The sequence below is a fragment of the Ochotona curzoniae genome, unplaced genomic scaffold, assembly GCF_017591425.1.
Source record: "Ochotona curzoniae isolate NIBS_2020 unplaced genomic scaffold, NIBS_Ocur_1.0 scaffold_1852, whole genome shotgun sequence".
Lineage (NCBI taxonomy): Eukaryota > Metazoa > Chordata > Mammalia > Lagomorpha > Ochotonidae > Ochotona > Ochotona curzoniae.
In genome coordinates this window covers 34,979,296-35,050,981 of record NW_024467087.1, presented here as the reverse complement: position 1 = coordinate 35,050,981, position 71,686 = coordinate 34,979,296, and the positions used below count along the sequence as shown (strand labels likewise).

The following is a 71,686-nucleotide window of genomic DNA, read 5'->3' as shown; positions in this document are numbered from 1 at the left end:
TAGAAAGGAGCAGGTGCTAGAGGGAGGGGGGACTTTGGAGGCTCGTTGCCATGGCAATGCTACATATCTTCTCTTCTATGGCTCTGTGACTCTGTCAGCTGATAGTTTCTTTCCTCTTTTGCTTGCAAGACTAAGATTTACTCCCTGGTGAAGCTTTGTGGTTTCTAGTTCTAGTCCCCTGGTTATGTTGTATGACCACTGGTTCACTGGCATGGCTTCTTTCTGATATGCCTGTCCAGAAAGAAAAGGAGAGCAAGTGCATGCTGGGGAGCTGGAGAGAGAAGCCTCCTGTGCGTCTTTTCTCCTATGGGTGAGAAAACAACCTCAGTGGCAAAAGAGCAGCTTGGCCATGGGGAAGTGGGGAAACTTCCCGTAACTCTTCCTCTTGTCAGGTGAAAGTGGGCACATCTCTTGGAAACTAGAGTGACCCATTGTTTTGAATTACCACTGCTAAAGCTAAGGGAGGACCCAGCACATCAGGAATGGTTGATCTCTCTTGGGGAAAAAAAATCCACTGAAACTCCAAGTTGAAGGGAACCTACATTCATCTGAGTCTGATATTAGAAAAAAATGACATACAGAGACAAGCACAATGGTGTCGTAGGCTAATCCTCCACATGTGGCACTGGCATCCCATATGGTTGCTGGTTTATGTCCTAGCTGTTCCACCAACAATCCAGCTCCTTACTAACAGCATGGGGGAAGCAGCAAAAGATGGCCCAATTGTTTGAACCCCTGCACCAAAGTTGGAGACCTGGAACAAGCTCCTGGCTCCTGGCTTTGGACCAGCCCAGCTCTGGTCATTGCAGCCATTTGGGGAGTGAACCAGCAGATGGAAGTGTTGGCAACGCCCGTGTTGCCACATACCCCGAGCCGAGTGGAGGGACTAGGGTTATGAGACAGACAAGAAAGACAACACACCGTGGCTCATTCTTGGGAAGTGAAGGCCCTTTATTCAAAGTCGAACTGCTCTTATATATAAGTCTGCTTGGCCCCCCTCCCAGGATTTCCCCAATGCTTAAGCAACACCTAAGCTCTGCTGAGGGCATGCAAAAAAGGGGAAGCAGGAAGGAGGGAACAGACAGTCAAGCCAGGGGCTAAATGTATCAGGCCAAGATTGCCCATCCTGTTACACCTTGAAAAACAAGCTAAGCTGTGGAGTTAACCCTTGGGAGACCGGGGCCTACATGGAAGATCTCCCTGTCTACTTTCCTCTGTACAACTGTGATTTTCAGGAAAAATAAATGAGAAACATAACATGCACATACCCCAACAATCTCTTGAGAAAAAGTCGTTTTTTTAACCCAGGCTCCTAAATGTGAGCAATGGCTTACTATTGTCCTCCCACTATCTGTAGCATGTAAAGAGTCAGGCTTCAGACACATTAGCATCACTTGGAGTCTTGTAAGAATGCAAATTCTTGGCCCAATCCTGACCTCCTTAATCATACTTACGGGTGAAAGTGCAGCCCAGGCAGCTATGCATTATCCGGTTCTTCATACCACTCTGGTGCCAGTAGCCTGAGTGCCAGGCATTGAGAAAGCTCAAATGAAGGGCCCGGCGCGGTGGCGCAGTGGTTAAGGTCCTCGCCTAGCATGCCTGGGATCCCATATGGGCGCCAGTTCTATCCCGGCAGCCCCGCTTCCATTCTAGCTCCCTGCCTGTGGCCCGGGAAAGCACTCGAGGATGGCCCAAAGCTTTGGGACCCTGCACCTGTGTGGGAGACCTGGAAGAGGCTCCTGGCTTTGGATCGGCATAGCATCGGCTGTTGCGCTCACTTGGGGAGTGAATCATCTGGTGGAAGATCTTCCTCTTTGTCTCTCCTCTCTGTATATCCGCCTTTCCAATAAAAAACATAATAAAAATAAATCTTTAAAAAAAGAGAAAGCTCAAATGTGGGGGCTGGTGAAATTACCACCTATGATGCTAGCATCACAGAAGAACACTGATTAAGGTCGTTGCTGCTCTTCTTCTGATCCAGCTTCTTGCTGATGCACCTGGGCAAACAGTGGAAGAACCCATACATCCATATGGGAGACTTGGCTAGAGTTATGGGCAGGCTAATGGCTTTGGCCTGATCAAACCCTGGAGTGTGTGTGTGTGTGTGTGTAAAAAACAAAAAAGCCAAAGCAAAAGCCATCAGAGACATGATCAGAAAAGCCCAAACCAACAGCATAAAGGCACCAAGAGCAGTAATCTATGAGGTTACAGGAACAACTTTGGAAATCACCTAGCTCCTCCACCTGCAGCAGTGTCCCCCTCACTCTGACCTGGCTGGAAACGCCCCTATCCTGGGACTCAGGCTTGCCATTACACTGCAGCTATTCTCTGGTGCCTACCAATTCTCAGCAGGTGTTCAGAACACACCAAATGATCCTGATTTACTGTGTCTCACCAGTGTACAAATGGAGGTCCTCCCTTCCTACTTCAGAGGCTTGAAGCCCCACGGGGCTGAGGCCTGAGGCCTGGACCTGGTGTCTTCAGGACTGTGCACCCTGCAGCATCCAGCCAGGGTCCAGAGCTGGGGCAGGTGCCAACTAAATGGGTGTCAAGCAGCACACGAGTGAACAGACAGCAGGATGGCGGGCAGTTCATTGCTGCATAGGTCATTCAGCTGATTCTCTGGGGAGAACATGCTGTCTGCAGAGCCTATATGGAAGGTGTCTGAAGGCTGGCAGCTCTGCAGTCGTTGCAGCTGTCTTCTGGGCGAGATGCAATTTCTGCTCCTTTTCTGGATGAGGAGACTGAGGCTGGATCAGACCTGGATGCACACCTGCAGTCTGGCTCTGCATGTTGTGCTTCTGGGGGCTGCACCCCAGGCACTGCCTCCTATGCGCGGGCCTAGGGGCGGGACTGCACATAGGGAGGCGCCGTGGCCCTGGGGTTGCATGCCCCACTCCATTCAGACAGGAGCTGGGGCTCAGAGTCAGCTCTTCAGCCCTCTCAGGCTGTCCCTACCTGCAGCCTCTCAGGTGCAGTACAGTGGGCTTCTCTTGCCCTTTTTGCCCAGCAAAGCAGACAGCCGAGGTCCAATAGTGCTGAGCTGTCCTCCACCCCACGCATGGACTTGCTGGGACTTCCCGGTCTTCAGGGACTCTAGGCCTGGGGAGCAGCCAACCAATAGACCTTCTGGGTGGTCCCAAGGCTTTGCGGGAAGGGAGCACAGCCTGGCCTTGGGCTCACCCTGTGACTTTGGCCTCCGGACATCCCTTTCTCCTGGCCTGGGGACCTCAGGGACGCCCTGTCCCTTCACTAATACCACTGTTATAGTGAATGGTGCCCCCTCTGTGGGCAGTCCAACCCTGGCCTTGGCATCTCTGCTCCACAGAACTTTCTCGCTCCCTTGGATGGGGACTGGGCTTGCTAGGCTCCTCCCATGCAGAGTTGAAAATCAGGAGTTGTGTCTCACTCAGGCAGCAAGGATTCAGTGAAGGTATTCTGGGTGATGTCCAAACATTAGAGAAGAGTGTCTTGTCAGAGAGGCAGAGAAATAACTGCATGTTATTAAAATAGGAAGGCAGGAGGGGAGGATCGCATGAGTGGTAAGGAGGAGCTGGAAAACCACACAAGAATCACTAGCAGAATTGGAAGTGATCCTTCATAAAGCCTCTTTGTCACTTGGGACTTAAGCCTACTTAGGCGGGCACAAAATCCCCAATAATCTGATCCCCTTTGGCCTGTGTAACAGAGAGCTCTTTATGCCCCATGCCTTACTCCAAGGACCAGCAACACTGTCATCTCTTGGGGTTGTGGCCTGCTGTCTTTATTCATTGGCCTTTTAGAATGATTAAGTATGCTCAGAGGGAAAGAAGACAAATGGCACGAGCAAGTGGGTTGCATTGTGCAACTTGTCACCTAAGCTGCTGGAGGAATCAGGGGACAGACTCAGAGAAGCAACTTGCCAACTTACACTCCAGTGGAGCATGCTTCCCCATTCTGATGCAGGACAGCAGTGTGTGGGTGCTAATTCTTCAACAGCACCTTTGACAAAATGACTTGGACAGATTTTCCTGCTGGCTGGGTTGTTTATAATTCCACCAGAGCATGGGGACCCAGCACAGAAGGCTTTAGCTTGTTGTGTGTCCAGAAAGCAGCATTCTTTTACTGGACCTTGGCCTATAACTTCGAGCAAAATGTCCAATGCTTCATGTTCTATGAGGACCCCAGTAGCTCATGCTCTGGTGTTCTTGAATCAAAAAAGAGCGAATGGTGACCCCAGCTTTGCTACTTCGTGGCTGTGTGACATTGGGCCGTTGGCATAACCTTCCTGAGTTTCAGAGTCCGGATGTATAAGGTGACTAAAAGGAACAGAATTCCCTCACAGGGTTGCTGTGAAGACTAACAGGGATTTTTTTTTAAAGTGCTTTGCAAACTAACATTTTATACTTGTGTAAGGGATATTTACAAGTAGAAAGGTACACTCAGCAACTCACAGGCTGTCATGGGGCTCCCTTTGGGCAAATTGATTTGCTAGGGTTGGAAATGAAACATGTGGTCAAGGAAATGTCTGTGCAAGGACATTTGGTGTGCTAGGGAGCCAGAGAGTAAACTAAATCTTAGTGGCACTGCCCTGTCACAGGTGCATGGAAGCAGGCTTTGGAGCCCCTGGGACCTGGGTTTGGTATCAGGCTCTGTTGTTTATTAGCCCTGTGAGAATGGGACAGTTAACTAATATCCTTGACCTTCATTGTTCTCATCTTGGAAATGGAACTACTAATAACAACTGGTTGCCATTTGCTTTGAGTAACAGCTTGCCTATGAAGTATTTAGCATAGACTCCTGCATGTATCGATTGTTCAACAAATGGAAGTCTCAGATGCTACTGTTATTATAAGTGATCAACAACATCAGAGATCATACACATGATAGGCTTCCATGAATTCCTACCATTTGCCAAGGTGAACTGGAGAGATTTGTGAGCCCAATCACCTGCCTTCATGGCGTTTTTGTTTGTTTGTTTGTTTGTTTTTAACATTTTTTTGAAAAATTTACAGAGAAGGGGAAACAGAGATCTTCCATCTGCTGGTTCACTCCCTAGATGACCACAGTCGCTGGAGCTGAGCCTATTCAAAGTCAGTAGCCAGGAGCTTCTTCTGGGCTTCCTAAGGACTTTGAGCAGTCCTGCGCTGCTTTCCCAGGCCATAAGCAGAGAGCTAGATAGGAAGTGGAGCAACCAGGACATGAACTGACTGCCATATGGGATCCTGCCAATTGCAGGCAGAGAATTAGCCAATTAAACCATCACACCAGCCCCAATCATGGAGTTTTACCTAGGGACTTCCGGTAGTTTTTTTGGTGGGTATTTGAGTAGAAGCGAGACTCCAGCTAAGCGATCCATATACTTAAGTTGTAAAGGCCTTGAAGGTGGAACCTGAGGGAGAGCTGATTTTCCAGAAGCTGTTTAGTAAAGGAATGGAGAAGATGGTACACATGATATCAGGCCCAAATAGGCCATGCAGAGGAAGGAAGGTAGTGCTTGCAGGGAGGGAGGCACACCAATTTCCTTTGGTAAATGGGGCAACAAAACTCAAGGAGAAAATAGAATAAGCAAGTAACTCTTCACTAGTTGTGGATGGGGGCCAAACTTCCAGAGGGTTCCCTACTTCCCCCAGAGTCCCTCCTCCCCCATTTCCTGCCTCGCATTTCCTTGTCAATGCATGCATTTACAAAAGGATCCCAGGGTTAAGAATTCACCCCTAGTTCCTGTGGTGGTGGTCCAACATACCATGCTTGGGGATTTAGCTTCTGCTATGCTTTTTCCATCAGGGCTCGGCTTATTTCATGGGTAAGTGAATGTGGATCCACTCCTGCATCCAGCTCCAGTGTAGCTTCTTAGGGAAGAGGTTGCCCAAGGGGTAGGTGCAGCAGTTTCAAAGCTCCTGATAGGACTTGAAGGACTGTCCATCTTGGCATGTGGTTGTCCATCCATGTGAGTCAGTGCCATATGGTGGTTAGTGAGAAGCAAATGACAGTTATGGAAATGTGGACTTTGGAAGGCTTGCTGAGGCAGAGGTGCTGGTTAGAGAAGATGAGCTGCCATGAATAGTTCCTTTTCTTAAAGCTATACATTTGAAATGCAGAATGAGGGAGTAACAGAGGCAGTGACACACACACACACAAGAGAGAGAGAATTTCCATCTGCTGATTCACTGCTGGGAGTCTGGAATTCACTTCTGGTCCCTCACAAGTATGGCAGGAACCCAAGTATTGGAGCCATCGTCTGCTGCCGGTCAGGTGCATTGGCAGGACTCCATTGTACACACTCTGATATAGGATATGGGGTCCCATATTGTGGCTTAACCCCCTGTACTACAACTCCTGTTCCAGCCGGGCATATTTTCTGAAGAATGGGCCTCCATATTTTTGGAGAGTTGTGTATTCATCAATGACCAACTACTTCCTGGATGAAGCTGAAATGGGTAACCTGTTGATGTTTTCTTTTTGACTCCCCTTCTTGCTTTTGAAAGAGGGTGGATCAAGTCACTTGAGGTTTCAAAAAGAGATGACAGATGCCTCACTGCAGCTTTCCTCAGACTACTGCATCTTGCTAGAGGGAAATGGAAAATGGGCAGGTTTGTGCTTCGTCAAGCCCAAGGCCACTTCCCCCACAGAGTGCTGGAGTGATACTGCCAAGGGGAATGTGTCATTCCTTACCTTAGTGTTTCTGTTACTCTTGGCCACTTCCTTCTTTCTCTTGCATTTCTCCCCAGGACTTGTTTAATTAGCAGGGTATTAAAATCATCCCACCCTAAGCATTCCACTGTCCATCTTCACTAACTGGATTGAAACTGGAGGAAGCCTGGCCTCGGGTTGGGGTGGGGTAGGAGGTGATTTATGGGTTGCCATGGTGAGGAGTAGATTCTGAGGGCATTAAGGAGTTATGAGTTTGAGATTTTTTGTTTGTTGGTTTTGGTAATTTCTGTTTGCTTGTCTTCTCCCATGCCTCTTCCTCTCTGCCGCCTCAACCTTCTTCCGCTCTTCCTTCTCCCTTTTACCTTTCCAGAGTCTCAAGCCACTAATGCAGAAGCAGATTGTTACAGGCAAAATCAGCCAGCAGTGGGGGGGGAGGGTACAGTAATGAAGGACTCCCTGCCCTGCTAAAGATCACTGGTGTCTGTTTCCCCTTGAATACACAGACAGACCAAGTGTGTTACACCTTTGAGGTCCAGCATCCTGAGACAGAGGGAGATTTCTGGGGGAGGAGTTGGAGAGCGAGGGCGGAAGCTCTGTGCAGCCTGTATAGTTTTCCTTCTCTGGCCACTGAAAAGAAAAGACACAGGCGAACTCAATAACATAGATTAGGTTGAAGCAGACCTCTAGAAAAAAGCATACAGCTCAGTCTGGAACTTTTATCCCATGTTGCCCATACCCCATGAACCCTTATAAACGTTTTTATGATTTTATGGTTATAATTGCTTTATTTGAGAAGGGGAGGAAGAGATAGAAAATGTGCATGAGTGTGTGCTTCCGTTTGCTATTTGACTGTCAAATGCCTTTGACAGCTAAGAACTGGGCCAGGCCAAAGCTGGAAGCTAGGATCCAGGAGCTTAACTTAGGTCTTATACGCGATGTCATGTCTCTTGCCTCCTAGGATCCACAGTAGTATGGAATTGGAATTGGAGCCAGAGTTGGGGATGGTACATAGGTGTGTTATTGGTAGGCTAAATACCTGCTTCCTCAAGGTCATTTTTAAAAATGTTAAAATATTTACTTAGAAACTCAGAGTTAGAGAGGGAGATACAGAGAGAGAGCTCTTTCATTTGTTGGGTTCAATGCCCCTAGTGGCCGCAAAGGCCAGAGTTGGGTCAGTCCAAAGCTGGGAGCCAGGTGCTTTCTCTGGGTCTCCCATGTTGGTGCAGGGGCCAACACCCTGGGCCATCTTTAGCAGGAAGATGAATGGGAGGTAGAGCAGCTGGGACTCAAATAGGCACCCATATGGGATGGCAGCACTGTAGATGGAGGATTGGTTTGCTATACCACTATTCCCCCATTCCCTACCTGCAACAGTCTTTTTTGAAGTCCAGGCACTTAGTTCACAAAATCTCTGCTCATCATCTGCCTCCCTTTCTGCTTTTGCATAAGAAAAAACAAATCTGTTTGGCTCCAGAAGATCTGTGAGGTTTTCTGTGTTATTATTGTTATTTTATAACACATTCCCTTCCGTTCAGTCCAAGGCTCCTATAAGGCAGACAGCTGATTCAGGGAGATTTTGTGGACTGCAAACCTGGACTGCAGTCAAGAATGACCTTGCTTCCTTCTTAATTGGCACCCTGGGGCTGTGGAGCAATACGAAGGCAGAAGGAGACCCTGAGCAAACTGGCAAGACTAGCCATCTCCTCTCACCTTCATTATGGCAACTGCATAAAGTTAGCTTGATTGGAGGAACACCTCAGGGTGAAGATATCAAATGATATCCCTGTATTCCTAGACCAACCCCATTATATTTCACAACATGGAAATAGGTATTCTGTTCCCTCTTTAACCTTCTAGCTTCTCAGCTTCTAAGCTTCTAAGGTCTCTGTTTATCCTCACCTGTGTGTTGCTTTGTGTATTCTGTCACTGTATACTGTCAAATCCTTTTGCATTATACATGTTTTATTTTTCCCCAGCTAGGTAATGATTTCTAAAATGAGAAACTCCACCAGAGTTACTCTTCAGAGCTCTGAACACAGAAGGACCTCTCACTAACTGAGAGACACAGTTTCCTGAGCCCAGCAGGTATAATATGGTGATATTGGGGAAAATGACTTTTATATAAAAGTCAGATTAAATAATTGTGTCAAATGTGGAATGTACTCTAGCGATACTAAAGATTTAAACATGAAAGGTAAATCCGTACAACTGTTACTAGAGAATGGGGGATAATATAGCATTGGCTTAGGCAGATTTTCCTGTTTAAAACATAGTTTTATAAAGTGGACAAATTTCATGTATTTGAAAAGTTTTCTTTAAAGATCTGTTTCTTTTTATTGAAAAAGTATAATTGGGCCCGGCACAGTGGCCTAGCGGCTAAAGTCCTCGCCTTGAATGCACCAGGATCCCATATGGGTACCGGTTCTAATCCCAACAGCCCTACTTCCCATCCAGCTCTCTGCTTGTGGCCTGGGAAAGCAGTTGAGGATGGCCCAAAGCCTCGGGACCCTGCACCCGCGTGGGAGGCCTGGAGGAGGTTCCTGGATCCTGGCTTTGGATTGGCAGCACCTGCCATTGCACTCACTTGGGGAGTGAATCATTGGATGGAAGATTTTCCTCTGTCTCTCCTCCTCTCTGTATATCTGACAATGCAATAAAAATAAAACAAATCTTTTTTTAAAAAATAAAAGGTATATTTACAGAAACAAGGAGAGACAGAGAGAAGGAAATATCTTCCATCTGTTGGTTCACTCCCCCAATTAGCTACAGCAGCTGGAGCTGAGCTGATCTGAAGCCAGGAGCCAGGAAATTCTGCCTCATCTCCTATGTGGATGTAGGATCCCAAAGGTTTGGGCCATCTTCCACTGCTTTCTCAGGTGATAAACAAGGAGCTGGATGGGAAGTGGAGAAGACGGGGTATGAACCAGTGCCCATGTTGTATGCTGGTGCTTGAAGGTGGAGGATAAGCCTATTGAGCGACAGGCCCCTGGAAGGTTTTCTTTTCTAACTTTTCTTTCTTTTCTTTCTTCTTGTTCTTTGTTGTTGTTGTTGTTGTTGAGCAAAACGTGGAGAGCACAAATCCAAGAAGCTAGGAGCTGGGTGCTGCCTTTGGGTCTGCTATGTAGGTGCATGGGACCATAGGCTCGGTCCTTCCTCTGCTACTTTCCCAAAGCCATAAGCAAGAAGCTGTATCAGAAGTGGAGCAGCTGGGACTTGAACCAGCACCCACATAGGATGTTAGTACCTCACCTCAGGTGGAGAATTAGCATGATATGCCATGGCACAAGCACCAGCATACTCTTATAAAAACTAGAAAAATGCTATAGGTAAGCAAGGAACAGAGAAGCATACATGCTGGGCCTACAGAAGAAGGAGTTATGGAAAACACACTTGTTTATCGTTCCCTTTTCCTGTCTTCTGAGCCAACTTCCTGCTGGCTAGGATTCTTTCTGGACCAATATCAGTATGTGACCTGGGTACTGGTTTTGCTGGCAGTAAGACAAGAAATATAACACTGCTTGACTGTCCAGGGGTGGGGGGAAGGAGAAGGGTAAGAGCACCTGCATTTGTGTCCACTCATCTTGCCTTCATTTTGCATTTGACTCCAGCTGCTCCCTGGTCCCCAAACCATGGGCCTCTCAGTCTTCCTTGCTCTTTCTTTTAACATCTTCTGCCTATCTGTCGGCCTGTCTTTTGGCCTCCAAGGTCAGTTAGTTGGGATTTGCTGATTTATTTATTCTTATTTGTATTTTAAGAATTTGTAGGCTGCCTGCCCAGGAACACAACTGCCCTAGGAACGCCAGTTCACTCTAGATACTCTTTGTCCAATGTCCTTGGCCGGACGAGGGCAGGCGGGAGGTGGGGCCAGGGCCAGGTGATAGGGGAACACTGCTGTTTATGTGTTTCAAAGTTGACTTCTCAGCTTTTATCAAATTTCCTCTTCTCCCATTGGATTCCTTTGGCAGTGAGGAGCACTGATGTTGGGGAGAGTGCAGATATACTGAAAGTGTTACCGAATAATGGAACTAGCAGTTTCCAGGCATTGCTTCACTTAGTGGTCAGAACATCCTCTTGAGGTAGGTCCTACTATCATTCCAGAGCTTATAGGCAAAAACCCGAGCCCTGAAGAGGATAGCTAACCCTCTCCAAAGTCTCACCCAGCATAATCTGCAGAACTGATGTTCAAACTTAGCTGTGTTTGACCACAGCTGAGATGTCCTTACCCGCTGAGCTGTGCTGTCAGGAGCACAGTAGGATTTGCTCCTGGCCATGGCACCCTCACATGTGGCTCTCAATGCAAAAATCTCCCTGGATCTCAGCTTCTTGTGAATACCATGGGAGTGATGGTGCTTGTCCTGCCCTGCTTCTGGGATTGCTGTGAACATGAAACTGATTGAGAGAAGTGAATAATCAGGAGCCCTTACCCCTGGTGAGAGGGTGGGGGAATAGCTGGTCTGTGAGTTGGGCTGCCTAGGCCCAGTCATGGCTACATCATTGCCTGTTTTGTGACCTCAGATAAACGAATTCAGGTTTCTTGACTTCAACTGTGAAATAAAGGAGATGGCCTCAAAGGTGCCATCCAATTCTGTGTCTCTATGATCGCCCTGTCTAGTGTCCAAGGTTGTGTGCCTGCTGATGGAGTGAACTGGCCCTGTTCAGCTTCCTTCCTTCTCCATGCTCATATTGCCTGACTCAGAAGTGCTGTGGGATGAGCAAGAAGCCAGAGACCAATAGCCTCACATAAGTCTATGACTGTCCTCCTATTATCCTCTGCCATCACAGTGTTGGCCTCAGCGAGGAGAAAATGTGCTTTGTTTCATGTTCTTTAAAAGTCAAAACGGCCCAATTCCCATTTCTCCCTTGTGAAGAAAACTAGGTCACATTGGCTTTACTTTTGGTGTCATCAAATGGTGTTCATGGAAACTATGGGAATGGCCTGCTCCAAGGTTGGGTTTGTGAAGGAGCTCACGGTAAGGCAGGCTTGACAGTCTTCTGCAGTCCTGAAATGCTACACTGCCAGTGACAGCTTCAGGTCCCAAAGTACCACTGTATTGGGAATCAACTCTGCATGGTACAGGATTGCATGCTTGGAAAGAAACTGTCAGAATGATAAGAAGCTTGCAAATTAATGGGGGAGAGGAGTGTGTTTCCAACACACACAATGTCTTGTGCCCGTTAAAGGGGACTTAACAATTATGTCATTAGATTCTTAAAACTTTCAGGAGACATGCAGGCCAGTATCATCTTCATGTTTGTTGTTGTTATTGTTAAGAAAGACTTGTTTTGTTTTTGGGGAGTAGGCACAAGTTATACAGAGAAGGAGACATGAAGAAATATCTTCCTTCTGCTGGTTCATTCCCCAAATGGCCAAATGGTCAGAGCTAGGACAGTCTGAAGCCAGGATCCAGGAGCTTCTTCTTGGCTTCCCACGTGGGTGGAGGGACCCAACGCCTTGGGCCATCCTCTGCTGCTTTCCCAGATGCATTAGCAGGGAGCTGAATTGGAAGTGGAGCAGCTGGGACACAAACCCATATGGCATGCAGATGCTGCAGATGGAGGATTAGCTCACTATACCACAGTATCAGCCTCAACTCCATTTTACAGATGGGCAAACTGAGTTACCTAAGTGAATGTGAGATCATCTGACTGTCAAAGTAAGAAAAAAGAGGTGATAACAGTAATGTCTGGACATATGAGGTAGATAGATTCTAATCACATAGGATGTTAAGTCAGTGTGAGAAGCATCATGGGCCAGCCTTGCTCTTATGTTCAGCTTGTTCTTGGGAATTAGGGAGTCACAGGACTGTACTTGTATGTGGAGAATAAAAGCCTAAGGAGCCGATGCAGCCAAGTCCTGTCCCCAGGAGGCCCACTGCTTGAGAAGATGAAGGTGTTCTACAGGATAAGTAGTCAAAAGGGAGTGAAATATGTTCCAAGTATTCCTATTGAACTTGACTTAGAAATGTTCCAGAATGAAGTGTCCTGGGCTTGATCAGGAGTCCAGGAGACTGTGCGCATAGTTTTGCTCACACTGTCTCTAAGTCCTAAGCATTTTGCAGCCTACCAAGCCGCCTCCTCACCCCCACCACCCGCCGTACCTCTCTGTGCTCTGGCTTCTTTCAAAAGTAAGACTGGAGGGTACCTTTACCAAGCCCTCTCACTAACAAGCAATCACTTCTCTGACAGCTCTGCCCTCCTGCTGGAAGTCAAGCACAGAAGTGGATGTACACATGTACATGTATGTAGGGGATGTTGCGGGTATGGGGAGGTGATTATTGCCTGAGAAGGTGGAATTTTTTTCTACCTTCTGGTTACCCTTCTGGCTACTTCTGTCTCCAGATACCTGATTTGGTTATCCTGTTCCTTTGCTGTCCTGGCCTTCAGATTCCTGGAAGGGGCTTTCTATCCTTGGTCCCAAGACCAGAATGTCCAAAGGTCTTACCAACATAAAACATGAGGATTTTCTGTGAGGCAAATGAAGGCTCCAGCAATTGGGAATCAGGGCCTAAGTGAAGAAGGACTGTATCAAGAGGTGGAGGACAGGGCATGTGCTCATCTGTGCACAGGCATATTCAGCAGGTGGTATAGAGAGCCATTAAAGTGTGGGATGATCGAGGCTCAAACTGTTCCATGTCCTACCAGCAGCACATCATCTTGCTTTGCCTATATAATGGGAATATTCTACATGCATAGTTATCTACACAATGTTTAAAATACAGCTGGACATATAGCAAATGTATAATAACTTAACTATAATATGCTTTAGTATGGCTTCTAGGAGCTGAACTAAAAATCCCAAGCTTCTGGGAACTGCTATTAGCCTTTCCTGATAAGGGGGCATGAGACCTTGGGTTTTTTGTTTTTTGGTTTTTTTTAGATTTATTTATTTTTACTTGAAATGCAGATTTAAAGAGCGAAGGAGAGACAGAGAGAAAGATCTCCCATCCATTGGTTCACTCTTCAGATGGCCACAATGGCCGGAGCTGAGCCTATCCAAACCCTTGCAGGTTCCAAGACTTTGGAGCATCCTGAGCTGCTTGCCCAGGCCATAAGCAGGAAGCTGGGTGGGAAGTGGCACAACTGGAATATGAGAAGGGGATTAAGTCCAATTAAGTCATCATACTAGGCCAGGGGTCATGGAACCTTCTAAAGCTTTCTCTCCATAAGTCATGGGCTCCAGCCTATGAGCAGTGTCTGTCCTCAATGCTAAAACCTTACAGACCTTCAGGAAGTACCTCCTGTGCTGCTGCTAATGCTGTGATTTTTTTGAGGGCTGAAACCCCAGGGTATCTTCTCCACACTGAGAACATAATGGTCTAGATGGGGGTGGGGTGTGCTCCATACTCTGTAGTTAAAAGCTGCAAGAGCAAGCTCTCCACCAACACCTAGCAAAGTAGCCCAACACAGGAGCTACCTCAGGAGGCTCATCAACCTGTGGCCTCAGGGAATCAGAGAGACTCAAATCAATAAAAATCCCAGAGTAGCTGGAAAGGGAACCCCAGTGGAGATGTACAGGCCAAATCTAGAGAAGCAGAGAATTATAAATAGTTGAGTTTTAATCTTTTTTTTTTCCTTTCTTTCTTTTGGGATAGTGATGATGGTGGTAGTGACTGAGGAGGGCTGGAACAGGGAAGGACCCAGGAAACATTGTTTTGCCTGCTCCAGGAAGATGTGGTTTTGTGCGAATTGGATTTTCTGGATCACTGCCCAGAGTGGTCACTCATTGTTAGAGATCAACGATTCCTTTGTCACCAGAATTTTTTATGCAGTGGGAATATCCTTCTTCCCAAAAACCACTGATTCCAGCTCTTTCAATTTCTGGTCTTTGCACAGTCTGGGTGTGACTTTTTATGGGATTCAGGGGCACCGTATTGGCTGCCACTTAAAGAGTCCGCATTTGACTCCGTGCACTGAAGGTGGTGGTAAATTGGACACTGGGAATGAAGAGAGCAACTTACCTAGCCCTGGCCCATCCTGGTCTTGGGGTCGGCTCAGAGGACCCCAAAGGGGATTGGAGCTGAGAGACTGAGTAAAGAAGATGTACATTAGTTTTCATTTGTTAAGATTTTAATTGACACATAATACTTATCGGGTACAGTGGAGCATTTAAATCCATGAAAACATTGTGTGAGGATTGGAGTAATTAGCATATCCATCACCTCATACATTTATCAATTTCTTTTGTTCTGGAAACATTCAAAATCCTTTTTTCTAGCTATTTGGAAATGTACAATAAATCATTGTTAGCTACTGTTATGCCATTGTGCTGTAAAACACTAGAAATTGATCCTCCCAAATAACTGTACTTTTGTACCCATCAAGAAGTACTTCTCTGTCCCTCCCCCTTTCTGGGATCTGGGAACTGCTATTCTACTCTCTATTTCTATGAAATCAACTTTTTTTTAGCAATCACATATGAGATAGAACATGTGATATTTGTCTTTCTGGGCCAGGCTCACTTCATTTAACATAATGTTCTCTAGTTCCAGCCATGTTGATGCAAATGACAGGATTTCTTTCCTTTTATGATTTATTTTATTTGTATGAAAAGAAGAATTATAGACAAAGTGGGACACACAAAGAGTGTGTGTAAGAGAGAGAGCCTTTTTTTTTAAAAGATTTATTTTTATTATTTTTTCATTGGAAAGGCGGATATACAGAGAGGAGAGACAGAGAGGAAGATCTTCCACCAGATGATTCACTCCCCAAGTGAGCGCAACGGGCCGATACTATGCCGATCCAAAGCCAGGAGCCTCTTCCGGGTCTCCCACGCGGGTGCAGGTTCCCAAAGCTTTGGGCCGTCCTTGACTGCTTTCCCGGGCCACAGGCAGGGAGCTGGAAGGGAAGCGAGGCTGCCGGGATTAGAACCGGCGCCCATATGGGATCCCGGGCGTGCAAGGCGAGGACCTTTAACCACTTGCGCCACTGCGCCGGGCCCTAAGAGAGAGAGCCTTTTAAAAATATTTATTGATTTGTTTGAAAGAGTTACAAAGGGGACCTGGTACAATAGCTCGGTGGCTAAATCCTTGCCTTGCAGATGCTGGGATCCATTATGAACACTGGTCTCTGTCCTGGCTGTTCCACTTCCCATTTGGCTCCCTGCTTGTGACCCACATGGGAGACTTGGAGGGGCTCCTGGATCCTGGATCCTGGCTTTGGATCAGCTTGGTTCTAGCCATTGCAGCCACTTGGGCAATGAACAAGCAGACAAGGGGAATCTTTCTCTGTGTCTCCTTTCTGTGGATCTTCCTTTTCAGTGAAAATAGATAAATCATTAAAGAAAATTAATTACAGTAGGAGAGGAGAAGACACAAAGAAAGATCATCCGTCTGTGTGTTCACTGCCCATCCAGAGTTCAGCCAATCAGGAGCCAGGAGCTTCTTTTGGGTTGCCCAGGTGGGTACAAGAGCCCAAGAGCTTGAGCTGTTCTCCACTGCTTTTCCAGGTGCATTAACGGAGTGCTTAGTAGGAAGTGGAACAACCAAGACTCACAACAATGCCCATATGGATGCTGGCACCACAGGAAAAAGCTTAGATTACTACAACACTGGCCTCAATAACTCCACTCTTAAAATAAGCCGCAGAAACCATAATAGTTAAGTGATGCAGACCTGAGAGTGGGGTCTAGTTCTGACCAACTTTGGAACTGGTGCTCACTATACCATGCAGTCCTCCTCAGTGTCAACAGAATCTTGGCCACAGTGTATTCTCACTGCTTGTAGTGGTAGAGCAGGATAATTTCTGTAACAAGTAGCACCCAAATCTCAGGGGCATAAGGTAATCAGGAATCTGCTTCTTTAAAATATTTATTTATTTATTTATTTTACAGCTAGAGTTACATAGAGAGGGGAAGACATAAAGCTTTTCCATCTTTAGATTAACTCCCCAAAGTGCTGTAACAGTCAGAGCTGAACTAGGTCAAAGCTAGGAGCAGGAGCTTCATCTGGACCTCTTATGTGAATGCCAGGGACCCAAACATTTGGGTACTTACACTGCTTTCCCAGGTCATTAGTAGGGAGCTGCATGGGAAATGGAACAGCTAGACTGGAGCCATCATCTACCTGGGATGCTGGCATTGCAGACAATGGTTTTACCCATTACACCATGATGCTGATCCCAGTAATTACTTCTTACCCATGTCACAGCTTCTTGGAAAAAGGTGGAATGCACAGTCATCAGAGGCTTGTCCATTTTTCCAGTCTTGGAATCCTTTCCTGGGTCATCTGCCTTCGGTCAGCAGGTGACAGAAAAGAGAATATGAGGGTAGTTGTTTGGTATAGCAGGTAAGTTGCCACTTGGGATGTCCTCATCCCATTTCAGAGTCCCAGCTACTTCCAATTCAGTTTCCTACTTATACAAACTTTGGAAGAAGCAGGTGATGAGATTACATAGGCAGGTTTCCCTCCCCAACTCCCTCACCCCGACCCCAAATATGGGAGACCTAGATAAAGTGTTAGTCTCCTGGATTTGGCCTGGTCCAGCCCTGACTGTTGTTGGATATTTAGGGAGAGAAGCAGCAGATGGCAAGTCACTGTCTTTCTCTGTCTCTTTCTAATTTAATTAATTAACTAATTAATTAATTAAAATTACCAAAGAGAATAACATGAAGACACATCTACTTGATTTTTGCAGTCTGGGGGCAGCACTTGTTGCTTCTTATCACCTTTCAAAGGTAGGGTCTGAGCACGTAGCTGGGAAGGAACCTGGGAAATGTCATTTAGAGGTAACTCCTGTAAGAAGAGAAAATGGGTTAAGTGAGTGTTTATTCATTCCCTGCCTCACGGATACTCTTTAGTGCAATGCCTAACATCTCAGCTCCGTTGATGATTTGCTTATGACCTTGGATAGGTAACTCTCTGCCTTTATTTCTCCATCTACAGACTTAAGATTATGGTAGCATCTAGCTCATGAGATTAAATGAGGATTGATACATGTGAGGCTTTTAGCCCAGAATAGCACACTGTGAGTCCTCAGTAAACAACATGATGCTGCAAAGCCTATTCCATCCATCTTTTTGAAACCATAATGCACATTAGCATAGCAAAGGTTCCCAGAAATCTCAAAGGAGAGATACTTGTTTCACTAACCCAGACTTTCCCAAATATAATTGATGGCATAAAGTCTTTCTTGTATCACACTGACATTCTCTGCAACACACTTTGGGAAATCTCACTCTCCTTTGGTCAAGGACTCCAAGAAAATGGGTCACCACTTTAGAAATATTTCTGTTGGATAGCAGTTGACACTTTCTATTCATTATCTCCTATTTGCAGGGGAGAGGTGATAAAGGGAGATTCTTTTTTTTAAAAAAAAGGAGACCATTGCGCTTTTACAGTGGCTAATCCTCCACTTCCAGGTACCAGCATCTGATATGAGCTCAGGTTCATTGCCCCAGCTGCTCTACTTCTTATCCAGCTCCCTTCTTGAGGCCTGGAAAAGCAGCAGAGGATGGCCCAAGTGTTTGGGACCTTGCAACCATGTGAGAAACTTAGTCCTCCACAAAACCTTCCAGACTGAAGCTTGGGGACATCAGATTTCAAGAATGCCACGGATCATTCCAGTAATCCCATGCCCTTTCCATAACCATGAGTGAAGGTGGGAAGACGTTGCCTGATTATTTAATAAAGATTATGAACAAAGCTCCATATTAGGATATGATTTCATGAGAAACAGATGCCTGGTGCTTTCAGGTGTCTCCACGTGGGCTCTGTCTAGCACACTTGGGCACCTACCAGCCAAAGTGAGCTTGTGTGAAGATTCTGAATACAGTGTTGGATCCCCTTACAACAGCCACTGTCACGGCTGAGAACAACTAAAGCTGAAATGGTGTACCTGTCATCCCCTTCTCAAGACTCCACACCCTTCTTGTTTTCATCTCTCTGAATCCCTCTGTTGCCTTCCTGTCCTTCTAATGACATCTGGAAGCAAGAGTGGTGGAGAGCAGCTTTAGTTTTACTCTCACTGCTGTGAACTGCCATTAGCTCATCAAGCCAAACAAATGAAAATGTAATTAAAAAGAAACCTTTAAAAATGATGTATTTGTTTATTTGAAAGGTGGGGAAGATGAGGAGAGAAAGAGAGATCTTGCATTTGCTGGTTCATTCCCCCAAGTTAATGCAACAGCCACAGCAGGGCCAGGTGCCTAGAGAAGAGCAGCCATGATGTGAAAAAGTGCTCCAATATGGGATGCTGGCAGCTTAGTACACTGCGCCATAATAGTAACCCCAAAGGCAATTTTAACAAAACTTGTAAGCAAATTCCTGTGTTCCTCTAAGACACATTATTTCCATGAGAATTTCCTGTCTCTGGAGACCTAAATTCCCTCATTCCTTCTTTTCTCCTTCCCTTCTTTTCTCCTTTTCTTTTCTTTTCTTTTCTTTTCTTTTCTTTTCTTTTCTTTTCTTTTCTTTTCTTTCCTTTCCTTTCCTTTCCTTTCCTTTCCTTTCCTTTCCTTTCCTTTCCTTTCCTTTCCTTTCCTTTCCGTTTCTTTTCTTTTCCTGCCTTCCTTCCTTCCTCTTCTTCCAAGATTATTTTTTGAAAGGCACAATTGTTTATAGAGGAGGAGGACAGAGATAGATCTTCCATCCGCTGATAAAGCCAGAAACGAGGAACTCCATCTGGGCCTCCCACATGGGTGGCAGTGGCCCAAGCATTTGGACGCTCTTGTGCTTTCCCAGACACATTAATAGAGAGCTGGATGGGAAGTGGAACAGCCAGGGCTTGAACTGGCTCTCATATCTGGGATGCTGGCACTGTGAGCTATGGCTAAACTTGCTGGGCCAAAATTCCGGCTCCTCTAGAGACTTTGTTATCTGGTAACTATCCTGGAGGAAAATGGCTAGGTCAACAGATGTTCATAGTTAATTTAAGGAACCTCAGTTGCTGGATTTTCTATCTATATCATCCAATGCATCTGTCCCCCTTCCTCACAATAGTGTTTCCTTTAGCATTTGGTCTCCTAATGTGGGGGAGAAAAGGGGTAGTAGTCAGTCAGTCTTACTGAGAGTTATAGAGGAAGGAATGAAGTAAGCACCCCATAGCAGAAGCCATTTCTTCTGTCTTTTCTGAAGTCCCTGCTCTATCTAGCCCTTAGGCCCTGTGCAAAGTTGGCAGGAGGCTGTGAGCTGTAAAAATTCATTGCGTACTCGCTGGGTGATAGACAGCCTGTGCTCTGCTGTCAGCACTAAACAGTCAGCTGCTCTGCACTGGCAGCTCTGGCCCCTCCCTTCATGCTTGCTGGCAGTTCCTGTGCTGAGTTAGCAGCCATCTCACCATGGCCAGCTGAGCTTCTCAGCTCTATCAGAGCTAGCCCAAAAGGGACCTGAACAAAGAAATTTTCCTGATTTCGTTGTGTGCCAGACACCTTAAGACGCAGCCCACCTATCTGCACACTGATATTTACTGAATGACTAATGTCTGAATGCAAGGCTAATGAAGGACTCAAAGTGGTTGAGGGGATAAAGGGCCAACCTGTCAACCAGGAATGAAATGCAGCCTGTTGGAAAGTGGCAGTTTCTTCAACAGAATTGCCAGGGACCTAAGGGAAGCTTCCTTTTAAGGAAACCACAGCACGCTGTAAAACCTACATCCTTAGCTTCTTGTGTGGTCTTTTTGACTCACCAGCTGTGTAGTCTTGGGATGTCCATTTAACCCAGTGCTCACTTTCATTGCCTGGAAGATGGGAATGATAAGAGTTTCTACCTCAGGAGATAAATGCAAGGAAATGTATGTGTTCCTGGTTGCCAACCAGGGAGACCACACAGTGTGAAGAAGAGGGTGCCAGGAAGGATGTATTACAAGATTTGAACGAGTCTTATGTGACTGGGGAGGGAGGAGTCTAAGGAAATGGGATTCTACTTTGTATTGGGTGCTGTTGGGAAGTAGAGTAACAGTATAATTGAGTATCTCAATAAATCTGTTTTCAAAGAGGGGGATATCAGAGCACCGATAAAGAGGTATTTAAAGATGCAGCTTTCACTCCCGGTAGCCAGAGCAGGTGGTAGATTTAGTCATGTCTGTGATTTAGAAACTATTCCTGTCTGCTCTGGGTTCAGATCTGTTAACAGAGCAGTCTTAATTTGCCTTGATCCATCACAATCAAAGAGAGTGGCCTTGTCTGCTGTTGATGTCCAGTAATACTGTCTAGGAGAGCAGCATGGTCCAACATGCACTACCAGAGCCTAGCCATCAGGGGCTACTAAATTTCTTTCTGAGCAAATCCTGTGAAAACAAGGCAGATAAAAATCATACTGCAGAACATTAATCAGTGATATCCAGATTTTCACCATGGCCCGAATTTTGAGCAGGCAATTGTAGTCTGTGAGAGGACTAGGATGAGTCTGTCCTGCTTATTACGTTATAGAATGCTAGAATGCATCGGTGAATCCTCTAACAATGACTGTGTAATAGCATTAGAAACTCTGAAAGGACACATCAGTCAAACACAAGACTAGCAATGATCACAAATGGGATTATTGTTATTACTTAAGGGAACAAATGGATTACTCTCTGGTATTTTACCTATCTTTGAGCATAAGAGGAAGAGGAAGCAGTCCATGCTGCGCTATAGAAGTCCCTGTCTTCCTTAAGAACCACAGATATGAAATTTAAGATCATATTGCAGTTTAAGAGTAAAGAAAGGTTTATTATAATTGTTGCTAGAGTGCAATGCAAGGTTTCAATCAGTTTGTCAGCAGCCAGTCCTCGCATGAGAGTCACAGGTGACACAATAGGCATGAAGAGGCGATCAGAGCTCTCTTTTGGTAGTTCTCCAAAGTAGCCTGCCTATATTCCATATTGGGGGTAATAGGACAAAATGGGGATAATTTAAAATATTAATTTCAGAGAATACAACAATCCTGAGGAGTGATGATTTTGAATGCCTGCAAGTCAGAGGATAAATTCTGGTATGGCACTAATGTTTGCTATCCACATATGAAGGATTACCCTAGTAGGACAGACTGCTTCAGGAACAAAAATAACATTTGTTTTCATTCTTTGTTTTTATAGTTTTCATTTGATTTTGTCTTTAAAAAATTTATTTGGGGGCTAGCATGATGGCTAATCTTCCATCTAGAAGCAGTGGCATCCCATATGGGCACTGGTTCATATTCTGGCTCCTCCACTTCCCATCCAGCTCTCTGCTTGTGACCTTGAAACGGAATGGGGAATGGCTCAAGTCCTTGTGCCCCTGCACCCACAAGGAGAGACCTGGAAGGAGCTCCTGGCTCAAAGCTGTAGACCAACCCAGTTCTGGCCATTTGGGGAGTAAACCAATGGATGGAAGATCTCTTTGTCTCCCTCTTCCCACTGTAACTTTATCAAGTAAAATAAGTAACTGTATTTTTCTTAAAAAGTATATGCATTAAAAAACACTCAACTAAATAGAATGATAATAATGGAGATCTTTCAAAGGGTATAATTTCATTAAATGGCACTCTAAAAATCTTAATAATTCAGTGACAACTGAGTTAGAATTTTAGAATTCTCAGATAATTTTAGGACCTTAGTAATGAATTCATTATAAATAATCTTTGGATGCTTTTATACTTCAATAAAAGACAAGAAATACATTGATTTATAGTTGTTTCTAAATGCCAGTAGCTAATAAAGTTTGAAAACGTTTTTAAAGAATATGATATATAAATATATACTTATATATACATATTTCATGAATATTTTATCTCATATACACAAATATGTTTTAACAATTTTAGGGAGATTATATATCTTCATATATACGTACATGTTATTAACAGTTTTAGGAAGATATACAAATATGTATACAAATATAAAACTGCTAAATAATTGTTCATGGAGAAAAGATAGCTAAATAAGTATCTCTTGTATATTAGTTATCACCTATATTTGAAAAAGTAAAGTGGCTTTGCTTAAAAACAATTAGGGCCATAATGAGAAGGTTAGTTACAGAAAGTACAATAATCACAAAGAAATATAAAAATGTATACAATTAATGGATATTATTTTTAATCTCTTATTATAGTTTGAGATTAATATGATAAATACTGCTTATTTAATATACTAATAAGGTAATTATAGTGAAATCTATAGGTAAATACTTGAGATTATACCCTATTATATCTGTGTATACATAAATTATATTAATAAATCCTGTTCTGCAAATTATTACACAAATAGTGTGGCAAAAGAATAAAATTCTAATTTGAGTCCTTTTTTATGCAAAACTACTAATTTACTTTAGACAATGGTTAATAGATGTTCTTTTTGTTACCAAACTATTCTTGTTTTTTAAGCATTTAAAATATATTGTGGGGGCCCAGCACGGTGGCGCAAGTGGTTAAGGTCCTCGCCTAGCACGCCTGGGATCCCATATGGGCGCCGGTTCTATCCCAGCAGCCCCGCTTCCCTTCCAGCTCCCTGCCTGTGGCCTGGGAAAGCAGTCGAGGACGGCCCAAAGCTTTGGGACCCTGCACCCGTGTGGGAGACCTAGAAGAGGCTCCTGGCTTCAGATTGGCATAGCATTGGCTGTTGTGCTCACTTGGGGAGTGAATCATCTGGTGGAAGATCTTCCTCTTTGTCTCTCCTCTCTGTATATCCGCCTTTCCAATAAAAAAATAATAAAAATAAATCTTTAAAAAAAATAAAATAAAATATATTGTGAAATCAACTCGGAAAAGAGTTCTACTAAATAAAAAGAAAATTTATATGCACTGCTTATTGCTGAGTGATTTTTGCAGTGTTAACTACAAATATTTCTGTTTTTATAGATATCTGTGACCTTGTCTCTTGTAACAATAATTCTTTTTTTTTAAAGATTTACTTATTTTCATTATAAAGTCAGATATATAGAGAGGAGGAGAGACAGAGAGGAAAATCTTCCATCCGATGATTCACTCCCCAAGTGAGCACAATGGCCAGTACTGCACCGATCTGAAGCCGAGAACCAGGAACCTCTTCCAGGTCTCCCACGTGGGTGCAGGGTCCCAAGGCTTTGGGCCGTACTCGACTGCTTTCCCAGGCCACAGGCAGGGAGCTGGATGGGAAGTGGAGCGGCCGGGATTAGAACCGGCACCCATATGGGATCCTGGTGCATTCAAGGCAAGGACTTTAGCCGCTAGTGCTCGCTGCCAGGCCAACAATAATTCTTAATTTTGCCTTCCCTAAATAAAGTATAACAAAACCACTAGGATTTTTTTTTTTTTACTAAATTAGCTTAGAGTTTCCCAAATGGTCATCAGATAACACAAAGATTTGCTTTTTCACCTTATAAAAGAAAGGGCAATAGGATCATTACTTTGATCTAAATTTCTCCAACTTTTAACTAACTCAAACTGTTATGAGAACCTTATCCACCAAATTTAGTATCAAAATAACGACAGCTTAAAAATAGAATTTGTCTTCTGGTGATAAGCAAAATATAAGAGTATGATTTCCTTTTTTATTTTTGTTTTTTAAAATTTGTTTATTTTTATTTACAAAGTCAGATACACAGAAAGGAGGAGAGACAGAAAGGAAGATCTTCCATCTGATGGTTCACCCCTCAAGTGACCACAACAGCCAGAACTGCACCAATCCAAAGCCAGGAGAGGTCTCCCATGTGAGTGCAGGGTCCCAAGGCTTTAGCATGCCCTTGACTGCTTTCCCAGGCCATAAGCAGGGAACTAGATGGGAAGAAGGGCTGCTGGGATTAGAACCAGCGCCATATGGAATCTCGGTGCATCCAAGGTGAGGATTTTAGCCACTAGACCACTGTGCTGGGCCCAGAAGAGTATGTTTTCAATCATTAAATATTTTTCAAGTTTTCTTTTAAAAAACATACTCATATTCCAATACAAATGGATACAACACCTACTTGTCAAAGGGTTTTTTTCCTGGATTTTAGATTCACAGACTTATGTTAAAATAAACTTCTTTTAAAATTCATTTATTTGAAAATCAGTTACACTGATAAAGCTGAAGAACCATACACAAAGAGATTTCTACTACCACTGGTTCACTCCTCAGAGGGCTGCGATGACTGGGGCTGGTCCAGGCAGAAGCCAAGACCCAGAAGCTTCTTCCAGGTCTGCCACATGGATGCGAGGTTCTAAGGACTTGAACCATCCTCTGCTACTTTTCCAGTAATATTAGCACAGAGCTTGATTAGAAGAGGAGCAGCTAGGACTTGAACCAGCATCCATTTGAGATGCCAACACTGCATGCAGCAGCTTTACATGCTACACCACAATGCTGGCCCCACAAACTTTTTTTCTTGCATTTTTGTTTATAAAGTTCCAAGATTGTATCAAAGGATACTAACTTAATTGCATGAAAATGTTTAGAGGTATAATGGTGACAACACGTAAAATCTTCCATTAGCTTAGTCCTATATCATCACCAAATTGAACAATCCTCTATGCTGTGCAGACTCTTCTATGGACAAGACCTGCTCACCACCTTATAGTTATTTGCCTAACTTCCTAGGACATATCACTGCTTTGTCTTTCATACCACCTGTCATTTGACCTTCTAAGCACAGTCCTGCTTCTTCACCTATTTGCAGAAGGAAAACTTACAATAGCTCCCTCTGCCAGGGAATTCGTCATACCCTCCACAGACTTTCAGGGACGCTTCAAAGATTGTCCTAACATGCCGCAGTGGCTCAGCACTGTGAGCCTAGTACTGGCTTCTGCTTATGGACTGGAAAAGGCAGCAGAGTTTGGTCCAAGTGAATGAGCCCCAAACACCCATATGGAAGATCAGTCTGTAAGTGTGTGTCCCTCTTTCTGTGACTTTGATCTTCAAATATATATGTTCTAAAGATTTGTTATTTTTATTGGAAATGCAGATTCAAAAAGAGAAGCCTGAGCTGAGCCTATTTGAGGCAAAGAGCCAGAAGCCCCAGTGGGGTCTCCCATGCAAGTGCAGGGTCCCAAGGCTTTGAGCCATATTCCACTGCTTTCCCAGGCTACAAGCTGGGAGCTGGATGGGAAGTGGAGCAGCCAGGACACAAATCGATGGCCATGTGGGATACTGGCATTACAGGAGGAAGGTTAATGTGTTGTGCTGCTGTGCCATTCCCTACACATACTTTTACAATTGTATTTTTTTACTTTAAAAAATTATTATTATCATTTTATGATACAGTTTCATAGGCCCTGGGATTTCTCTTATCCCCTTCCCAAATCCCTCCCAACTGAGTCCCCCTATATCTTTACTATAGTATAGTTCTTCATACACAGTCATATGTCCATCGTTGCAGGCATAAACAATGGCAAAGAGTCCAGAATCCTATTGTCAAGATATAGTAAACAGTTTCATTGAGAGTCCATCTTTGTCTGGAAGTAGAGATGAATTGTATCCTCACATCTGGATATGCTAGTCTCCATTACACAGTTACTATACATCCCCTTAAAGGAAAAGCCACAAAACAAAATCAACAGAAAGAAAAGACGAAATTACAACACTATGAAGTTAAACAACATGCTACTGAATGACTAAAGTGTTGCTGAATAAACGAAAAAATCAAGAAACTTCTTGAAGAAAATGATGCTACTGTATTGTCTATGAGTCAGTGAAGAATTTAATGAGAAAGTGTTTTGAAAAGATAAAACTAAATAAAAAAACATCAAAATCCATGAGACATAGTTTTCTTTGTTGGTGTGATATGTCTTCTGTAGGCAACAAATAGCTGGGTTTTTTTTTTAATCCAGTCTACTAATCTATGATGTTTGATTGATGAGTTGAAGCCATTTACATTCAGGGTTAATATGAATGGGTGTAATTTGGTCCTGTAATTTTTGCAATGGGTTCTTCTTTTTTTATTTTTATTTTATGTTATGACACAGTTTCATAGGCTCTGGGATTCCCCCAACCCCTCCCCCATATTGAATTCCTTTGTATTGTTACAGTAGTACAGATCATGATTCCTTCATTGTGGGCATGGACCATGCGGGGAGTCATTGATTTAGTCTCCTGTTGTTATTTTACTGGGATGTTCTTCCCATTTGCCTTTGGTTTTGGTAGGCACTATTCCTTTTCTTTGTCAAGAGAACATCTTTAAGTATCATTTGTACGGTAAGTTTAGAAGAGGCGTATTCTTTTAACTTTTCTTTACTATGGAAGAATTTTATTTCATTTTCAAAGACAAAGGAAAGCTTTACTGGGTATATTATCTTGAGCCAATAATTATTTGCTTTTACATTCTGGAATATGTCACTCCATTCTCTTCTCGCCTGTAGAGTTTCCTGTGAGAGATCTCCTGTGAGTTTAATTGGCATTCCTTTATATATCAATTGATTTTTTTCATGGACACATTTAAGGATCTTTTCCTTATGTTTAATTGAAGAGAGCTTGATGATCATGTGTCATGGTAAAGATCGCTTTTGGTCAAGTCTGTTGGGAGTTCTGTGCCCCTCCTGAATGTTGTTTCCCAATTCTTTCTCTAGATTAGGGAAGTTTTTGTGTATTATTTCTTTTTTTTATTATTTATTTATTTATTTTTAGATTTATTTTTATTATTTTTTTATTGGAAAGGCAGATATATACAGAGGAGAGACAGAGAGGAAGATCTTCCGTCCAATGATTCACTCCCCAAGTGAACGCAACGGCCCATGCTATGCCGATCCGAAGCCAGGAGCCTCTTCTAGGTCTCCCACACAGGTGCAGGGTCCCAAAGCTTTGGGCCATCCTTGACTGCTTTCCCAGGCCACAGGCAGGGAGCTGGAAGGGAAGCGGGGCTGCTGGGATAGAACCGGCGCCCATATGGGATCCCGGGCTTGCTAGGCGAGGACCTTAACCACTGCGCCACCGCGCCATGCCCTGTGTATTATTTCACTGAATACACCTTTAATTCCAGCTTCTCTTTCTGAGGCTTCCGGGATTCCTATAACTCTTATATTTGGCCTTTTAATAGTGTCTTTTAATTCTTGAATACTTTTATTGGCCTGATCCAGCTCTGCTTCCAGCTTTTTGTTTGCTTCCCCCTCATGACAGGAAATATCTTCCAATTCTGAGATTCTTTCTTCTGCTTCCTTCATTCTGTTTTGGAGACTCTCCACTGTACTTTTAATTTGCTCTACTGTATTCTTCATTTCTGATATATCAGCTTTCACTTGACTCATTTCCTGTGTGGCATGTTCCTTAAATTTCTTGAGCTCCTGCTTTACATGCTTCTCGTTGTTTATAAGAAGCTTTATAACAAGTGTTTCAATTGTGTATCCTCCGTTTTCCCCATGTATTCCTCAGTTAACTCTGGGGTTAGCATAGGGTTTTGCTCCTTTGCAGGCGAGTCATCAGTAATATTCATTGTGCGTTTGTCTCTTCTGTTGTTCTTGGTCATTGTACTTCTGGTTATCAGATTCTTCTCCTTGGGGCAGGTTTCTAAGCTGTGTCACCCACAGGTCTACAGTTTGATTTTGCTTATTGTGGTTGGTACACGGCTCTTTGTTTGACAGCAGTCATTTGTGACACTCCCTCCAGTGAGTTCCAGGTCTGGGTTCTTATGTTAGATTTCCACCATCTCCATAGCCCCAGTTCCTGCCTTATCACTCTCGACCTCCTGTGATACTGTGCTGAGGTTGCCCTGTTGTTTGTATAACCTTTCTCCCACTTCCAGTTGGAGCAGTTCCCAGCATTAGGGAAATACCAGGTGTCCTCTATAGCTGGGTTGTTGTTGGTGCTGATATTGCTGGAACCTGTTCGCCATTATGTCTGGGGGTCACATGGACCCATTTTGACCCTTATGATGCCAAAGTTGGGATTATTTTCCTGTAGGACCAGTTCATTGCACTGAGCTTAGTGAGTTCGCTCCCACTCAGTGAATGTGCAGCTCACTGTTTTCCCTGCCGTCTTAAAGTTTTTCCACACTGTACAAAATGATGCCTGATGTGCCATTTCTAGGGTTCTTGATCTGCTGACCATCAGGTTGGAGAGCTACTTGGACTTATCTTTAGGGGAACCTGTAGGATGCCACGTTGTTGCAGTTCATTGAGTCAGAAATGAGTTCACTCCCAGCTCAGTGCATGCACAGTACTGTCCCTTAGGCTTTCCCTCCTTAAACAACATGGCATCCAATACAGCTCGAGGGGGCTGACTGGGCTGTGAAATGCACCCTGTTCCCACACTGCCCATCTGGGACCTGCTACTCTATCTCTGCTCCTGGCCAAATCAAACGGACCATCAGGACAAGCAGTTCTTCATCTTGGTTCACCTCCTGAGTGAATGCCCCTTCCCACCTTGGTTCACCTCCTGAGTGAATGCCCCTTCCCACCTTGTTGTTGGTGGAATTCTGGCTGCTGATGCAGTTCAAATCACCACTCACTCAATGCTGTTGGGGTATTGGTTACTACAACACCACACAATTGTGTCCGCTACTTTCCGCTGTCTGTCAATCTCCCGGTGCTCCTCTGCTGTCATTCTGTCCTCTCATATTCCCTGGAATCTGTCACTGCCAAAACCAGCCATGTTTAAATCCTTCTCTCCGCTGCTCCTGTCCCCATTGATCTTAGCTTTCCTCTGCCTCTTCTCCAGCCCTCTCTGAGCCGCCCTTCTTCATTCTTGTCCCCGTTTTCTGCTGCATTTCTCTATTCTTGTCCCCAAACTTAGGTCTTACTACTTCTCTACCGCTTTTCCAGCCCTCTCTCTGCCACCCTTCTTCCAGCCCGTCCTTCTTCTCCCTGTCCCATATTTCTCCGTCGTCGTAATCGTCTGTCTGTCTGTCTGTCCCCCCATCCGTCCTCGCCTAGCTTTTACCGGCTACTTTTATATCGTTCTCCACTAATCACTTCTCCCCGTGGGTCCACTTGGCACTACGTGATAGGCCAGTAGCAATGACATAATCACCGCAAGGGCATTAGCCTATCCCGGTGACTTCCTGTTTACCTGCTGGTGAGACCAACTCTGCCTCCTGGGCCAGCCGCCATCTTGCAACGGCCCCTCTCAATTCCACAGTGGCTTCAGCACCCCGCTCCCCACAGGAATGTGCCCTCTCTGCTTCACACTGGCTAATGTTTTTCAGTCTGTTTAAACATGTCCTTACCCTATTCTGCCATCTTGCTTCTCAGTTGTGTTTATTTTTAAATTTTTATTTGTTTATTTTACTTGAAATGCAGGCACACACACATACACACACACACAGAAAGAGATCTTCCATTCACAGATTCACTTCCCAAATTCCACAAGAGCCAGGGCTAAGCAAAGCTGTTGTGAGGAGCTGGAAACTCAATCTAGATAGCAGTATCTGTAGTCTTTGCTTATCATGTGCTGTCTCGCAGGATCTGCACTGGCAGGAAGTGGGAATGCATAGAAGATCTGGACTCAAGGCCAGGTGGCATTCTGGTAAGGAACATGGGCATCCCAGGCAACATCTTGACCACTTTGCCAAGGGTTTACCCCCTTCCTTTCTTTTATTAACTGCTGCTTTTTTCATAGCTAAAATAATGTCTGGGATACAGAAGTTATTCAGTATAATAAAGTTTTTCTTTTATATAAATTTGATTTTATGTGGACTATTTTCTTAGTGTGTATACATGGCAACTAAAGAATTTTTCATATGATCTCTTTTTTAACTGGGTTTTATTTTTAGTACATACATTTTTATTTTTAATATTGTTTACACAGCTAAGAGAGATGCATTTCCATGTGGGTCTCCTATTAGGGTGTAGCAGGATGAGGGAGAAAGGAAGGTGGATATTTCAGTTCTTTAAATTTTTTTTTCTGTGTCCGCAAAGGGGAAGGGGAGGGGGCTGCTCCTTGCTGTCAAACTACATCAGCACCTGGGAACGGCATGATCATTTGATGATTCCTTAAAAATCCCCATGTGGGGAAGAATGTTCCAAGGGTGTTACTTCAGTGGTTTTAATAGTTCTTCGATGTTGTCGGCCTTGTTGCACCAGACCAAGAAAATCCTTCCAAAGTTTGTTGGGTTCACCTTAGTAAATCCACAGACTCAGACACTTGCTGCAAAGCTTGGCCAGGAGAGCTGTCCTGTTCCAACCTGTTTTGCTTTCCATCCTCTGAAATGGTACTTCATGTCCTCTGCTGGCCTACATAAGCTGACTGTCATGTATCTGGGCATGCTGTCCACTGTACAGGGATCAGCAACTGAAGATGCCCAGTCCTGATACATGTACTCCAATGTCAGACCTCCTATCTTGTGATTTTCCCTGTGGCTAGGATTTGAGTCCACTGATCTAATTGGAGTATCCCCCAAGAAACCTTACCTGGTTTGATCTCAGTCTTGACTGTTTTGTGTACCAGCTATTGCAGGGTCTGTTTCAGTCTGTCACCCGCACCAGCCAACACACATACTGGTGGATGCAGCTGTGTGATCAGTTCTGCTCCCAACCCCATCTCTCATGCAAAGTGATGTGTGCTGCAGCCTAGCCCAGCCCAGCCAGCCACAGTCCAGACCTCAGCATACCAGTAAATGTCATGGCCTTATGGGATCAAATTCCAATAACCCCCACCAGGTCTGCCCCTAGCTCCAGTTTTTGCATGTGGTTTTGAATGGATCCTGGTGAAACTGTACAAGAGGATAAGTGGCCAAGTTAGTATGGTGATGAGGATGTGAAGGAAGCAAGTGTTCAGGCTGGAAAATACATTGAAAACTTAAGAGATCCGTGAAGAGGTGAACCTTGTATCTCCACAGTGTAACCAAAGTTGAAAGTCCTCTGTGTGAAACAGGGTCTCTTGGACACAGAGACAGCAAGGACAGTGGTCTCAGGAGACCTCATGAAGCCCCCAGTCCCCACAGGTAGCTCAAAGAGAAGCTTATTGAGTTATGCCTATCCATGTCCAATAGACTTTCATAAACAAATATAAAGATGTTAGCCAAGGAGAAACACTGGGGGAGCAATTGTTGGAGGGCTAGAAAGCAATTTCACCAAGAAACATATTTGATCAGATAACCAATACCCAAAGGATCCCATTCCTAGAAAAACAAAATAAATCCAGACTAATGGGCTTTAATGAGTTCAGCTCAATGTAAATTTACCTCACACTGTGGGACAGCTGGGCACCTCAAACAGGCAGCTGCAAGGAATCTTAGATGTGGTCACTATCACTAAGTGGAAGGTCTGTGTCCAAGGTAGCCACTGTTTCTGTCAAGTCTCAGTGTATTTTCTGTTTGGTCAGCGCCCTCCACTCGGCACAGCTCTGCTTGGATGAGTTGGGTTTATTGCTCCTTGCTGTGAGGGCAAACTCACTGAGAATGGTGGGGGATGTTTACCTTTGCTGCAAGATACAAAACTATCCAGCTGGATCAACCCTAGGGGTGTTCCTGTTGATTTTCAGTGGAAGGCAGCTGACAGGCGTGTAGCTGGAGTCTGCCTTCTGCCACCTACTTTGTGTAGGTGTGGTCTGTATGGAGCCCAGCCAAGGGACTTCAGTTCTCAGAGACTCAGTTTGCTAGTTTTAGTTTGCTGGACTCTCAGTTGAACACCTTAAAAGTAACTTTTTTTTTTTTTACTTTGCTGTGAGATGACCAAGTTAATTTGCCTTTAATAAAACCCCTAATGGGATGGCTGGTTCATATTTAATAAAAGTGTCTCCTAAACAATTCAGGAATCCTTTGCCCTAGTGAATCTGAAGTGGGAGAGGGGCCTGTGATTTTGCTGCCGACTGATGGCTCAGCTCAGTTGGCTTTTGTGCTGCCCTGACAGAGTGGGTTGACGGCAGCTGCCAGGCCCTTACTCTGGTCAGTGAACCTTTTACCTGCCAACAGTATCTTCAACTCTCTCCCATGCTCTATTTGTTGTCTAATTGTCTGGAGTGCACTGTGTAACTATTTCTGGTGTGTTCCTCTGCAACAAACACCCTTGCACAGAAGGGAGAATGCTAGCATTGGAGTTAGAAGAGCAGAATTTGAGATCTAGCTGTTTAGGTGCCAGCAGCGGGCTTCTACAGCCCCGCTTTACCCATGTATGAAATGATTATACTAACCCTACTTCATGTGGGGTGGGATTATCAGTGATAGTATTTTTATAGAGGATAGGGTGATGCAATGATTATATCATTAGTTGACTGCAAAAATTGTCTTAAAAAGGGAACAGACCCTTTCACACTTGGCCTTCTCACCCCCAACTGGCTTAGCAGGATATATATTTTCTTATTTTAGAGGAAAATATTCTGATAACCCAATTGGGGGCAAGAAGGCAAGCTCTGAAAGAAAGGACTGTAACAACACACAGGTAGCAAAACTGCTCTTCATGAGACGTGAACATGAATCTAGGTTGGTGCAGAAAAGAGATGGGAAAGGAAAGAAGGAGCAAGAGTAGGTCCATGGCCAAATGTGGGGGCTTCCAGAGAAATCCCAAATCGCACTGTAGCCAAGGACTTTTAAATCCTGGGATACCTAGCAATCAGGTTTTGCTTGGTAATGATACTGTAATACATACCCCTCCATGTACTCACACTGTGAAAGATTGTTATTTGCACAAATCCTTCATGTGAATTGTTTTGTTTTTGTTTCTCTTAATTAAAGACTTATTTTTATTGGAAAGGCAGATTTATGGAGAGAGAAGGAGATATACACACAGATCCTGTCTCTACTGGTTTACTCTTCAAATGCTGCAATGGCTGGAGCTACAACAGCCCAAAGCCAGGAGCTTCTTCTGAGTCTCCAGTGTGGATGCAGGGGCCCAACGACTTGATCTGTTCTCTACTGCATTCCCAGGGCATTAGCAGGGAGCTAGATTGGAAGTGGAGCAGCTGGGACTCATCAGCATCCATATGGGATGCTGGCTCCACAGGTGGAGGATTAGCGTGATATGCCAGCACGCCAGCCCATTTGTTTTTGTTTTTTATAGAAATTGGGGAAAGCAGTGTTCCCAAAGTGGTGTGATTAAAAAAGAAGAAGAAGAAAAACAGAAATGGAAGAATGGAGTGGCAATGATGTTGTAGAGTGTGAGAGAGATCACACCAAACACAAGTGTAGAATGTTAGGAGGACATTTATTGGCCAAACATGGCACAAGCATCTCCCACTATACCCCAGAAGCCACTACACTGCAGCTTTTTTTTTTTTAATTGGAAAAACAGATAGATATACAGAGAGGAGGAGAGACAAAGAGGAAGATCTTCCTTCTGATGGTTCACTCCCCAAGCAGCTGCAATGGCTGGAACCAAGCCAATCTGAAGCCAGGAGCTAGGAGTTTCCTCTCCAGGTCTCCCACACGGGTGCAGGGTCCCAAGGCTTTGGGCCATTCTCCACTGCCATCCCAGGCCACATGCAGGGAGCTGGATGGGAAGTGGGGCCACTGGGACCAAAATTGGAGCCCATATGGGATCCTGGTGCGTTCAAACCGAGGACTTTAGCCTCTAAGCTATTGCACTGGGCCCACTGCAGTTTTTAAGCTCTCATCTTCCAATCAGACCGAGAGTTGCATAATACAAAGTTTCAGTGCAAACTACAAAACATTCAGTTAACTAAGTGTCAGGAGGTGGGAAGGGAGCTGCTGGAGTTCAGAGTTTCTCTATAGTTAATTATCCAAAGTAGTGCAGAAGGACCAGTTGGGAGGAGCCTCTGGAACCATTTCCATGCTGTCAGTTAACGTGAATGGCTCAGGAGTGGTAGGGTGTGCACAGAGTTGCCGGAACTTATTCCCACATATTCAGTTAGCTTGAATGTTGTGGGAGAAGGTAGGAAGGGTTGGGGCGGGGCACTGTTCTTGTTCTCATTTAACCTGGAAAGCCTACCCACTGCTCTGATGTACTAGCTATCAACCAGCTCCACCCCATCATAGTGGAAGATGAATTGTGGACAGAAGTTTGTTAAGAGCCTCCATGCAGAGCTACAGGGGATTCTGGCTCCCCTTGTAATTCTTATCAAACTTGAAAGAGTGTGGATGGGGCTTATGTTGATTCAATTTGAAAGAAGACTATCCCTGTGCTGACAGGCAGCTTACCTGTGTGCACGTCAGGCAGTCCCGAACATGGGGCAGGCACTCCTTGCTAGTTGGTTTTGCTTCTCTATCTGGTTAATATTTCTGACCTGCTGTGCAGATAAAGCTGTAAGCTGTCCCAGGGAAAGGGCTGTATTCAGAAACCCTGAGACATCCCCGTTAATGTCTGGTCAGTTGCTAAGAGAGCCACAGAGAAAGAAAGGAGAAAGGTCAGGTTCTACATATTTTTATTCATTACTGTGTTATGTATTAGGCTAAGGAGGGCAATGAAGTCAGTTTGGTTGACTGCAAAGCCCAAACTGCTAAGCATTATCCATTACGCACCTTGCCACAGACCCCATACAGCATGCTTAGAGCAAACAAAGACTGGGAGATGATGAAAGAATTGGAGGCTGACAAGAGGAGAGAGAGTGTCCCGAGGGAATGTGGTGTGTGTGTGTGTGTGTGTGTGTGTGTGTGTGTGTGTGTGTGTTAGGGGTGGGGGGAGGTTCCGAGTAGCTTTCCTGGCTCCCTCCCAAAAAGCCAGCTTGGCTTGCCATGGCTGACTGCCTTTGTTCACAGGGTTGCCAGATTAACAACAATTCAGAGCGCCCAGTTACATTTGGCTTTGAGACAAGCAATTTTTTTTTCCGTATAAATACGTCCCAGCCACTATTTGGAACATATTTATTCTAAGCAATTATTTGTTGTTTATCTGATGTTTCAATTTAATTAGGCATCATGTATTTTATCTGGCAATCCTACTGGTCTAAACAGTATTTCAGAGACGGGGAAGAGGGGAGCTTGTGGAATTTCCCATCACAGGGGACAGTAATATCTGCTGGTGTTCGCATTCATTGAGGCAACTGTTTCAAGTGCCCGTACTCCAGGTGGTAATGCAAGAGTGCTGGTATGGACTGACCAACTTAGTTTTGTCAACTTATCTAGTTTTAGCTCCAAAAGTCCAACCTCTTAGGAAACATTTTTAAGGATTTATTTATTTTTATTGAAAAGGCAGATCAAATTTACAGAGAGAAGGAAAGACAGAAAGATCTTCCATCTTCTGGTTCACTCTCCAAATGGGTACAATGGCTGGAGCTGAGCTGATCAGAAGCCAGGAGCTAGGAGCTTTTTCTGGGTTTTCCATGTGGGTGCAGGATCCCAAAGCTTTGGGCCATCTTCTGTAACCAGACCATAATCAAGGAGCTGGATGGAAAGTGGAGCAGCCAGAAAATGAACCAGTGCCTGTATGGGATCCTGGTGCTTGCAAGGTGAGGATTTAGCCATTGCACCATTGCACTCTTTTTATTCCCCCCCCCCTTTTTTTATTCCTATCAAGTAGGACAGTTGGCCACCCTAGTGCTGGATATTACCTACAGGAGCTTAGATGTTGGAAGGCATCCTCTCTTTGTTAAATGTTCATCAAACATTTCTGTACGTACTCTGTTACCTCATCTATTTATGATTCTTGTTTTTGTGCCCTAACATAGGTACTACTAATGATTTTTTTCGTGTGTCCTCTCAAAAACCTGTGAAATTGCCACTAGGATTACATATTTTTAGGAATTAAAAAGTTCAGAGAGGTTAAACCAATCCTTAAAGTCACAAAGCTGACTTTTTAAAGATGTATGTATTTTACTTGAAAGGGTTATAGAGTGATAGGGAGAGACAGAAAGATCTTCCATCTGCTGGTTCACTTCTCAAATGGCTGCAGTGGCCAGAGCTGTACCAGTCTGAAGCTGGGAGCTTGGAGCTTCTTTTATATCTGCCACATGGTTGCAGAGTCCTAAGGCTCTGAGTCATCCTCCACTGCTTTCCCAGGCCATAAGCAGGGAGCTGGTTTGGAGGTAGAGCCAAACTGGTGCCCATAAAGGATGCTGGGGCTAAGCCAGGCTTAAGCTGAGAGCCAGGAACTCAATGCATATCTCCCATGGGTGATAGAACCAATTCATTTGAGAATGAGAAAGAGAGATCTGTCTGCTGGTTCTGGTTTACTTTCCAGATAGCTGCAATAGTTAGCGCAGAACCAAGTTGAAATCAGGAGCTAGAAAATGTCTTATGGGTCTCCCATATGAATGGAAGTGACCTGGGGACTTGGACCATCATTTTTGTTAAGTTTTATTTTTTTTCTTTGAAATTCAGATTTACAGAGAGAAGGAAAGACAAAGATCTTCCATCTGCTGGTTCACTCCCCAAGTGGCTGCAATGGCTGCAGCTAAGCTAATCAGAAACCAGGAGCCAAGAGGTTATTCTGAATCTCCCATGTGGATGCAGGGTCCCTAGGCTCTGGGCAATCCTCTACTGCATTTTATGGCCACAAGCAGGGAGCTGGATGGGAGGTGAAACAGTTGGGATAGGGTCCATAGGAGATCCCGACACATGTAAAATGAATACTTCAGCCACTAGGCAGTTGCACCAGGCCTAAGTTGGACCATCTTATATTGCTTTCTCAGGCACATTATCAGGGAGCTGGATTGGAAATGTAGTAGCCAGGATTCAAACTGGAATTCATGTGATGCTGCTTCATCCACTACTCCACAGTAGCAACTCCAGTGTCTATGTTACTAATCAGTATAATCCATTGCTTAGATCATCTGCTAGACCACCCCCCTTGGTATGTAGGTAAAATTCTTCATACTGCCATTCTAATAAATTCTATCTTCTCTGTTTACTAGTGGAGAAAAGATATTTGTTAATCTTTAAAAAGGTGGGGAGGGGTTGGTGGCATGGTGGCTCAATTGGGCAATCCTCCATTTCCAAGTGCCAAGATCCCATGTGAGTGCCAGTTCATGTCCTAAGTGTTCCACTTTTCATCTAGCTCCCTGCTTTGGGCCTGGGAAAGCAGTAGAGGATGACTCAAGTCCTTGGGACCCTGCACCCACATGAGAGACCAGAAGAAGCTCCTGGATGCTAGCTACTAATCAATTCAACTCTGGGAGTTGTGGCCATTTGGGAAGTGAACCAATGGATGGAAGATCTATCTTTCTACCTCTCCTCTCTTAAATATGCCTTTCCAGTAAAAATAATTCTTTTTAAAAATGTTTACTCCCTGGAAACCCAGGAATACCTACTTTCTGCAGATCGAGCACCAATCCAGTGTCATTGGCATGTCACCTCTTCTAAGGGAATTTGGAAGTAAGCTGAATAGCTCTTGCCCAGAATGAAGAGGCCATTTGGTTGATTAAGTGTGCAGCTTGGACTCCATGACTCTTCCCAAGGCCAGCTCCTTGGAGAAGGCTCCTGGTACAAAACCCAACAGCCCCTCTGGCTGGGCTGTGGTGGTAGACCCAGGGCCAAGAAGATGTCTCTTCCTGAAGCTTTGCTTCTTTCTGTAGGTTTCTGGTGTGGCAAGGGAGACAGAGGACAGGGAGCTGCTGCCTCTGCCCTTTAAAAGCCATCCTGGAACTGCCAGCTGCCGCCATGGAAAGAATTGCTGTGCTTTAGACATTCTGAAGGCGTTTCAATATTAAACGGAGTAACATCTCAAAACCCTTTTGGCAGGGTCCTTTTGGGGGCAAGTGTCTTGAATAGTGAGCTTTTCTGGCTATCATCACACAAAGAAAATCCCCCAGGCACAGAGTCCCTTGGGTAGGCAGGATGGAGGCTCCACACAGTCCAAAGTTACCCCATCATCCTTGGGTGTGTCAGGCAGTGGCCATACTAGTTCCTTTATGGGCTGGCATGTGTGCCTCTGCTGGCAAGAAGAGCAACTGCTAACACTTGCTCCTGGGCTCAGCCACAGACAGGAAGGAGAAAGCCCGGGGCACAAGGCTCAGCTCAGAGATGTGCCAGAGTGTCCTCGCTGTGCATGAGCTTTGCTCTGAGCTGTAATTGACCTGGACCATGAAGCTCCCAGTGGGGGCAGGGAGGAGGTGGAAAGGATTGAGGCTTCCCTGCTTCTCCTTCCTCGCTGCTGACAGTTTTCCAAGGCAGGCACCTTGAGTCTCAAGGTGAGACTATGCACTGCAAAAGTGCTCAGCAGCCAGAGCAGAAGGTGGTGTGGCCGCATCTCTGTGGAAAGGATAGCAAACTGTATCAGTCTTACTTGTAAGGGGGTGCGATCACATTTATGAAATGAGGAGGTGGAGGAGGCCTGGGTAGCTGCCAGCATCAGTCAGTCTGGGGGCACATGTGGTCCTAGGTGTTGGTGAGGACAATAGAGGGGCAAGGCAGGCAAATTGCCCTGGAAGGCTGTCTCTCAGGCTGAGAACCATTCTGGTTTCCAAGGGCTGTGGGTTTTCTTTTCCCACGGAGAGCAGGCCAATGGCAGCAATACCTCGTTTCTATTTGGCTAGGCCTTAGGAGCCAGTGGTTCCGGGGAGTTCTCTCCTAGACTTAGGGACACCGTACATATTTCAGGATAGATGCAAGCAGAAGAAGGATATGGGTAACATGGGTGATTGGCTGCCAACCTGCCAGTGTAAGGCCTTTACCCTCATGGTCTACTCCCAAGAGACCTTGGTGGTGCTGGCTTTCAACCTGGTTTGGAAGACTTTTCAAATGGAATTTTCAATTAGAGCAAGTGAAACATATGTTTAAGTTCCTATTTCTACCATATAAAGGGCATGGAGTGCACAGTATCCCTCCCATTCCATGCTGTTGATTCCCAGTCCCAGAAGTAGCTGCTCTTTATCAGGCTGTATTGCATCCTTCCAGACATATGTTAGGTTTCTTTTTTTTTTTCCCCTGGATTGCTTATCTTTAATGACTGCTCTTTTCTGACCTCATGTTCACTCATTTGCAAAACTGAGAAAACCATAATAAGTCCACGTGTATGCATAGCCCAATAATAATCATAATCAACATTTGGCCATTATTATTTCATCTAACATGGTTACTAAACTTTTGTGGAGAGGGAAAATTCCAGGTCCCATGTCATATCACCTACCTCTCAAACCTAGCTGATAAAGTTATAGTTGTCTGCAAACCTAGTTGATAAAAATTATTTTAGAACATAATCACTGTGTTATGAGCATAACTAAAAAATAATCCTGAATTTCTGATTTCTATGACTGATTTGGAACTCCACTGAGCTTTAAAACTACATGCAACTTGCCTCTTCCCTGGGTTTCAAACATAGACCTCCCAATTTACCAGAAAATTACAGAGGGTTGGAAACTCAGGTTGCAACAACCTGAGACCCCTCCACTCTCCTTTCTGGCTCAGAGCAGAGGCCCTCTCTATTCAAACATTCTGTTGCAATAGAAAATTTTACAAGCAATTTTCATGTGTCTGGAGTCAGGGGAAAAAGGAATTCTATAAAGGCTGCTCTGCCTTTGCATTCTAGGTGACACTAGTAAAACTGCCTCTGTTACCCAACGAATCCATTGGAATAAATGGCATTGGTCCTCTCAAGCGGGGTATTGAGAGCCAAGGATAGCAGTTGTGTTTCTGCTGTGCTCAGAGATCATACCCAAGATGCAGTCTCTCTGGAGGGTCACACTGCCAATCTAATATCAGTTCAATGTCAGTGACATCTTTGGACCCTCTCTCTCAATTCTTTTGAATAGTCAAGCCAGTTGACATGGAGTTGCTTGTATTAAGTTCTAGCTACAAATGCATAGGACATAATATATTGCCAGTCTTCTACCAAGCCAGCCTTCTCAGGGATCATAAGAAGTAGTCACTAGCTTTCCAAAACTGGTTGGGGAGGACATGATCTTGGGGAGTACAATTGAAGACCCAGCTCTAGAGCGCATGCTAGCAGGTGAACTCAGGCTGTCACTGATGCCTTGTTCTTCCCCTGTTCTCTTTTACCATCTTCTACAGGAACATAAAACAAGACCATCATACTGGGCACTTGATCCCTCATCTGGATTCCTGAGAGAAATTCACTGGACTTTCTTGGGTTTAAGCATTTAGTCTGCCCAATGGAATACAGAGAAACCACTTGCTCTGTGGCCTTCAGAAATGTGGTCCTGTGGGATCACAGAACAGAGACTGGAGGTAATATCCAAGTGTTTAGCAGTTGTTTGCAGGAAATGTCACAGCCAAACCAAGCAATGCTGAAGGGGCCCAGGTTCTTGGAGATACCATCAGAATTGCGTGAAGCAAACTGTTTACTAGTTTCATACAATCCTGCATTGTTTCCACAGGCTGCCCATACAATCAGCCTACTGCCACCAAAAAGACTGGCAATGCCCTCTTGAGGAATCCCTGTGTATTACCAGCAACCCTGCCGGACAATTCAAGAACATTTTGCCAAAGGTACCCAACAGGATCAATGGAAACAAAATCCAAGAAATAGGTGAGAGTAGGTGGATTTTTAAAAAGGCCTCTTGAGGACCTGGAAAGAAATCTATGAGGGATTCTGGGAGGGCATAAGGGATTGCTGCGACATACTGTCAGGTTGTATAGTGGGACTGGGACATTTTGCATTTTAGGGAGCTGGAAACGTTAGGAAAGTAGGGGCAGTGAGATGACACAGTCACCTGGTCAAGTTCCTTTTCCAGCCCTTGGCATAAGAACAAGCTGGAGATAAGAAGATCTGTTTCATCAAGGGTTATGGAGAGAAAAAAATGACAGAAAAGAGAAAGAGAGAGGAAAAAGCATAGCACAGACCATAGAGAAAATGAGGCTTGGGGAGAAGACAGTAAACAGTAAGTCAGGGGAATTGGAGGAAAGGAGAAAAATGTCTGCTGGGGAGCTGTGTTGGATAAATTGCTGGCTATGAATTTACTGGAACACACATGTTCTTCCAAGTTGCCTAACAATCCCCAGTACTGGCTGCTCTGAAGCCAAAGGGGAGATGCTTGCTAAGGCTCAGTCTGAGCTATTTCTCCTGTGCAGAGCTGTCTCAGCTGTTCAGGCTGTGAAAGATTGTTTCCCTCACACATCCCTAGTCAGAATCCCTGAAGTTTGAACTCAGTTCGTTCTACTATCTATGAGCTGAGGGCCCATGTTTGGTGACTCCTGGTTCTTGATCTTCCACCTCCTCCATGGCCGTTAGGACAATTATCATGCAGAAGACTATTGCTGACACATTCTTACAGCTGAATTTTTATAGCAGGGTAGGGTCTATACCTGGAGAACAGGGTAAGGGAGGGCAGCTGCTCTGGGATGTTTTAGTACCAGTCTGATCTCTGCAAAGATACTTGAATACCATTCTAAAGGGGCATCACCAACATGGTCACGTTCTCCTTGGGACATGTATAAGAGCAACAAGTCTAGCATTTTGAACAAGCGTCAAAGACTGCAGGTCTTAGGACTCTGTGGGCCTTCGGGGCATCTGAATAAGATTCACTCATTTTCTAACAGCAGTGCCCAAGCTAGAAACAGGCCTCATGTCATCATCCAAAGAGAAAATAAATATGTAAGTCCTAGCACTCTCTCCCCACCAGGAAGATTCCTGATTGTGCTCAGTATCTCCCTCCTCACTCTTCTTACTCCAAGACAAAGTCACAGCAAAAGTTCCAGGAGGCCTTACCTTCCTTCCATGGAGCCACCCAGCAGATGCAGCCCTATTCTATGCCAACCAATTTCCTTACAGACCATCAGTGGGTGGACACTAGCCTCTAAGCTAAGAGCTGTGCCTCTCTGAAGGGAAAGAGGGCATTGACATGAGTCCAGTTAGGCACTGCTTAAGAATCACTTATTCTAGAATATCTTTCCACACTAATCTCACCTAGTCCTGGGTGCTCAAACACCTTAACAATCCTTAGCACCATTATGGCTTAGACAGTCTTCAGATTTTATTTCCCCATTTTTGCTGCTTGGCCATATTTTTCTGGTATTTCCCTAAGGCAAAGACAATGCTTATCTTCTCCCTCTGAAGCCTGCTGCTTCATCCCAACCCACTTCTTGCTTCTGTCAGCCTAGCCTCAGCAATCTCATGAAGACATTGGACATTCCCTGGGTGAAATGTTAACTGCCTTATTCCCAGATCGTGTTATCGGCTTGTCTTACGCAGATTATCCTCTTCTGCAATTGTCTGCATCATTGACTTTGTCCTTTTCTTTAGCCTATTCTATGAACTTGTACAGGTCTTGTCCCCTTTATCCGTTGGGTCCCCTGAGGATATCCTGCTATTCTATCTATAAAACTGTTACAATTCCAGCTTTCCCAGCTTGGTAACAATCTAGTTGTAGAACTAACAACTTGCATTTTGTTCTAATTTGGTAGAAACGGAGGATTTGGAGGAAATTATTTGGAAAGACAGTTTTCTCTTGTATTTCTAGAACTGAGAGGGGAAACAGATCTTATTTAGTGAGGAGTAGGAAAAGGGGAAAGGTAAACAGGGCAAGGGCCTTCAGGTGTGAGGGCAGAGGCAGCTTCGAAAGGATTGGGAGATAACATCTATGTTTGGGACCCTGACCTTTTGTTGGGGTTACCACTTTCATGGTTTTTCATGCCTTTGCTGCCATATCCCTCAACAGATAGAACCAAGAATCTATTTGGGAGCTTCTATGGTCTCTTCATTTTATTTCCTTCCCTAATCCACATCCAGATATCTCTGCCACAAAGTGAAAATTCCAGGCAAGAATTAGCGAGGGGGAAAAAAAGAAATATATCAGCAAAAGGCAGAGAAGATGGAGCCCTTAGAGAAGGGAGTATCCCTGAGGAGGTGGGGACAAGGGGAGGAGAAGGGGAGGAAAAAGGGGAGGAGGAGAGGAGGAGGAAAGCAGGCCTATCCCTTTAAGGGGGTTGGCTGTCAATCAGAAAGCCCTTTTCATTGCAGGAGAAGAGGACAAAGATACTCAGAGGGAAAAAGTAAAGGAGCGAAGAAGGAGACTGGAGCCACCAGGATCCTTCCAGCTGAACAAAGTCAGCCGCAAAGCAGACTAGCCAGCCGGCTACAATTGGAGTCAGAATCCCAAAATCATGGGTGAGTTTCTGAAACTTTAGCATTCAAGATTCAAGCTGACATGGGAATTCACATGAGAATTTCCCAACTTTGAGATTTGGGGTTTCCAATGCTTTAAATGAGCTGTGTTTGGGGGCACTTTTTCTTTGTAAATTCCTTGGCATTGAATTAGATTAACTCCTCTCTTGTCCTGAGTGTAATATTTTATTGCTGAAAAATTCCAGCAGCAGCAGCACTTGGAGAGTCACACAGATCCTTGGAAACAGCGTCCAGAAGGATGGATGTGGTCATATGTCCTCCTATCCTCTCACTTGTACCTTCTGTTTTCCTCTGGTCTCAAGGCCCTAGTAATGGCCAGGTCAACTGGCACCCCTGCTTTGGCTTTAGGAAACTGACTGTTGGCTAACCTGTAGATGTGCAAAATGACAGCTGGCTAGCTGCAAAAATTTGGGCTCTATTGGACATCAGTTGAAAGATGGGAAATTTGACAAGCTGCATTCAGGCTTGACTATAGCTAAGGAGGTGATCCTCAGGTTCTGGAAATGAACGTAACATCCTTACTGGCTTTACCATGGGGAATGGCTATGGGCAGGTGTGTGTATGTAAGTCTTGTTAGTGCATGTGCTTGTACGGGTGAACATTTCTAGTAAATGCCACAGACTTAGCTTCTAAACAACCAAAACTTCATGACTCTTGCCAAGTTGGAGTGATAAGGGTGTCTCTAGGTTATATACACACAGAAGCCATGAGGTTCTGGTATCGGGTGGTGTCTATTCAGGTTAAGGGTCTTTGTCCATATAGAATAGCACAGAAATATGTATGCATCACTCATATTTGGCAAAGCAAGGAGAGCAGGTTGAGCACCTTGTAAGGGAAACAAGGCTCAATTGTCCCATGCATTCTCCTTCAGAGGTGGTACACAGTAGGCTCCCACAATGTCCATGGAGTTAGCTTTTCAATGATGTTGATTTAATATCCGTCTTAATGTTGTTTCATCCTGAAACACCAAGAAAGTTCCCTAGGATGTGTATTCAGGTCAGATACTTAAGAGGACAGAGCAATAGAGTAGGAATCACAACAACCAGGTTCAAAATACAGAGCCGCTACGTATGAAGTGCCCACCTTGGGCAGGTTACTGTGAATTCACTTCACCATCGAGAAAATGAGGCTAGTAGTAACTCCTTTGCTTTCAGGGATGTATGAATCAAGTGCTAATGATGTGGAAATCCTTGAAATTGGGCAATCTGTATAGCAACTGTAAATCATGGTAACGCCAATTACTATTCAATGATGTGTGTACAAGAGAACTTTTGTTCTTTCCAAGGTAGTTGATTCTATTTGTGTGCTTGGGGAAGAATCATTTGACCGATGATGTTTGTCTGGAAAGGAGGTGAATATTTGAGGAACTCAACTCCTGCCCTAGGGGACATCTGACAACCTGCCTGCTGTCAGGCCAGCTGATTGGGTAGGTTGTGCATTGAAAACATGAAGAGGTGTCAAGAAGGCTGTTGAGTATTACCTTCTCAGGGGATTGAAATCCTGAGGAAAAGACAGTAACAAATAAGATGATCACAAGCTTCCTGTTATGGAAGCTGTATGAGTTCCCCGAGAGGAAGAGTGCCACAAATAAGGATTCCTCTGTGGATAAATATTTGGTTCCAGTTTCACCAGTGGACAATATTTGAGCTGTGTAAACATGATGCAGTAGCCATTAAGTGTTGTGTTATTCAGTGATAGAACATACCGATTTTGTGAATGATATGCATCCCTAGTTGAAGCCACTGAACTGCTGCTACTGGTGTGGAGTATATTGCTACTTTGCAATTGCAGTAAATGAATTATATCATGGAATTAAGAGTTGGAATGAACTTTAGAAGTTGTCTAAGCCAATCCACAATGCAGGATCCATTTCTGCCATAACCAATAAAATGTTTGTATAGCCTCTGCAAGAAGCTCATAGCACCTTAATCATATAGAATGTTTTAGGAGTGGAAGAAAAAAGGAACACTGTACTCAGGAGTGTTGGCATAAAAAGGTGGATAGGGAAACAATACTTCGGCATATTTGGTCCTAATTTGAAAAGGGAGTTTTCTAAATGACTCTTTGAGGGTAGCAGTGCAAGTGGAAAGGCACCAAAAAGCAGTAGCTGATTGTTCTTTGCTCAGAAACACAAGATCATTACTGACCAGCAAAACATTGGCTTCTGCAAGCCTGTTGTCATCTGAGAACAGCGGCTGTAACCCTGGCAACCAGACTATGATGCTTCCCTTCAAATGTGGCTGTTTGCCGAGCCAGTGTAGTTTTGACTGGCTCTGAGTAAGTGGGCGTAGTCCCAGCAAAAACTGTGCTTGCCTGGCAGTGGTTTGCTTTTTAAAAAATGCCAGAGGACTAGCTGAATCCCTTCAGGATGGCAATACCATGAGAATACCAGGAGTCATAAAGAAACCAGATCCATACCAGCCTGCTTACACTTCCTAGACACTCGGTAGAATGATCAAGGGCAGCTTTCCTTTCCCTCCTCCCACTCCTGAGTCCCACTCCTGAGCTCTCCCCTTTGCCAGTAGTGAGAAATCAAAGGAACTGGTAGAAGAGCCAGGCAGCATGAGAGGTTTACTCTGCTGCTTCTAAAAGTTTTTGCTCCAACTCTGAGACAGGAAAGCCAGATGTCAGACTCAACAGCCTGAGAACTAGAACTGCTCTCTCAGTGTTATGTGAGTGGCCACAACTTCAACCTTGGAGGTGAGTAGGAGGGCAGATTTGATTCTCCAAAGCTGTTAAAGTAGAATGTAGAATCCTGACCTTTTATACCATTGCTTTTTTTTTCTTTGGATGTATAACTTCAGGCTTTTAAAAGCATCCTCCTGGTGCAGCTCTGGAGTCTTGAAAGAAAGTCACATAGAGATGCCCTGCATGCCCACATAATTTCAGGTCTAGAGAAGATCAAGTCAGGGCAGAGACATGATCAGGAAGGATAAGAGCAGCTAATGATGGGTGAACAGAGTGGCTTTCCCTTCCTATCCCACTCATAGGCCTGGCTCAGTGCTAGACTTACATCAAAGTTTAGCAATTACTGATTGATTCATCTCTCATTGGCTGGAGTAAAATGGTCCTGGGAGCCATCTTTCAGCTCCGCACTAACCTCTGAGTTCTCTAGCAGGCAGGGCTCTAAGCAAGATTCAGTAACATCCCAAGGGTGAGAAAAATGTTCCCCATATCCCTTTCACACTATAGCTAAGGCAGGAGGAGTAGTTGGTGGGAATATGGTATGACTACTATTTCTCTTTCATCTTCCCGTAAGTGAACAAGGTGGAGACGATGTGCCACAGACAGGGTTTAGTAATCAAATCTTGTACTTCCCAATATTTACACATAGACTACCAAATGTGTGTGTCTATGGGGGTAGGGTGGTGTGGAATTTCTGAAGGGTATAAGGAACAAGGTGGCCAAGATATGGTTGCCATGGTAATAGTAATCTCAGGCTGAGATCTGTTTTTATTCAACCTTGTCCACAATAATTGATTGTCCAGCAGACTTGGAGTCCTAGAATTCAGCTTCTACAGATCCTTTCTAGCATTTGAATGTGATGTAAGTGCTGATATCATGTAGGAATGACAGAATTATAGGCTGGACTTTATCACACCAGGAGTAGGCCAGCAGCAAAACTCTGTCCCTGGACCTCCTCAGCCCTGGTGTTTTACTCAGAGAACCCACCCACTGAACTCCATCCTTCCCTAGTACCAGTCACGGCTGCTGTAACATCTTGGCCTTGTCAGTTGCTATAGGGCCTGATCAAGGAGGCTTCTGTTCGCTGGGTGAGGTTAAGGGGTGGGTTCTGGAAGAAGGATTAGACTGTAGTGCAGATTAGAAACTTAGGGAGATGGGGCCAGTTTCTTACTCAATGAGCTAGCCTGTTGTTTAGCTCTATTGTATAGGGCTCTTCTATCTCTGCCTTTGTCAGCTGAATTCAAGGGACAGGCTTGGATTGTGCAGTGCACAATTGGCCTCTTTCTACCATTCCTTTCGATGAAAGCCCTTCCTCTCCTCCCTTTGATGAGTTCCCAGATTCACACTGAAATTTCCATCATGGAGCTGATTCTTGAGGCATGCCCAGGGCATAGGAAAGGAGGGAAGCTTAGGAGTTCTTGGCCTCGGCTTAAAAAGACAGCATCAGGAACCACACAGTCCCTGAGATGGACCTGGATCTCCGTGTAAATTACAGTGGTCCTATTTATCTTCTTCTGACCCCTGAAGAGAGCAGTGATGAGAAAGGCTCAAAGTCTACCAGTGGTTTATCTTTGGGGATGTTTTAGAATGTGGCCAACTTTGAATTCGTCTTGTCCCTTTGTTACATTTTCTCTACAGGACATGGTTCTCTCAATCCTCACATCCAATTATAAGTAGCTTGGTGTTTGGTTCACAGATGGAACTTTGTTCTCCCTAATAGGATTGCAAATACTCTGAAGAAAGAGGCTGACCCTCTGAGTTCCTTTCTGTTTCTTATAGTGTCTAAATCACTACCAATGGATTTAATTCTTGCAGAGAGTCCATGTAAGCATAAATGGAGGGAAATCCATTACGAGGATGATTATTTTATCTGTGACCTCCTCATCAAAAGCAGGTGGTTTGATTCAATTCAGTTTGCCAGGTAATGTTATTGCTATATAGATCTCTTATGCCAAATCTGCTGTGTCACAGTCTGAAGTTAGCCTGGAAGTGTGAGACTGTCTCTTGAGAGAAGGAAGGAACTTCTCTTGTAGAATCATCAAGTTTTCTTGAATCAAACTCACGCTCTCTCAACTATGAGGGGTGCTAAAATGAAGAGCCTATAACTTTTATCTGTTGTTCACACATACTCAAGGGCATTTCTTAAACTGTGAAAAATCAGAGTTAACCCAATGAACTTTCCTTGGAGTGCTTTGATAAGCTACTTGGATGAAAAGGCAGTTTCTTGGATATCCTGAAATTTTCCCAAACAAAATTTTAAAAATTAACTTTTGCTTGGACAGACAGTAATTCTTCACTTTTGCTGAACTTACGTGTCCCCAGAACAAATGTTTCATCTTCATTGTAAAGAAATTGGCACCTAATGCTAATGATGATATTGTTCAACTGTTTATAGCTCTATAGTGATAGATTTATCCAAGGCTATTTACATCAGACTACACATTAGAAACCTATTAAAGTCTGTATCCATGTCTCTTGCTTTGAGCAACAGCAGAGCAGAAAATGGGGTGCCAAGCTCTCAGCTCTCTCAGAAAATAGAGTAACATGGGTGCTAAATGCAAAGAGCATCGCTTGGTAACTTAGCATTGCTCCCTAAGGCTGAGCCCTTTATCACCTAATAGAATATTACACAGGACACTCTCTGGCTGCATGAGTGATGGCCAAGGGACCAGATATACTAAAGAGGATTTCCCCTCTCAATCTATAATCCTGGAGAGGGCATCAGACCAAACATGGAATGGAATTCTCTGTTTGGCTAGCGTTAGTTGAATTCCTCCCATTCCTGATTTACACCTGCACCAATGTTCAGATCTTCCCAAGGTAAAAAACAAAACAAAACAAAACAAACAAACAAACAAGCAAAAAAACAAAACCTCGAGTGAGTTAGTAGGTCCAGGACAGCTACTTGCTGGGCTGGATGGCTTTCCTTCCCCTGGGTATACAGTCCTGCTATTGTCCTTGGTCCGACCCCCCTCCCCACCCCCAGGCCTGCGGGTCCCCACAGAATACCAATGAGGCTCCTGAAATCTCAGGACAAAACAAGGCTTCTTTGTCCAGGGGAGCTATGGAGGGCTCTGTCCAAGCCCTGACCCTGTGCTGGGGAGAGCGGGAACAGTGGGGTCACTGACCTTCTCCCCCCCCACCCCCAGGCTTGAGAGACCTTCTTTACCAGAGGAAAAGGAGAGTTTGGGGATAGGAAGGAGCTGGATAGGCAGAGAAGAAAAAAATGACAGTGCTGTTTATGTCCTAGCTTCTTTTCTTGACTTGCAGAATTTATCTTGTTGCTTAACCTGTTGAAAAGAAGGAGCTCAATTTCTGGAATATTTCCAAGAAGGAATAATTGGTTTAAGCAGTTTTGTTTTTTACTCCGGTATGCACATGTGGATGTGTGCACGTGCCCACACCATGGGCCAGTTCTGACGAGGCACAGTTAACTGTGACTCTTGGGGAAGTTCATGTGGGGTAGAGTCAGCCTCCACTTATAGCAGCACAGTTACAAATTAATTCCTTCTCAACAGAGGCTGAGTGTTCTGGCCTTGGAACGTTGCTTGGAAAAGGGAAGGGCTTGGTTCAGGGTGGCATGTCAGCTATTGACATTGCCCAACTTAGGCTTCTGAGCCATATCTCTGGTATCACATATAAGAATCTTGTAAGTAGAGGGGCTAGCAAGTTATAGGACTCATTCATTCTGGGGCTCAAAGAACAGAGACAAATGCTACTACCTCAGCTTTCCCATGAAAGTTCTTTCAAAACTTGTTCATAAAGATATGATTAAACTATGCAAATCATCAAGTGTTTCAACAGGGGTGAAAAGAAACCATACTAGTATTAAAAAGGGTCGGGTAAAGAATACCTTCCCCACAACTTTGCCCTGGTACCTTGAAACAGACAAATCTCTTGGCCTAGAGAGATGCTTGAGTATAAAAATCCCAATCTAAGAAATTAACGTAATTTATGTTCTTCTTATGAGGAATCACAAAATACTCATTTCAAAATCAGCAGCTTCTCTGAAAATTTTGCTGACTACCTGTGTGCCTACTCTATGAGCTCAATCATGTTATTGGTATTTCATAGGTTTCATACCATGTGATATTTTTACAGCATGAGCTGTACTTGGAATACACAGAACCTGTGACTTGTGTGTCTTTTCTCTTTCTCAGTAGCATTGCTGTGGGCCCTGCAGCATCAGATCTGGAGATCTCAGGGAGTCCCACTCAGTACTTTTAAACACCCGTGTTCTCAGGCCCTGGTGTGTTTTTCTTGTGCTAGAAAGATGTTTCATGCTTTGCTGACTTAGTATAAAGTCTCTTTGTAGCTTCAGTGACACAATGAGGGTGGGGACATTGGTCAAGCTAAAGTATAGGGACACAAAATATTTGTGCATAGTATCCAAAAATCATTAAGCCTACATGTGTATTACTGTGAATAATTGCATGTCATTTATCTATGCTAGGAAGAATCAAACATCCCTTGCAACAGATGTGTACAGTGATCAGAAATATGCATTTTACATAGTTGCCTCCACCAAAATGCTCTTCAAATTCAGATACTGTTTGGCAATACCAACATCTCTGATTTACACCTTTTCCTTCTTTCTTGAACCCCAAATGCATTTCCCCCTGTGAACACATACTTGACTACCTGAAATCATTAGTTGAGAACTACCTCACTTGTTCTTTCTCAGTACAATAAAGACTCCCTTATGACAGAGCCTGTGTCTTCCTATCCCATCTAATACTCAACACACACCAGGCTAGGCATATAGTAAGTATCCCATAAATAGCTGATGAATGACTACTGAAACAAACTGACAAACAGACTGGAGCAGTGAGAAAGGAGGTACTGATTTGACAAGCTCTCCTGCTTGCTACCTGAATTACTGAGTTATTTTTAAAAAGCCATAAATACTAGAAATTAAAAGAAAATATTTATAGGAATTGGACAGTGTAATGATTATGTGTCAATCATATTTAAAAGCTGAAATTTCTAGACTCTTCTTGTCTTGAGGTCTAGATTACCATTGCATCTGTACTCACGCCCACATGGGCTGGACCACCTGTCATGGCAATGTGAGTGGCATGAGTTACCTACTCCCCATGCCTGACTGTTTGTCTTCCTTTTCCCTCAGGCTTGTTAGAGTGCTGTGCAAGATGTCTGGTGGGGGCCCCCTTTGCTTCTCTGGTGGCCACTGGATTGTGTTTCTTTGGAGTGGCATTGTTCTGCGGCTGTGGCCATGAAGCACTCACTGGTACAGAAAAGCTAATTGAGACCTATTTCTCCAAAAACTACCAGGACTATGAATATCTCATCAATGTGTAAGTACTTCTCCCTCACCTTTGTTTTTCCCCTTCCTTCATTCTGGAAGTTGAGAACTTAATTAACACTAGGAGATGGGTGGAGGCATCCGGCATTGGAAGTCATCCTTCTCTATATAGATTCCACTTATACCACATCTGGCACCTTCAATGAGGAGAAAGTGCCAGACTCTAGAAGGAGAGGTTTGCTTGCCTGATACCCGCACACCCCTCCCCCACCCCACCAGCTTCCTTGTGTTCTAACTCTGCTAGTTATGGTTAATGTTGCCGGAGTCAGAGCCTCCACTGTTGTAGGTATGGAGAACTCAAAGGATAGTCCAATGACTAGATAGAACAGCATCACTGTTCTAGCTGTGACATCCTGCTTGTGTCTATTCAGGCTCAGATCTAAGCTCATTGTTTTCCTTGAGCAAGTTAAGCACCAGTCTCCTGCTCTTGCTCTTCTGTACTATGAGATGGCATCCCTGAAGGATCAAGCAAAAAAGAGTAAGGTCCTGGTTCTCCAGGTCATTAGCTGAGCAAGAGATGGAGGGAGGAGCAGGTGCTCTTGGCCACACACTCCCTTTATCTTCATTTACTTCAATGAAGAGAAAGTGAATGCACTGGGGAAGGACACAGTGATTGCTCTAGAAACTCTAAAGGCTCTCTATCTTTATTAAGGTTACCACCTAGGTGTGTACCTCACTTGTGTGTTCAAAAGGAGCTGAGTTTTCCGTGAATCAGATCTCTGTTCTCTTGTGTCTGTGTGTCACTGCAGGATTCATGCATTCCAGTATGTCATCTATGGAACTGCCTCTTTCTTCTTCCTTTATGGGGCCCTCCTGCTGGCTGAGGGTTTCTACACCACCGGTGCAGTCAGGCAGATCTTTGGCGACTACAAGACCACCATCTGCGGCAAGGGCCTGAGCGCAACGGTAACAGGGGGCCAGAAGGGGAGGGGTTCCAGAGGCCAACATCAAGCTCATTCTTTGGAGCGGGTGTGTCATTGTTTGGGAAAATGGCTAGGACATCCCGACAAGGTGATCATCCTCAGGATTTTGTGGCAATAACAAGGGGTGGGGGATGATTGGGCGGGAATCTGTTGCCTCATCCCCACCCAAAGCTGGGTCCCCTCTAGAGGCCTGGCTTTCGAGTGAGGAAGTGATGGCTACAGCCCCAAACAAGAAGGTCAGGAAGAACGTGGTGCCCAACTGACTTCATGTCACCTTTCAAAGGTTCCCTAGAAAATTACATCACAATGTGAGAAACAAGAGTTTCTGGAATTCTTTCTTGAATGAAACTGTTTCTAAGCCATCTGTTGGTATTCTCTGACTCCTTTTCCAGTGGGGGCCATAAGAGTAGATCTGAAGCTTTTTGACCAGAGTCTCAAATGCTGCTTCTGAAACTGAGACTTATGCAAGAGGGAGGGTGGACTATAGCAACTAAGCAATTGATTCTGAGCTGGAATTTACAACCTTCTGGGACTCTGTCATGCTTGGAGGTCCCAGAGGGAATAAAAGTGTAACTACATCTTCAATGTTTTATCTCAGTCTGAAGAAAGGCCACCCATCCCAGCTTCTAGTGGTGCACATATTGGTTAACATGTCTAGAGTTCAAGATTGTCTAGTGGATTATGTGTGCATTGTGGTATTGGATTTTTGTGACCAGCAGTTAGCTTAGAAAGGTTTTGTTTTGTTTTGTTTTGTTTGTACCTGAGATTTAAATTTCCTATTGGCTTTATTCAAAGACTGGGGAACCAGAATCTATTCACAAGGAACATTTTCTCGACAAGATCAACCTAAGGCACAGAATGGCACCACTTTCTTTCAAGATCTGTCTTGATTTCTTTATACCTCATCTTCACCCAAGTCATCCCTTACAGCTTTTCTAACCCAGGGATCCTCCTCACTCCAACCCCCTTCCACACATTACCCCCTCTCCCACCATCACCCTCCATCACCATTGGGTCCAGTTCTCTAGTGAATACTGCCAATGACCCATGGCAGAGATGCCCTGGTTGCTAATTCATTTGGGGGAGATCCTTGGAATCTGATTTCATTGTCTGACACATATCACTCCAGGATCTCCCAGTTTGTGTTTCCATGTATGGAAGCTAATGCTAATTTCTAACCACCCTATGTCAATCATTTTAGTTTGTGGGCATCACCTATGCCCTGACCGTTGTGTGGCTCCTGGTGTTTGCCTGCTCTGCTGTGCCTGTGTACATTTACTTCAATACCTGGACCACCTGCCAGTCTATTGCCTCCCCCAGCAAGACCTCTACCAGTATAAGCAATCTCTGTGCTGATGCCAGAATGTATGGTAAGTTAGAGCATGGGTGCTTGGTCCCCTGCCCACCATAAAAGGGCTATTATATATTTGGTTCTGTTCTTAGGGTAAAGACTATTGATTGAGGGAACAATTTAAGTTTATGAATGCCTAGGATTTTGTTTGTCCATCTCTTGCCATGAAAACTGGAGATATGTAAGTAGTGGGAGGTTTTTTGGCTGTTAATATTGCTTTAATCTAATTTACTGCTATTTCCCACACCCAAGCAGCACATTTCAGATAAAAAACAATATTTCACAGCTGTTCACTACCACCCTCTGTTTCTGTAAATCTTTAAAAGATCTTTATTGTTGGTGAGATCCAGTTATAGCTAGGATGATTAGAGATGGACAAAGGGTTCTCAGGGAAAGTCTTCATGTGACCGCATGAAGTAAACCCTGGTCAACTTTTTTTTTTGTTTGTTTCATTTTTTTGTCTGTGTCTCTCTCTCATTTAGGGGTTCTCCCATGGAATGCTTTCCCTGGCAAGGTTTGTGGCTCCAACCTTCTGTCCATCTGCAAGACAGCTGAGGTGAGTTGGTAATTTTTATTAATTTGCACTGGAATGCATGATACCATACCCATTCTTACCCATAGCCTTCTGTTTTAAGGACTGAATTTTCTCTTTGCCAAATTTAGAATTAATAGACTGCATTCTACAAAATATTGGTTAAGATTCCTTAGAGTTGCATGAAAAAAAATTCCACTCTAATTCATCTAATTCTTCCCTCCCCCCAAGATAATGTGTAGTTTTAGGTAAAAATGGAGTTTAATAGCATAATTTCCCATATGGAAATTTTCATTCTTTTACTTAAAAACTTGATGAAGAGACTAGATATACAGATATACACTTAGGATGCATGAAGCATTTTTAATTTGGAAGTTCTTAATTTCTAGTGAGAGATAAAATCAGTACATTTGAAAGGGGAAATACTTTACTGAAAATGAATATTTTACACAATTCAGGCAGGGGAATACCAGTAAGTTCTCAGGAGGACGGCAGAAAGCTATTTCTTTGAAAGCCAAATGTTGACACAAAGATAGGAAAGCAGTCCATTATTTGAGAACAGTGCTCTGTCTTATGAAGGGTCTGTGTTCTTGGTTCTGTGGGACTAGGTGCTATAGCATACATTGAAGAACAAAAGGCCTGCACATAGGGAAGTGAAAATCCAGTTAGAGATGCAGAATTAACACATATGAAAGGGATCAACACATTCAGAAAGTTGTATTCATGATTTACTGTGGAACATTATTTTCTTTTGCTGTTTTAAGAAATAGCTCTCCATTTTGCATTTTCCCACAGTTCCAAATGACCTTCCATCTGTTCATTGCTGCGTTTGTGGGAGCTGCAGCTACGCTGGTGTCCCTGGTGAGTTTCTTTTGAATGAAACAGTTCTAGGATAGATTCAGTATAGATATGCTGAAAGGCAAGAAGATAGACTTCCTCCAGCTTTCAAATGGAGAAAAACAATGGGGAAGAAACAACAAAGTGTACAGACTGTGTGCTGCTACTTTGCTTTTTGACAAAGAAACAACCTTCAGAAATTAGACAGGATCAGGGTGTGAGGAAACAGGAGGTAAGAGATTCATAGAAATGAGCAATAACATTTACTATTTACAGAGCATATAAGATACATTTATTTGGGTGCAAAATATTTTTAAATCCATGCATGATGAGGTCTAAAAGGTTCATGGAAAATGAGTATATGGAAAAAGCTGTGTGTGGATTTCAAAATTGTTTGTGTCAAAATGAAGCTCTCTGTTAATTCCACTTATCACAACCCTTTTAGGGTCTCCCCAAGTCTACTCTAAACATGAATTCATCTTGGTGACTCTGCAGTGGGTTATAGTATCGTGAAAATACCGGAAAAACCTCTTACTATGATTACAATTGTTATAATTCTGACGTAATTCTATATTCCATGTCCTGATGATAGTTTTACAGCGCAGCATCAATGTAGTGAACTCATTGGGCAGATTCAAAATGCAGTGCACTAGAGGATGGAAGTGATTTACTTGAAGTCATTGAACAAATGGCCATAATAAGGATAAGTTGATGAAACTCCTGGTTTATACTGCCAAGCCTGCACAACCTAGAGTGGGCTCTATGTCTATAGCAAGTCCCCTGTGACTTCAGTTCATTCAGCCATGTGGCTGTGGCATAGCCTAACCACTGCTCACTTCCATGAGGAGAACTCAGTTTTAGGCTGAGTACATATGGAGAATAAATTTTTGGTAATTTGATTCTCTGAGCCTGTACCATTTGGGAGGAAATCCCTCAGAGACAACTGCTTGTTGAGTGGATAGATAGGAAGCCTTGGGTCATGCTGTTTCTGGCAGAGCAAGAGTTTTTCCTTTGTTTCTTGAATTATGATTTTCTTTCTTATGCCTCCTCATTCCCCAAAGGGACAGAGGAGAGAGAACTCCCAAGTCTCCTGTCAATCATATGCTCTCTTTTATTTTCACAGCTCACCTTCATGATCGCTGCCACCTACAACTTTGCCGTACTTAAACTCATGGGCCGAGGCACCAAGTTCTGATCTCCTGTAGGAATTCCCCCCCTTGTCTAACAGCAAGGCTCTAACCACACAGCCTACAATGCTGCGTCTCCCATCTTAACTGCCTTTGCCACTGACTGGCCCTCCTCTTGACGAGTGTAACAAGACAGGAGAGTCTGGCAAGTGATTAATGTCTCTCCGTGGACTCTCCCCACTTATGTACCTCTTTTAGTCATTTTACTTCACGGCTGGTTCTTGCCAGAAATGGGAAATCCCTTACTGCAAGTCACATGGGAATAGAGGCTCTGATTCAGTTTCCCGGCATCTCCTGAGTACTGGGAAGTGCCTTCTTCTCAAAGGGCACTTCCATCGATGGAAACAAAGATGCTGAGGTAGAGAGAAGGAAAGTGTGTGGTCCTCTTGTCATTTATAGGGGTCAAATACATTCTCATGCCTTTATCCATTTGACCACCAAAGAAAGAAGGAAGAAAATAGCTGGCAGCAAAAACAAAACAAAAGAGTATTTGCCCTAATCTGCCTACTGCAGCTGGGAGAAGGGGGTCAAAGCAAGGATCTTTCACCTACAGAAAGAGAGCACTGACCCCAGTTGCTATGGATTATGTAAGCCCTAACTCAGCCAATCCTACTCACACCACAAGGGAGCCTAGTGCTCGTGTAGATGAAGGGGGCATCTGGCCTTACACATCGTTCAATAAGAAAACAGGGTATTGTCATCATTTCTCACTCCCTTCTCCTTGATAATAGCTACCATGACAACCCTGTGGTTTCCAAGGAGCTGAGAGCAGAAGGTAGTTTCCAGGAAAGAGACTGGCATAAGGAGCAGCAGTTGCTGGTGGTTAACGGTGTAACCCAAATAGCCCTCTGGTAGACACAGGACAAATAACTCTTTGGATAGCATGGCTTTTCTGTTAATTACTTGTGTACTCTGGCCTCTATCATATCTTCGCAATGGTGCTCTTTTCCTGGGGTATTATCCATTTAGTCATAATAGCAGATTTGAAAGTTTGTGTCAGATTGGTGCACATTTGAAATTGCTCATTTGTTTATTGTTTGGTTGAGGTTGTAGCAGTAAGATCTGGGAGGGTCTCTGATGTTATTTATTTTTCAAAGGAAATTTGATATTTAAAATCAGCTAGTTCCAGGAATCTATTGAGATTTTCTCCAAGTATTGTGTCCTTTGAAGGGACTGATTTGATGATTTTGAATCTCAATTTGAATAGCCTATTTGATTAGAAGATGGGAGATGACTGTGCTTAGTGATGTTACCCTGGCATGCTAAGAGTGAGGTTTAATATAAAGTTACTTTTTCCTGGCACAGATTATATAACAGAATACACTAGCTATCAGCTATTCAGTTGGTAAGACTCCATGGTCAAAAAGACAGGCAGAAAGAGTTTGAAACATGAATAGCTCCCTCATTTAAATCTTTTCCTGCTTTTGTTAGTTTTAGATTAAAAAAATAAAAACAACACCACCTGATTGACTTTTTACTGAAGAAGAACGTTTTTGACTGTGGCTCTTCATTGGCAAAGAAAGAGTAGTGCTGTTTTTCCCCCCAAAGTGTTCTCATTGATGTTTAAGGGGATACTGGATCTTGACAAAAAGAGAGCAGGTATTTGTTTTCAGACCAGTGGACTAGATAAGCTTCCAGACTGCGTAGACAAGAGAGGGAAATGAATCTATAAGACATGAATCAAGATCAATGAAAGTGAAGTCATCTATACCTTTTGTTTTGTTTTGATTTAATAACATAACAAATAACCAACCCCTCCATGAAAACCTCCCCCAGATACATACACATATATATACATACACAAAGAGAGTTAATCAACTGAAAGTGTTTCCTTCTTTTCTGATCTAGAATTGCAATTTTAACACATATAAAGGATAAACTTTTAGAAACTTATCTTACAAAATGTATTTTATAAAATTAAAGAAAATAAAATTAAGAATGTTCTCAATCAAAAACTGTGTCCTTTGAGTGAATTGTTCTTTTTTCAACCTCACAATAGAAACTTAGCCATTGTACATGGGTCAAGAAACCCATTTGTTCATCAGGTCAACTGCATTGTTCTTATATCACTTATATGAAGTACATATATATATAGTAGATAAACAGATCCATTTTATTTTATAGCTTGTGGCACCAAGAAAAAAGAGGACAAGTCATCTACTCAGAGAAACCCAGACTGTACCTGTCTGAGCTTGGGCTAAGACCTTAGCCTTGCCACCAATTCATTGCCTGTTCCAAGATGTCTTTTCTTTTTGAAGTTGATTTTCAGAGTGCTCTATTAAACAAAAGTCAAGGGTGGTTACTTCTTCCATACCATATTGCCTGCCTCTGGCGCATTTACAATGAAGTCATCATTACCTTTTAAAAAAACTTGTTTGGCTAGTCTAATAATGATCCCTTAGTGCCACATATATAAGCATTTCCAGGTAAACACTTTTATCTGGAAAGTGCTGGATGAGAGACTTGATAATGATTAAAAGGCAGAGCAGAGGAGCTGGTGCTGTGGTGTAGCACACTAAGCTGAATTCCATGGGGTGCAGGTTTGAGTCCTGTTTGCTCCACTTCCCAGTCAGCTCCCTCTTAATGTGTGTGGGAAAGCAAAGGGAGGTGGATCAAGTGCTTGGGCTTCTGCACTCATGTGGGAGACTTAGAAGAAGCTCCTGGCTCCTGACTTCAGAGCCACCTAGCTCCAGCCATTGTGGTCATTTGGGGAGTGAACCAGTGGATTAGAAGACCTCTATCTCTTCCTCTCTCTGTCTCTCTTACTCTACTTACTCTGCTTTTAAAACAAATAAATACAACTTTTAAAAAGGCAGAGGGGCTAGCACATTGACTCAACTGGCTAATTCTCCACCTCTAAGCATCAGCTTCCCATCTAGCTTTCTGCTGGTGGCCTGGGAAAACAATGAAGATGGCCCAATGTGTTGGGGTCCTGGACCTGCATGCGAGATCTGGAAGAAGTTCCTGGCTCCTGGCTTCAGATCAGCTCAGCTCCAACCATTGTAGCCATTTGGGGAGCAATCCTGTGGATGCAAGATCTTTCTCTGTCTTTCCTTCTCTCTATAAATGGCCTTTCTATTAAAAACAAATCTTTCTTTAAAAAAAGGCAGAGTAAATATTGCAAAGGCAATGTAAATATAAAGAGGCCATGGCAGGGCCTCTTTAAGTTATGATACCCATTGGGCCTGGCGCAGTGGTTAAGGTCCTCGCCTTGCACACCCGGGATCCCATATGGGCACCGGTTCTAATCCCGGCAGCCCCACTTCCCATCCAGCTCCATGCCTGTGGCCCGGGAAAGCAGTCGAGGACGGCCCAAAGCTTTGGGACCCTGCACCTATGTGGGAGACCCGGAAGAGGCTCCTGGCTCCGGACTGGCATAGCATCGGCCGTTGCGGCCACCTGGGGAGTGAATCCTCGGATGGAAGGTCTTCCTCTCTGTCTCTCCTCTGTATATCTGCCTTTCCAATAAAAATAAAAAATAAATCTTAAAAAAAAATATGATACCCACTGCCATGGAAGATCTCCTGCCCGCCTGCCTCCCTGTGCCAGGACATAGCATTAAAACCTCATCAAACTCCTAGACTAGAATTTGGTCCCCTTCTTCAGCACTCTGAGGAGCAGCCTAAAGAAAGCAGACTGAGAGCTGTAGATTCATGATCCCAGGGGCACAGTGGGCAAGGACTGTGATTGGAGACAGATTTTAACTGGGGGCAACAAGTTAAGGAGCTGTGTTCCAAAGCAGTTTCATGTTAATCTGATTTTTGCTTCACCACGATTAACAGTCCACAAGCGAGTCCAGTCGAGTGACTTTAAGACAAAAAGAATGAAAATATCACAAGGGCTTATTTTTAGACACTGGCAAACAAGAACACACAGCCCCATATTTCGGAGAATTGATTCAGGGTGCTACAGAGTGAATGTATTTTTTGCCTCAGAGGAGCTGAAAGCTAGTTCCCAAGAAAGCTGTGTGTTCCATCTGCCCTGATTTGGCTCTGCCCTCTGGGACGGATATATAGATGGAGTTTCCAGGCTCTCAGAAGCTGAGAGCATCTCCAGCCCATCAATGGAAGCCATTGTTCTTAGCTCTTCCACACACCATGAACCTCCTTTCTCTGAACTAAAAAAGCTATCTTTGTTCTTAGATAAGCCAAAGCTCAAGATACAGCAGTATAAATAAGCAACATTTTCATACGGCATCAGTTATATGGCTTCTCCTGTCATCAGGGTCAGCCCTGAGTGCGGATGTACAGCAGGTGGAAGCGAGCAGCTTTGTCCAGAGCAGCACTGATTCATTGATTAATTTACTCTGTAAACATCCATTGCACACCTAACAAGCTGTGCTGAACAACAGGAGATTGTTTTTGCAGCAGAAACGTGATCTTACCCTCAAGGGGGCTCTCAGCTTCCTGCCCTCCCCCAGCAGAGATCTCTGAGGGTGGGCAGGCATGTAGGCCAGGAGCATGGAAAAGGCGATTTGAGTGGCTGACTACAGTGGGCATGTGAGTTCTCCCACTTAGTGTGTGGGAGAGGTGGGGGTTAAGGCCTGTGACTTCACATGGCTCTGGTTTTCTATGGCCCCTGAGAAAACAAAACTTCAATTTAAAGTCCTGACAAATTGTGATTTGCCTGTTCTGTGTCACCCTGCTTCTTCTCTTACATGTGACAGCGTTTATGCACACATTGCCACAATGCATGTACTTACTTCCACCCACTCAGTCATTTGGGAGTCAGAGGGCACATGAATCAAGAATTGCATAAACACAAGCTATTCAGCCTGTTTTCCTCCTTTATCTAGGTTAAATCTGAGGTGGCAATGAGAGATTTTATAACCTAACAAAGTTTTTCTCTCTTAAGTGTCTTTACTATAAGCACAGATAGTGTATCAATGTTGTTGACATTAACAATGATATTGGGGAATACTAAATAAGAAGAGGAAAAGCATTAGTTAATTTTGAAAGATTTTATTTATTTGAAATGTAGAGTGACAGAGAGAGAAAGAGCCCTGCTCCCTGTTGGTTCTCTAGATGGCCACAGTGGCTGAAGCTAGGCCAGGCCAAAAATAGGAGCCTGGCTCTCCATCCAGGTCTGCCATGATGGTGGTAGATCCAGGTACATGGGCTGTCTTCCACTAGTTTCTCAGGTGCATTAACAGGGAGCTGGATGGGAAGTAGAACATCTAGGTCTTGAACCAGCACCCACATGGGATGCTAGCACCACAGGCAGGAGCTTAACTTGTAACTTATTTGTTTGCTGGGTTTGCAACAAGCAGCCATGCTCCTCAATATTTTGGTTGTCCCACAAATTTTGATGTTTATGTGCTCCTTAGGTACTTCTTGAATTGATTTATTTGATTCCAAAGGGGAAATATAAAATAAAGTGATGCATATTTTAACAGATTATGAAAAACACAAAGGAAATTAAACCTTAACATTTTTTTTCCCAAACCCTCAACAAATATTTTTTTTTTAACAAATTCTCCATGTCATGTGTTCACTAGGTTTTGTAATACAGCAGTGAATAAACCAGTCTCAGTCCTCATGGAGCTCAACTGGAGACCAAAAGTGTTATTAGTCAGGAGTATAGGGATCATGGTGAAGAGTGAGACAACCATCTATGAACAGAAACATTGAAAAAGATTGAATTGGAGAGTTCTGTACAGTTCCACCAGACACAAAGGGTCATGTAAATTAAATAGAAACATGTGAATTTGTATTCAACAGAAGGAAGCCTGCTATTCTGTGGCATTTATAGCTGAAAAATGTTGAATAGCTCTGGACTCTCCTGCTTACTGACATGGAGAGTAACTGAGCTTTGTGCTCCAAAGAAGCCAGCTGAGTTGATCATTCATACATAATGTGGAACTCAATTTTTCAAATAGCGGAAAGAAAAGAAGGACACAAAGATGGATTCTGGGGGCTACCCTATTAAAAAAAAAAAAAAAGAAAAGCTAACAAATTTGAAAACATGGGTAGTTACTTTTGATTAAAACCAATAACAAACTACATGTGGAAGAATTTTTTAAAAGGTTTATCTTATTTACTTAAAAGGCAGGGTTACGTAGAGAGAGTTTTCCATCTGTTGATTTACTCTCCAATTATTTGCAATGACCAAGGCTGGGCCAGTCCAAAGCCAGGAGCCAGCAGCTTCTTCCAGCTCTCCCATATGGGTGCAGCGGTCCAAACACTTGGTCCACACTCCACTGCTTTATCAGACACATTAGGAGGGAGCAGGATTGCAAGTGGGTCAGCTGGAACTCAAACTGGCACCCATATGAGATGCCAGTGCAACAGGTGGAGACTTAACCCTCTATGCCACAGTGATATCTCCATGAAAAAAACACTTTAAAAATAAGGGCATGTGGCTCGTTACAATGGCTCAATGACTAAATCCTCACCTTGCATGCCCATGATCCGATATGGGCACCAGTTTGTTTTCCAGAACAGTATCAGAAACCTATTGTTTGTTATCTCCTCCCCAAAGCAAAAGCCTAAGGTAGCTAAGTGCAAGATGTCCCCAACATCCTCAAGTAACTTTAGTTACTTCCAAGAGGACCAGAGAAAAGATCTAAATCAAATTGTAATGCAATTCAGTGAAGAGAATGAGATACAGTAAAATGAATGGAGTTGTTTTCAGTTCGCAAATATTTGAGAAATCTTTGCTTGCAAGCAAGGTTACAAAGCGCAGGGATCCATTGTATTTTGTCTCATCCCCTTTGCCTCTGCTTTCAGGATTTAAAATTGAGTAGAATGGTGTCCCTTCGACTCATGATTCTGCCTTGGTAGTGTTCTACCACCCAGTCTCCCGTGAGTGCCTATCTTATACATTACTTATGGTATGATTGTCCCTATTTTCAGTCACCGCAACAGTCACTTCTCTCTCCAGTATCCTCTAAACAACCAATAACCTTCCTAGCTGATCCCACTAGGTTTCCAGATACCCTGTTCCTGGCAAGAGATGACAAACGGCCAATGACTGCTGGTGATCTGCTTGCAGCTCCTGTGCATGTGTTTACTGTGAGACGCAGCTTCTGCACTCTGCCCATCTTGCTGCTTGTGAATCAATTACTGCTTCACCAGAGACGCCTGAAATAGAGCTGATAACTCGGACGTACACTAGCAGCAAACACAAATGACTTCTGCTCTGTACCAGTATTGTTGTTAGCCTTTGTTGGTGTAAACTCATGAAAGCCTCACAACAGCTCAGAGGCAATTATTGTTAGCACTGTTTCCGACTTAAAGATGAAGAAACTGCAGACCAGTTTGGTTCAGAGCAATTCCTCTAAATAATAAGCTGACAAGTGTGGGAACCACAAGTTCAACCTGAGGCACGCAAATTCAGGCTCTCTCCGCACTTGATCTCTGATGAACGTCCCCCTATTGTAGGGGAGCAGGACTTTAAGACTCAAGTAGACATTTTTATGTAATTAAACTGTGTGGTTTGTCCTGGAAAGGGGACCATGTGCAGGACAAAATGAGGTTAATGAGAGCAGAATGTTGAGGGCCACAATTGACTAATTAGGACTTGGGACAAGCAGGTCTCTGCATGAGGAAGTGTTCCACTTCATAGATGGTGCTGCACAAATCACAAAGCCATCAAATACAGGGCAAGTTTATATATATAAAAAAAGAAGATGCCCCAAATCACTTGTCATAGAAACACTAATAGATAATTTACAGGGAAACCTGCACATTTCAGGACTATGTTAAATTAAAGTGGGTGCCTGGGCTGGCAGAAGCAAATGGGAGTGGGGGCGTCACCAAAGATGAGAGAGAGCAAGTGAGCAAGTCAATCTGGAATGGTGATGAAAATTTGCTAAGAAATTCAGAATATGATCAGTTAAATTCTTAGGCAGTTGAGATGAAAATCACATAAAAAACAATTGATCTAAAGTAGCATCTTTTGTTCCCATGTAGACTCATGAATTTTCTGGCTAGATACATAGTTTCTGATACAACCTGAGCATAAAGACTCGAATCCTCAAGTGGCTATGTTGGAGTAAAACTCAATGTAGCCTTTGCTTTACTGGAAAATGACTTATTCTTTGTCTCTGTTTATCTATCTATCCATCCATCCATCCATTTTTACAATTGTGTACGATTGTAGACTCAGATCACAGGCAGTCAAAATGTGAGAACTTACTTTTAACAGCTTTATAGAGATGTAATTCACATGAAAACAACTGTCCCATTTAAAGTGTACAATTCCAATGATTTTATGTTCACACAGTTGTGCAAGCCTCCATATAATTTTAGAAAATTGTCAACACCTCAAAAAGAGACTACACACCCATGAGTGTTTGCTCCCTCTTCACTCTCTCTCCTAGCCCCAGACGACTGCTCTGTTTCTGTGGAGTCGTCTATTTTGGGCCATTTATATAATAATGTTGTACGCTATCTCTGTGTGTGTGTGTGTGTGCGTTTTTACTGAATTCCTTCTCTTGGCATAATACTTTTTAACATTCATCAATGATACAGTTTATATCAGTAGTTTGTTTCATTTTATTGCCAAATAATATGTATTACAATTGTTAAATAATACATTCTATTGTATTAACATGCCACATTTTGATTATCTATTCTTCAGTTAATTTGGAATTTTTTTCTTCTTTGTTATTATGAATAATGCTACAATAAACAAGTTTTTCTGAGCGCATATATTTTCAATTCTCTTAGCTATGATCATAGAGCTAGAATTGCTGAGACATATGGTAAATCTGTTTAACTTTATTAGAAACTGTAGACTGTTTTCTACAGAAACTATAGTATTCTGCATTTCCAGCAGCAGTGTATGAAAGTTCAACTTTCTGCACACCCTTGTCCACATAAGTTATTATCTTTTTGACTACACTCATCCTAATGGGTACAAAAGTGAATTCCCATTATGTCTTGGATTTGCATATAATGACGCTGGCATCTTTTCATATGGTTTTTGACCAATTCTACACTTTTGGAGAAACGTGCATTCAGATATTTGGTATATTCATAAATTGGGTTACTTGTCTTTTGTTGAGTTCCACGAATACTTTTAAGTATTTTAGCCACCAGTCCTTTATCAAATATATGACTGTCAAATGTTTCCTTTCATTTCATGAATTACCTTTTCACTTTTTTCCCACTTTTTTGATGATAGCTTTCAAGTATAATTGTCTTCAATTTTGATGAAGTGTAATGAATCTTTCTTTTGTTTTTTACTTCTTTTGGTTTCAGCATTATGTCTTTTTCAAATATTTATTTTATTTATTTGAAAGGCAAAATGAGAGAGAGAGAGAGAGAGATCTTCCAACTGCTGATTCACTGCTCAAGTTGCCCTAACAGCTGGAGCAGAGCAGATCTGAAATCAGGAGCCAGGAACCTCTTCCAGATCTTGCACGTGGGTGCAGTGATCCCAGGTTTTGGATCATCCTCTGCTACTTTCCCATGCCATTAGCAGGGAGCTGGATCAGAAGTGGAATAGCAAGGACATGGACTAGCATCTATATGGGATGCTATTAATACAGGCAGAAGCGTTACTTGTTATGCCACAGTGCTGGCCCAGGTCATATAGATTTTCATGTTATCTTCTAAGTTCAATAGTTTTAACTTTTACATTTAGGTCTATAATCCATTTTCAGATACTTTGGGTTCTAGTGTGAAAAGATATTGTCCGATTCCCTTCTTTTTTATGTGGCTATCAGGTTATTTTAGTACTAACCATTGTAAAGACTATTCTTGGGGCATGCATTGTGGTGTGACCAGTAAAACTGCTGCCTGCAATGCTGGTTCGAATCCCTGCTGTTCCCCTTGCAATCCAGCCTCTATGAATGCAACGGGGAAGGCAGCAGAGGGTGACCCAAGTGCTAGGGCTCCTGTACCCATGTGAGAGATCTGGAAGAAGCTGCAGTATCCTGGCTTTGAACTTGCCCAGTTCCAGCTGAAGTGGTCATTTTGGGAGTGAATCAGCAAATGCAAGATTTTTCCTTCTCTGTCTCTGTGTCTTCCTCTCTCTGTGTAACTCTTTCAAATGAGTAAATAAATTATTATTTAAAAAATATAAAAAGATTATTCTTTCCCCATTGAGTTATCTTTGTGAAAACCAATTAAACATAAATGTGAGCTTTGTTTCTGGGATGTTAATTCTGTTCCACTGATTTATATGATTATTAGTATGGTAAGTCTCGCAGTAAGTTATGAAATAGGGGAAGCATAAATCCCTTAACTTTTCTCTTTTTCAGCATTCTTTTAGTTATTTTGAGTTCTTTGCATTTCCATATCAAGTTCAGCATGTTGGGGCCAGTATTACAGCTCAGTGGTTTAACCTGTTGCTTTCAATACCAGCATTCCATATGTGTGCAGCTTCCAGTTCTGGCTGTTCCACTTCTGATCCAATTGCCTGTTAATGCATGTAAGAAGGCAGTAGCTGATGGCCTGAGTATCCAGGTCACTGCCACACACATGGGGGACCTTGGTCGAGCTCCTGACTCCTGGCTTTGGGCTGGATCAGCCTTGGTTGTTGGAGCTATTTTAGGGAGTGTGCCAGTGGAGGGAAGAGCATGCACGCATACTCTCTCTCTCACACCCTTGTCTCCCCTGTGATGTAACTCTCCTTTTCAGATAAATAAGGAAAGATAATCATTTAAGCTGTTTAATTGATAACAAGCTCCTCGTTCTAGTTAAGTGCTTTGAATATATTGCAAAGAAAGAAAAAATAATAGAAGAAAGGGAATGAAAAGGGAAAGAAATCGTGACCTAATGTAATTTTAGGTTGAAATAAACGTAAGGACATCACCTAGAATACCTTCACTGAATTTTTCATCCTTGCTGCTGGGTGTGACACAACTCCTGATTTTCAGCCATGTATGGGAGGGGTCTATCAAGCCCAGTCTCCATCCAAGGGAGTGAGAAAGTTCTGTGGAGGCAGAGATGCCAAGGCCAGGGTTGGACTGCCCACAGAGGGGGCACCATTCACTATAACAGTGGTATTAGTGAAGGGACAGGGCGTCCCTAAGGTCCCCAGGCCAGGAGAAAGGGATGTCCGGAGGCCAAAGTCACAGGGTGAGCCCAAGGCCAGGCTGTGCTCCCTTCCCACAAGGCCTTGGGGCCACCCAGAAGGTCTACTGGTTGGCTGCTCCCCAGGCCTAGAGTCCCTGAAGACCAGGAAGTCCCAGCAAGTCCATGCGTGGGGTGGAGGACAGCTCAGCACTATTGGACCTCGGCTGTCTGCTTTGCTGGGCAAAAAGGGCAAGAGAAGCCCACTGTACTGCACCTGAGAGGCTGCAGGTAGGGACAGCCTGAGAGGGCTGAAGAGCTGACTCTGAGCCCCAGCTCCTGTCTGAATGGAGTGGGGCATGCAACCCCAGGGCCACGGCGCCTCCCTATGTGCACTCCCGCCCCTAGGCCCGTGCATAGGAGGCAGTGCCTGGGGTGCAGCCCCCAGAAGCACAACATGCAGAGCCAGACTGCAGGTGTGCATCCAGGTCTGATCCAGCCTCAGTCTCCTCATCCAGAAAAGGAGCAGAAATTGCATCTCGCCCAGAAGACAGCTGCAACGACTGCAGAGCTGCCAGCCTTCAGACACCTTCCATATAGGCTCTGCAGACAGCATGTTCTCCCCAGAGAATCAGCTGAATGACCTATGCAGCAATGAACTGCCCGCCATCCTGCTGTCTGTTCACTCGTGTGCTGCTTGACACCCATTTAGTTGGCACCTGCCCCAGCTCTGGACCCTGGCTGGATGCTGCAGGGCGCACAGTCCTGAAGACACCAGGTCCAGGCCTCAGGCCTCAGCCCCGTGGGGCTTCAAGCCTCTGAAGTAGGAAGGGAGGACCTCCATTTGTACGCTGGTGAGACACAGTAAATCAGGATCATTTGGTGTGTTCTGAACACCTGCTGAGAATTGGTAGGCACCAGAGAATAGCTGCAGTGTAATGGCAAGCCTGAGTCCCAGGATAGGGGCGTTTCCAGCCAGGTCAGAGTGAGGGGGACACTGCTGCAGGTGGAGGAGCTAGGTGATTTCCAAAGTTGTTCCTGTAACCTCATAGATTACTGCTCTTGGTGCCTTTATGCTGTTGGTTTGGGCTTTTATGATCATGACTCTGATGGCTTTTGCTTTGGCTTTTTCCATGAGTGGCTCTTAGATCATGTACATCATTGATGGTAAAACCTCATAAGGTTTCCCTGTCCACACTAACTTTTATTTTGCAGGTCGTGACCCACGAATTTTTCTTTTCTTTTTAAAGATGTATTTATTTTTATTGGAAAGGCAGACCCACAGAGAAAAACAGAATAGAGAGAAAGTTCTTCCCTCCGCTGTTCAAACTTCCTTCTGCAACCACTTCCCCACCAGTGCAGCCATAATAGCCATTGCACATCTGATCCAAAGTCAGGAGCCAGGAGCTTCCTCTATGTCTGCCACACTGGTGCAGTGTTCTAAGGCTTTGGGCTGTCCTCCATCGCCCTCCCAGGCTACATGAAGGGAGCCAGACAGGAAGTGAAACAGCTAGATCATGAACCAGCACCCACGTGAGATCCGGCATGTTCAAGCCTAAGATCCAGCCGCCAAGCCATCGTGCAGGGTCCAGAATGTATGTTTTTTAAATGCCCTAAGTTAGTTCTGCTGCCAGCCATCTGCTGCACTGTGGAGTGTTCTTCTACTGCACTGGCAGAATGAAGTCTAAATTTAGTGGTCTTTTCCTGTATTGTTGGCCCCTGTCTTTAGGTTTCTATCTTCTGCTGCCACCACAATTCCACCCCCATTACCGCAATAATTGCTTAATGGCATTCATCTAAACTTCCCTCCACTTTGCTGAAAATAACCTTTTTGACTTCTACTTTTGAAGTATGTCTCCATTCCTTTTAACAGACTTTGGTGTGTTTTGTACATTTACGTCTACCTAAACTTCTCTTTTCCTCTCTTGCCATCATTCCTGGAATAGTGCCAGAAGCTGCAAAGACATTGAATAAATATTTATTTAATTACTCAGAAAATGAGAAGCTTAACTGTTTTCATATTTCCCCAGAGGAATTTGGGGTATTTCAAGTCATGGCAATAAAATGTATATGGAAAAGAGTATATTCTTTAAATATCCAAAAGGTCTGTGTCATGCAGAATACTTATTTTGAGAGCTCCTGAAGCCAGGCAGTGTTAGTCATAGGAAGTTACTATTTGACTCCATATGAGATCAAGTGCGGCTTCTGCAAGTTGGAGCGCTCTGCTCTGGGAAATAGTGATTTCTCTGCCACCAGTTCTATCCTGTGACCACTTAGTGTAAGTAGTGGGAGGACTCAAGCCTTAATTAAAATGTAGGCAACTTAAGTTTTTATTCTTGGGCAAATCAAGAGGAAGACAGTATCACACTGTATCCTATAAATACGTGCAGTAAGAAAGTGAACTCTGTTCCCCAGAAATGAACTGATGTGACTAATTATTGCCATACTCACCATCCATTCCTATACTATACACGAATTGTGTTTTTCATACTATGGAATAAATCTGAAAATAATATCAGCTGTTTTTTCTTTGATAATTAAGACAGTGATTTGGAATGAAATAATGTGTAAGGCTTGCTATTTCAAAAAAATCATCAGCATTGTAATTATAAAGTACGGAATTGCCAGTTAAGAAAGATCTCTGCCAGACTTTCAGATAAAGCAGCATTTACTTCTATTGCCATTAAAAAAAATATCTGGAGAAAAAATGGGGCTAGCATGATGGCTCAACAGGCTAATCCTCTGCTTGCAACACTGGCATCCCATGTGGGTACAAATTTCTTTCCATTTCCCATCCAGCATCACTGCAGCCACTTGTAGACTGAAGCAGTGAATGAAAGATTTGCCTTTCCTCTCAGTGAAACTGCTTTTCAAATAAAAACAACTAAATCTTAAAAAAAAAAAAGAAATATCTAGAGAAAATTTAATAAAGATGTGCATCACACAAAGAAGCAATAACTCTCCATTTCCATTTAGTATGAACAAAAATTTGCATTAGAACAGCCATTATCATGTAAAGAACAGTGTTACAGATTAGGAGGTATAAGTGACTGAACTATAGCTAATAACAAAAGCGAATGTCTTACTCTCAGGTTACTATGTTAAAATCACGAACACTGGGGTTGTTCAAGAACAGACACTCCTCTGAGGTCTGGAGACTACGAAGTCCAAGAAACAGTGGCAGATAGGTCCAGTATGCCATTTCCTTTTTTGCAGCCTTGTCACTGTACCGAGAGAGAGAGAAAGAAAGAAAGAAAGTCTCCTTTCTAGCAAGGCACTAATCCTATCACAGGGACTCAAACCTCATTATTGCATGTTATCCCAATTCTCAAAGCCCCTACCTTCTATCTAATACCATTACACAGAGTGTTAGAGCCTCAACCTATGAACTCTGAGGGGGACACTGCCATTCAATCCATCACAGCTAACAACTGCTACACACTCATCAATTAGTACTTTTCACAGTTGATTATCAATAGCTCTTTATCTTAGTTTACCATTTACATAAAAGAAACAAGAAGAATGTGGGGCTGCAAGACAGGATCTTGAGAGACCCTCTCTGTGTATTTCTTTTCTTGTTCTCTTTAGTAAGGACATTTGAATTTTGGTCATATGGGTGATTTTAAGCAGGATTTCAAAGACTTGGGACACACACACACACACACACACACACACACACACACGTATTCACACAGAAACAGTAGTACAGATTTCAACACTTTTCAGCAGCCTTTATTCCACTTTCAGAGGTTGGCAGACAGAGGCACCTTCTCAGCAGTTCCTGGAGTTAATTCCTTGGGCAAAATAATAAGGATGTGACTGTCTCCAAGGAAGCTTGTCTCAGTCAAGAGCTCCTTGCTGCTGTTCTGTCACTTCCGTTGCCTGAAGCCCAAACCCTGCTTTGTTCAGAAGCAAACCTTTTTTGGATTGTTTTCACCTCTCTGGTTTCATTTTCTCCACATCCATACCTCTCTGCATCCTTCCAGCTACATTATCAAGATCCTGCGTCCGGACAATGAAGTGCATTTAAAACGGGACTGGAGTAAGAAGCAGGACATGAGTGTTCTAAGGTCTGGTCAGTCACCGCCTTGTCATCAAAGGACCTATAGAAATTTGCTTAGTTGGGGCCTGTGCTATGGCATAGTAGGTTAAGCTTTTGTTTGCGGTGCTGATACCCCATATAGTTGCTGATTCCTCTCTGGGCTGCTCCATATCTGATCCAGCTCCCTGTTTGTAGCTTGGAAAAGCGGCCGAGGAAAGCCCAAAGTCCTGGGACTCTGCCTACCCATGTGAGAGACCCAGAAAAGGCTCCTGGCTCTTGGCTTTGGATCAGCTCAAGCTAGGGTCTTGCTGCCATTTGGGGAGTTAACAAGTGCACAGAAGATCTTTCTCTCTTCCTGTCTCTCCTTCTCTCTGAAACTTTGTCTTTCAAATACAAATAAAATAGATCATTAACAATTTTGCTCGGTTTCTCAGCGCTCCTGTTTTATTATCTATAAAAAAGAGGAGGTTGAATTGTGTCACCTTTGGGTTTGTTACAGCATTTGGTTGGGAGCAGCGTGCATGTC

The 71,686-nt window shown here is 43.7% G+C and overlaps 1 protein-coding gene and 1 long non-coding RNA gene across 3 annotated transcripts; both read left to right on the top strand.

Moving 5' to 3' along the window:
• The first annotated feature begins 29,859 nt into the window (after nucleotides 1-29,859).
• Nucleotides 29,860-40,627, top strand: LOC121169320. Its single transcript, XR_005885842.1, has 3 exons — nucleotides 29,860-29,931; nucleotides 40,244-40,420; nucleotides 40,570-40,627. It is a non-coding gene; the product is annotated as an uncharacterized LOC121169320 (long non-coding RNA).
• Nucleotides 40,628-40,634: 7 nt separating this feature from the next.
• PLP1 (proteolipid protein 1) lies at nucleotides 40,635-58,110 on the top strand. Of its 2 annotated transcripts, none has more exons than XM_040999884.1 (8): nucleotides 40,635-40,681; nucleotides 43,152-43,298; nucleotides 51,130-51,316; nucleotides 52,074-52,230; nucleotides 53,449-53,617; nucleotides 54,081-54,154; nucleotides 54,926-54,991; nucleotides 56,091-58,110. In XM_040999884.1, exons 2-8 carry the CDS (start codon nucleotides 43,295-43,297, stop codon nucleotides 56,160-56,162), a joined length of 729 nt encoding a protein of 242 aa, XP_040855818.1. In that variant the 5' UTR covers nucleotides 40,635-40,681; nucleotides 43,152-43,294; the 3' UTR covers nucleotides 56,163-58,110. The 2 variants fall into 2 exon arrangements, with proteins under 2 accessions (XP_040855818.1, XP_040855817.1); XM_040999883.1 differs by lacking the exon at nucleotides 40,635-40,681 and adding an exon at nucleotides 42,809-42,949 and having other exon boundaries at nucleotides 52,074-52,335.
• Nucleotides 58,111-71,686: the final 13,576 nt, after the last annotated feature.

Excerpts from the sequence above, each read along its gene's own strand:
- PLP1 (XM_040999883.1), top strand. Across the intron at positions 52,336-53,448 it reads GGCTAGGACATCCCGACAAG|TTTGTGGGCATCACCTATGC; the intron begins GTGATCATCCTC and ends CAATCATTTTAG. Across the intron at positions 54,992-56,090 it reads CAGCTACGCTGGTGTCCCTG|CTCACCTTCATGATCGCTGC; the intron begins GTGAGTTTCTTT and ends TTATTTTCACAG.